At 35.6% G+C, this 72,089-nt stretch overlaps 4 protein-coding genes across 12 annotated transcripts in view; 2 read left to right on the top strand and 2 right to left on the bottom strand.

Moving 5' to 3' along the window:
- LOC136210975 (uncharacterized) overlaps positions 1-9,713 on the top strand; it is an 11,540-nt gene extending 1,827 nt beyond the window's left edge. The window contains exons 2-7 of one of the 8 annotated variants that reach the window (XR_010678265.1): positions 2,534-3,465; positions 5,402-5,488; positions 5,750-6,712; positions 8,623-8,690; positions 8,887-9,003; positions 9,450-9,713. Coding sequence is in view for 3 of the 8 variants with exons in the window: in XM_066002458.1 (XP_065858530.1) it covers positions 6,586-6,712; positions 8,623-8,690; positions 8,797-8,886; positions 9,450-9,563 (399 nt within the window). In the remaining 5 variants the exon portion in view is untranslated. Of the gene's footprint in view, positions 1-2,533; positions 3,466-5,398; positions 6,713-8,622; positions 8,691-8,796; positions 9,004-9,449 lie in introns of all 8 variants that reach the window. The other 7 variants (XR_010678266.1, XR_010678263.1, XR_010678264.1 and 4 more) reach the window with 7 other exon arrangements.
- A 4,392-nt stretch (positions 9,714-14,105) lies between these two features.
- On the top strand, positions 14,106-24,447 carry LOC136210974 (glutamine-dependent NAD(+) synthetase). The gene is made up of 13 exons (XM_066002455.1): positions 14,106-14,498; positions 14,580-14,885; positions 15,363-15,586; positions 16,162-16,265; positions 16,431-16,565; positions 17,894-18,062; positions 19,338-19,473; positions 20,840-20,978; positions 22,262-22,438; positions 22,512-22,679; positions 23,602-23,697; positions 23,771-23,899; positions 23,983-24,447. Exons 1-13 carry the CDS (start codon positions 14,305-14,307, stop codon positions 24,169-24,171), a joined length of 2,166 nt encoding a protein of 721 aa, XP_065858527.1. The 5' UTR covers positions 14,106-14,304; the 3' UTR covers positions 24,172-24,447.
- A 920-nt stretch (positions 24,448-25,367) lies between these two features.
- Positions 25,368-29,350, bottom strand: LOC136210973 (luminal-binding protein 5). Its single transcript, XM_066002454.1, has 8 exons — positions 29,155-29,350; positions 28,163-28,430; positions 27,862-28,076; positions 27,501-27,743; positions 26,936-27,415; positions 26,677-26,831; positions 26,238-26,320; positions 25,368-26,137 (listed from the first exon to the last, which is right to left on the bottom strand). The coding sequence occupies exons 1-8, from the start codon at positions 29,207-29,209 to the stop codon at positions 25,633-25,635; spliced, it is 2,004 nt and encodes a 667-aa protein (XP_065858526.1). The 5' UTR covers positions 29,210-29,350; the 3' UTR covers positions 25,368-25,632.
- Positions 29,351-34,039: 4,689 nt separating this feature from the next.
- Positions 34,040-47,521, bottom strand: LOC136215102 (glutamine-dependent NAD(+) synthetase-like). Of its 2 annotated transcripts, XM_066002915.1 has the most exons (13): positions 47,384-47,521; positions 45,878-46,083; positions 42,810-43,115; positions 40,820-41,046; positions 40,533-40,636; positions 40,242-40,376; positions 38,633-38,801; positions 38,198-38,333; positions 37,202-37,340; positions 36,337-36,513; positions 35,237-35,458; positions 34,571-34,699; positions 34,040-34,227 (listed from the first exon to the last, which is right to left on the bottom strand). In XM_066002915.1, the coding sequence occupies exons 2-13, from the start codon at positions 46,069-46,071 to the stop codon at positions 34,054-34,056; spliced, it is 2,112 nt and encodes a 703-aa protein (XP_065858987.1). In that variant the 5' UTR covers positions 46,072-46,083; positions 47,384-47,521; the 3' UTR covers positions 34,040-34,053. The 2 variants fall into 2 exon arrangements, with proteins under 2 accessions (XP_065858987.1, XP_065858988.1); XM_066002916.1 differs by lacking the exon at positions 45,878-46,083.
- Between the last annotated feature and the right edge of the window lie 24,568 nt (positions 47,522-72,089).

Here is a 72,089-nt window from a genome sequence, read left to right as displayed (position 1 = left end):
AGTGGTTAGAAATAGGGAGATAGACCTTCTGACCTTTCCTTTCGGATACTGAAGGATTGAAGTAGAAAGTAAGAGTTAGGAATTCTAGTCCTAATATATTGACTAGAATTCCTAACTCTTACTATAATATATTGACTCTGAGGCTAACAGCTAGGAGTTGGTGCAGCAGGATGTTGAATGGTATAGCATAGAATCGATGACATAAAGGCTCTTGCCTTTTAGTAGGTAGCTCTGCTTTTTGCTTTCTTCCTACCTGTCCTTGAACTCGATGGTCTTGACTTTCTTCAATAAGTAAACTCGAACTCTGAATCTAGGTCCAATATCCCTTGGGGTCCTGGTTCTGCACATTAAGGCCCCTTTAATAGAGTGTACAATAAATCTCACTACACAGACACCAAAATTGGAGGTCCTAAAATCTATCAATGACATTGGTCCTAAAATCTTTTGTATTTCATTTTTTTGTTTTTCTGCTTCTCTTTCTAAGATTGGAGGTCCTAAAATCTATCATTAATATTAGAATTTCCCTGAAATCACACTACTTCCCACATATCTTTTGCAGACTACCTATTTTCATTTTTTAATCTTCCATAGGGCCCTTAAATATTTAAGACAGGGCATAGGCACACTTAACCTTATTCCTGTTATTTGTTTAAACATATCAGACTTACACACAATGAAATCCAAAAAAGCAAAACCCATAACTTCAATTTAGTGATTGATATTCCTGCACTTAAAGCAAATTCCACTTTTACAAAATCACATGCTGCTATAGATCATACCATCTATTTAACTACATTCTTAAATCCTCCCTCAAACACTACCATTTACAGACGGGAGAACCGGAATGGATATTGGAAATTTGAAATGGTTGAATTATTGGAAATTTGAGAGTCATGACATGTAAATTCTACTATGGTCTGGAACCAAAATAAGTTTTCGTGTATTCAGGAAGTGACATGTCACTACTATTAGTTATATGTCTACTGATATTGAATTAAGAGTCAACGTGTGTGGAGATTCTACTATGCCTTCGACCTAATGAATCTTTCTAATGAAAATATGACAATTGGATAACTTTATTTTTTGACAAAATTTCCAATATTGAAACTGCTTGTATTTGGCCCGTTTGTCAAATACTATCAAATTTTAGAGCCGAGTTGATATTTAAAATTTGATTTACAATAAACTGATCATGCTTGTCAACTTCAATGTAGAAGTGTGTCGAAGATATCGCAAAACTTAAGAGGAACCCTAGTTCGGACTCAAGTTAGGGTAAGAGTGTGCATCGATTCAAAATTGAACTGAAAAAAATGAATACCGAAACTACCTAAAATCACATATGCATGTATATATTTATATATAAATGTAGAGTATGAGTAATTCGATACAATTCCATCTTTTTACATTTTTTTTCCAAATGGTACCAAACACCGAAATACATCTAAAACTATAAACTGATGACAAACCAAAATATGAAAAAACCAAACTAAAAAACTGAATATTGAATTAATTCAATGCATCAATTTGATGCGAAAGAATCTGTGAGATTGTACTCGTGTGCCTGAAGAGATCTTTCCAATGTCTAAGATAAGTCAGAAAGATGATCAGCGTGCGGCCGTTGGCCGATGACCACACTATAATGGTTAAGTTGGCAGAGTTTTATGCAAGAGTAATGAGTAATTAAGACTAATTGCAATAGATGTGTGTATGTAACTTGAGTATGGAGTCACATTATGTTTATAGGATGCCCAGGGGCAAGTCCGCTAGTCCATGTTCTCCTTAGATTTCTCGAAAGAGAGCTAGATGATGGACGTATTTTAGGTAGTTTGTATTATACTTGATTTGGGATTCTCAAATCCTAGTCAAGATCGAAGGGTTCCAATCCAAAAAAGGAATCAAGAAACATCCCATTGGTCCACTTGTTTGAGGAGATATTTTATTTCTATTTATCTTGATATGACAGCTTCCCTTGATCTCGACGTCTCTACTATCTTGAGATGAGAACACACATACACTGATATATTCCGTATGATATCACGTGCTAATTTTCGTCTAAACTGATGTGTAAGGAGATGATTGCTACTCATGTGGAAAAAATGATGTTCTCCAACGTTGTAGAAACAAAAAACAAGGGGTTTTCCGGTATGAAATATTATATAAAAATTTCGACAATTAAGCAGACATGAAAGATATTATGACAATTATGTTGCGATAAGTAATCATCAAAGGTAAAAATTTAAGAGGTCTCCTTATGCAATTCTAATTTTCATTTAAATTGCACCAAATGAGATTAATTATTGTAATCAATATCATAAAATAATAGGTCAAAATAAACGCAAACAACTTTTTATAGATCAGGGGTAACTGTGTGGGCTGGGCCAGATTTGTGCCATGCAATTTCAGATTTAGGGCCTGACCCATTCTCTTTCTAGTTTCTAAATCAGATTATTTTCTTGTTTTTAATTATTGTTTCGATGGTACAGTTTTAAATTATTTTCTTATTTTCTTATTTTTTTTAAAAAAATTTATGCAGTTTTCGTCATGGTACGATCTGTACTTTGGATGTATGCAGTTCCGGTTTCACCTGGGCAGGATCAGAGATATGCTGCCTGCATGTTTTGTGGTGCTAGATTTCTTAGAACTAACATCACTCGCTTCAAATATCACCTCGCTTTGCTTCGAAGGAGAGGTATGGTTCTGTGTACTCATGTACCTCACCATGTTTGCGTATTGGCTTGCCAGCTAGCTGGATTGCCATTACCGGCACCGACAGTTCAGATGCATTTGGATGCAATTGAAGCTGAATTGCATGATGACATGGAGGAATATGATGGAGCAGTTCCTTTATGGGGACCGGCAGCTGATATCTTGGGAGTTGGTGGTGGGGGACACGCACTGGCAGTTGATGTTCAGATGCATTTAGATGCAATTGAAGCTGAATTGCAGGATGACTAGGAACATGATGGAGGAGATCGTTTATGGGGACCGGGAGCTGATATCTTGGGAGTTGGTGGTGGGGGACCGGCACCGGCACCGGCAGCTGATGTTCAGATGCATTTAGATGCAATTGAAGCTGAATTGCAGGATGACACGGAGGAACATGATGGAGGAGTTCCTTTATGGGGATCGGGAGCTGATATCTTGGGAGATGGTGGTGGGGGACCAGCACCGGCAGTTGATGTTCAGATGCATTTAGATGCAATTGAAGCTGAATTGCAGGATGACATGGAGGAACATGATGGAACAGTTCCTTTATTGGAACCGGGAGCTGATATCTTGGGAGATGGTGGTGGGGGACCAGCACCGGCAGCTGATGTTCAGATGCATTTAGATGCAATTGAAGCTAAATTGCAGGATGACATGGAGGAACATGATGGAGCAGTTCCTTTATGGGGGCCGGGAGCTGATATCTTGGGAGATGGTGGTGGGGGGGCTGGTTGACAGTGCTTTTTCCGGGTATAAAAGGTAGGTCCCTATGTCATGTACTCTGGTTTTACCCCTAGTCACAGTTGTTAGAACCGTTCATTGACATTTTTTTGCTTTAGTTGTTTTAGAAAATTTGCTGACATGAATCTATTAAAGATTAGATATTCGTTGATTTTTCCATAGCTTGAATGACAATATTGATATATAAATTCCAGAATTTGGGTATGGATTTTTTCACTCCTCAGCTAAGTGTTGAGGAACGTAAGCATAATAAACAGCCAACCGTATTATTTAAAAAAAAAACTAACGGTTACTAAATTAGAGTTTTGGATGTCTTTTTGTTTTATATCTCATGACTTTGCTTTTTAATGACTTGAACTCAATCCTCTACCCATGGACCTATCTACACGTCCATTTTGTAATTTTACATCAGTAAGTCGTGAATCAAATAGAGAATCTTACGTGCGGCTAGGTAGTACTCTATAAGGTTGGGTTTTTATTCTTCTAGTCTGATTCATTTTATTTAGAATGTTGTGCGTATAAGTATTTGCTATTTTTAATTTTGCAGTGGAATGTATAAAGCCTAAATTGTTGGCACTTTCTGCAGTCCTTTGAATTACATTGGTTGAATTTAATAAAACATTTGGAATGTGATTCATGAAATTATAAATCTGAAATAGGTTAACCTTTTTGGCTCTATATCTTAATAACCTATAGAGCCATAGTTGTTGAATTAATAGATGAACAACTGAATCAAACAACTATGGTTTGTTAGTTCATAGTTCATGTATTATTTCATAGTTCAAGATTACAAATGAAATGAAATAACAAATATAAACCTTAGATAAACTACAAATACACTAGTTAAACAAGTGTGTAATTAAACTATAAATAAATTTTTAAATTTTATTTTTTTTAATTTTTTTGGAGGTTCGGGGATTTTCCATCACTCGTGCGGACATATGTGCGTGCTAAAAAATCCTCAAACTTTTTTGGGATTCCTCGAAAATATAGGGGGCGGAATGGGGGATGCATCCCGCCCCTGCCCCCGCCTGGTTGCCGCCCTTAGCAACACATCAGTTACTCATAGACAACAACATATTCATCTAAAAACAGCATACCACATTTCTCACTAATACATATACCAATAAAATCATAACAAAAGCATAAGACTTAGTTTTTTTAGAAAATGAAAAGAAAGAACATTGTTGTTAATCATAGTAGAAACCTATGAAGCACCCGATACTTCCTAAGGAACTATGAAACTGTGGCGTACCCGTTAAATGACATACATGGTGTACATGTACAACTTTTACCATGTTTCACACTTTGGTGCACAACCTTCATTTTTTCACACAGAACTCCACGACCTTATAGTGATCTTCCACTAAAGTGTAAAATATGTAAAAATGACCGGTCTCGTTTTTACCTGTTGTTGTACACTTTTAGTGGGAGGTCATGATAAGGTTGTAGACTTTTATGTGAAAAAAATGAAGGTTGTACAAGCATGTATGTAATTTTCCCCATTAACAAGTATAGCCAGTGACACTAGGATGGAATCAATTTAGAATTAAAATATGTGAACAGCTAATAAGGCAAGAGAAAAAGAAGACCTTAGTTTCATTTTTCTTCATTATTGATTTGTATTCTTCAATTCAATATGTTCTACGAAATGCTAAGATGATGAATGCTTTCAACACATTCCTTTATTAGATTCTAATTGCTTAACCAAATAATTATAATTATAATTCAAGAGAGATTCAGATTATCCATGTTTCATCCCTAATTATAATTATAATTGCTTAACCAAATAATTTTAATTATAGTTATATTTTTATTGGCAATTAAATTGGCAAGGGAAGGCTTGCCCCCAATACACCCTTGTGGTGGGACCCCTCCCCGGACCCTCGCTCAGCGGGGACGCGTAATGCGACCGGGCCGCCCTTTATAGTTATATTTTTATTCTTCTTAGCAGATTATTATATGGGACTGCTTTAACAAGAACAAGCAGGGAAAATTAGTTGATCCAAACCACTCATTGGAACACTGCAATTATCAAGAGGTATGTATACTTGAGACGTGTACATTTTGGATGATTGCATTGATTAAAAAAATGAAAAGGTCAGTTATATATATATATATATTGTTTCTTGGGGTATTTCACGGAATGTTTTTCGGGGGCGGGGCGGGGCGGTGGGATCCCCACAGTTTGGGGATAGTAATACCCCGGCCCAAATTTAGTCTTCGGGGGTAGAACTAGAACTTCCCCGCCTTCAGCCCTGCACTAAAAAAATTTGGTTCTTTCTCGGCCCCATCGGTACAGATCCAATTTGGAGACACATGATCTTTGGTCCCTGAAGTCCAATTCATTTCAAAGGTCTCCATAAATGGCAGTGCATAGCAGATTACAGGTATCATACTTTGCTTTTGTTTGAAGTACAAATGAAACAACTATATCCCTTGTTTGGAATAAATTATAAGCATATGAAGTCTATGTAAGCTTTTCGTTCTTTCCCTCGAAGAATCTGTTAAGGACAGAAATATTCACATGGACCTTAATGACCAAGTAAATTTGGTCATTCACCGTTAGATCTAGGCTTATTAAATCTAATTCGTAGGATGCTTTGAATCTCCACCTTAGGATTCTAATAAGTCTAGATCCAATAGTGAATGACTAAAAACTAAATGGTCATTAAGGTCCATGTGATCAAAACCGCTGTTAAGGAATAGAAAAAAAGGATCCATTGCATTACAAGTCAATTAACAGTGGCTATAAATGCTATTGCATCACCTATGTTTCACCTATTGGTTTTGGTATATATCATTTGTTTTTTTTTTTTAATATGTGTTTAGAATATGGCATCTGCTTTTGGCATATAATGAAGTATGAAAATTATTGCCTTGATATATTGGCTTATTTTTGTTTTAGTTATATCTGTTTATTCTATCTTTTGGCAAATCTATATAGATCAATTTTCTTTTGTTTAATTCATGTTGGTTTGATATATTGAAATGTTGCATTTTTTTGTTTAAATTGATAAAATATTACGCTGACAAGTTGTGTATTCCATCTGAGTTCTTTGGCTAACATAAAGCAAGCAAAAGGCAGAATAAAGTTTTCTACGGTTTGGAAAATCTTTGAATTGATACATATTGGAGATGACGATGAAAAGCGACCAAACTACATACATAAGAAATGCGGGTCTATGTTACGGAAATCAAGCATGGAATTGGCAATTTGATTCGGCATACAAAAACTTGTCGGGTAGACACACTCAACATATAGGTCAGTTAATTATATGTTTACTAATGTCGGGTTGTGTCGAGTTAACATGTTTGGGTATTTAAACAAAAAAACTCGTGTTGGGAGCATGTCGTGTTTAGGTTTGAGTTTTTGACTGAAAATATTTTCGTGTCGTGTTCTTGTTTAGGTTTTTGACACTAATCCGAAATTCGATACGACACGAACACGAAATTGTCAAGTCTATTATCCTCTTTAAATATGGACAATTCTTGACAGTATTAAAAGGAAAATCTGAACATTTATAACATAAACATCTTCTTTTCCTGAATGCAAACAAAGAATGAATGTTGGTGGAGTTTATACCTTTATTGGCTGCTGCTTATCATTATTTTTGGTACGTGATTTGATCTCTAATGTGTTTTTTTTTGGGGATAAAATTATAATAGAGTTATTTCCAACTACTTTGATAATTTTAGAATTCTCTTTTTTCCATTTTTGTTGTTTGGATTTGTTTAGTTTTTTCCTCTGATTTTTACTAATTTTCCTATTTTGTTTGATAAATTAACTGCATGTTCCGATTTGTGAAAAAGGTTTCATCCTATTCGAGTTTCTTTGGTTTCTTCTATTTTACTGTTTGGGTTGATTTTCTTCCTTTGGCATAAGAAAGAAATTGGTTTAGAACCCAAAGCTTGAATGACAATGGTGATATATAAATTCCAGAATTTGGGTATGGATTTTTTCACTCCTCAGCTAAGTGTTGAGGAACGTAAGCATAATAAACAGGCAACCGTATTATTTAAAAAAAAAAACAACTGTTACTAAATTAGAGTTTTGGATGTCTTTTTGTTTTATATCTCATGACTTTGCTTTTTAATGACTTGAACTCAATCCTCTACCCATGCAACTATCTACACGTCCATTTTGTAATTTTACATCAGTAAGTCGTGAATCAAATAGAGAATCTTACGTGCGGCTAGGTAGTACTCTATAAGGTTGGGTTTTTATTCTTCTAGTCTGATTCATTTTATTTAGAATGTTGTGCGTATAAGTATTTGCTATTTTTAATTTTGCAGTGGAATGTATAAAGCCTAAATTGTTGGCACTTTCTGCAGTCCTTTGAATTACATTGGTTGAATTTAATAAAACATTTGGAATGTGATTCATGAAATTATAAATCTGAAATAGGTTAACCTTTTTGGCTCTATATCTTAATAACCTATAGAGCCATAGTTGTTGAATTAATAGATGAACAACTGAATCAAACAACTATGGTTTGTTAGTTCATAGTTCATGTATTATTTCATAGTTCAAGATTACAAATGAAATGAAATAACAAATATAAACCTTAGATAAACTACAAATACACTAGTTAAACAAGTGTGTACATAAACTATAAATAAATTTTTAAATTTCATTTTTAAAATTTTTTTTTTTGGGGTTTGGGGATTTCCCATCACCCGTGCGGACGTATGTGCATGCTAAAAAATCTCCGAACCGTTTTTGGGATTCCCCAAAAATATTGGGGGCGTAATGGGCGATGCATACCCGCCTCGTTGTTGCCCCTAGCTACAAATCAGTTACTCATGGACAACAACATATCTATTACTATATTTAAAGTAGCTTACATTTAAGTTGTCGCGTTCTCCAATTTTGGTATTTTCTTTTCCAATTTTTCTTATTTCCCGCTACGAGAAAATGTTTTTTCAACCTTCCATAACTGCTCTTCTCCCACTCCCTCAATCTTCGCCCACCCTCATTTACCTCAACTGCTTGTTGAACTGATATTCACCAATCATTCCATCAAATGCTTCAAATAATTTTTTTTTTTTTTGTGGAAGCTGATTTTCAGTCTCATCTTTTCTCACCCTAGTCTATTGACTCATAGTCTATCTTCTACTTTTTTATCGTTTCCTCCTCCATATTTTACTGATTCACTTTCCTTTCCTTTTCAGTTTCACACTCGGGTTTTCTTCTACATTTGTCTTTAGGGTTTTTCTCATGTTGTCCCATTTTGATGCAGGTAAGTATAATTGCAATAATGTTTCTCTTGAAAATTGTGCTTAAATTTTATTTTTATGTTTTTTAGGTTTCTAAATTCTAATTTTCCCTTTTATTGTCTTCTTTAGCCAATATTTACGGGCAATTGCAGTTCTTATCTATTTCTTATTGTACGCCTTTGTTCTCATTCATTGTGTATCCTTCAACATTTGGCACAGGTATATTATTTTCACATTTCTGCTCTGATGAGGATTGAAATATGGGTTTTCTGATAGTGCTTCTCCGTTCTATTCCTTCAACAACACTATTCTCTTACACATTTAAACAATTTAAAGGTTAAAGTCTCTTTGTTTGTTCTCAATCAATATTTTTCTTTGCTCCAATCCTTTGTTTTACTTTGTGTGATCCTCTATTTTTGTAAATTTCGAATTACTTCTTCTCTTTACTACTTTGTGTTTCACCGTCAATCAGTTGCTTTCAAGATAAATAGTGAAATCTGTTTTCTCTGCGTTTTTCGTTCATATTTATTTTTGGTTCTAATAATTTTAATTGTCTTTTTTCTTGGCTCTTCACCATTTATGCTCTCCACAACTAATCTGAACATGAAAATAATTTCACATTACGATTTGAGCGGGTTATTGGGAATCAATTTGGGATTGTTCTTCTTTAAATAGTTAAATTGTTAAATAATTAGGTTTAAGTAAAGATAACTTCTTTCAGTTGATTTACTTATAATTGGTTTTTAACTATCTTGTGACCTTTGATTTTCTTTTTTTCTCAGATTCAGGTGGTCCATTCTTTCCCAAATGTCTATTATGTCATGTTCTTGCTAGGGTCATGGGATCAAGATAAAAGTTGGAGGCCTGAATGGCCTGGTCTGTATCAGATTAACTGAATTTGTACTCTATCTTTATTTGATTGTTTCTTACTCTTATTTCTCTATATGCAATATGATTCAGGTTTGTTTAGAATACCAAAGGAGCTATTCTGATTGTATTTGTGGACAATAGACGCCATTTTTTTTTTTTTTGTCTAATTTTGTTAACACTCAAGAGCTTAGGCATGAGTTTTCTTCATTTATTGGAACATGGATGTAACACCTCGTCCAAATCCAACACCTTGGGTCTAACAGCTTTAAAACGCGTTTGCATGTATTAGATTTGCATCTTACTAATAAGCCTCAATCACTCCCTCTTCATTTCCGATGGGGATTCAGTTCATTCTTGCCCCCATCGTCATCCCTTAGGGCCGCTCCTTGCTCAAGCCTTCTACCCTGGGTCCACCCACTCCGGACCGGGTCGTTATAATGGAAGGATTAGGAAGCAACTATTTTTTTAGCGTTGAACTTTGCATTTTGTTTATAACTTTTGCTCTCAATTACATGGGTCTCTTTGCCTGGCTTTGATGATGAATTAATATACAGTGAACTTCCAGAGCTGCAGAAAATTCTCCACCTTTGCCGTCAATTTTTTGGTTCTTCAGGTATTTACTAAACTAATATATATGGGTGTGGATTCTCTTCATTGCTTCTATTTTCTTTTCGTGATTGACATGTGTTTTCTTTGGGTATATATTTAAATTGATATTTTTTTTTTTTTTTTTTTTTTTTTTTTTTATGGTAGATTGATCTTAGGGATGATTCTTTCTCTTTTTTATAGATTTGAATTTGAAGTTGTGTTTTATACTGTGTTTTGTAGTATTAGAATTAGTAATTGAGTAATTACCGAGTCGACGACTATAGATTTTTTTAATTATTTGAAGGATTACAAAGCTTTCATTTCTTATAGTTTTACAGGATCACATTTATGTTGATAGGTATGGATTTTTATTCAACCGGTGATGAGAAACTTATTATTGGATAGTTGTAAATTCAAAAGCTGAATAAAATTCGTTATGAAATGGTTAATTTGGAGTTTGTTACCGTTACAACTGATTTTTTTTTTTCATTTTTTCATAATGCATCTCTTTAAAATATATAATTATGAATATGGTAAATAATTTATTGATCTCCACAGTTTACCCAATGTATTATTTAGTCTCTTATTTTAAAAAACACATTACAAGATCCTTATCTTTTATCATTGTATCGTATTATGATTGTTTTGAAAGCTAAGATATGTTCCAGTTAAAAATCTAAAAAATAGACAAAATGACTAAAAGGTTAATATTGACAAAAGATAGAGACTTTCTAATATGTTATTCAAAATAGAGGATTAAATAGTGTGTTACATAAAAAGATGGAGACTAATAAATTATTTATCCATAAATATGGTTAAAAAATGTATTAACGGCTCATATTGTTCGGGAAAAAAACTATAAGAGTACAAAACTAGACGGGATTGAACTTTTTTATTATTTTATTAGTGACAAAGAAGTGAAACATATAACTATTTCAAAATATAGGGTTTAATATAATTGAGTAATTATATCATTAAATTTTAATGCTACTACTTCAATTTAATTGTGATCTTCTCTTTTCTTATTTTATTGTATTTTTACTACTTATTTTGAAGTTTTTTTTAAGAAGTATTTTTACAGTTAAATCATATTTAATATATACAAATCATATATATAATTAAAAAATTTACATGCATAGAGTGAGTGTCAATAAATTAAAGGAAGCAAATATAAATATACATTTAAATAACATAGGTAAAAACGATTGATAGTTCTAGCTTTTTTAGTAGGCAAGTCTTTTCCACAAATTTTAAATTTCTTATTTACTATAAAAAAAGTTTTAGTTATAACAATATGGTTGTTTGATTTTCTTATTTCATGCATTGTATGGGCATTCATACTAGTTTATAATGAATAATGAAACAGTAAATTTATGTTTACTAAATTATAATTTTTAATATATTTGTTAGCCTGTATAATAAATTTTATTTTTTTTAGAAATATATTATAATTTTTATTATAAAGTATGAAAAATAAAAAAAAATAAAAAGAAATGTCCTTTTGGTATTCACTAGCGCTCAGCTCAACGAGTTGGCATACCCAGTTGACGAGCTGGCTTCTAACTCTAAGGAAGAAAAGGAAAAGCATAAAGACATTTTTAAAAAAAAAATTCAACCGTACCAATATCACTTCAATTGACCATTTGAGGCACCAAACGGACGGACTGTTTCATGAGATTGAAAGTTTCAGAAACAAGATATCTCGAGGAATCTTGGATATATTCGTGGGCCTAATTTAGATCCATATAAAGGGAGAAATAAATTTCGGAAGTTAGAGTACGTGTCTGTCGTACCAACGCCACTTCAATTGGAAATTCAGCGGTTTCAAACTGACAAAAAAATTCACGAGGTCAAAAGGCTCGGAAATACGACATCCTGAGGAATTCGGGATATATTCATGGGCCAATCAGATTCATATGGAAGGAGAAATAAAGTTTGGAAGTTAGATCTCATACCTAGAACATGTGTAATGGTTAGTTAAGTTAGTTGTTATCTATACTCTACCTTTAACTAACTTAACTACACACCTTCCTAGCAACTAAATAAACTCAAAATAAAGGAAGTTAGTAGTTAGCGAATGAAAATTATGGGGTAGTTGCAACTATACACATCTTCTTCAACTATATAAATAGAGGCCTCCTCTTCTAAAAAAAAAATCCAAGACATTCAACATCAAATATAATCATTTCTTCTCAATTTCTCAAGTCTTTTTCTTTGGCTTTTGATTTAAATTTTGAGTTTTCTTAGCTCTAAGTAAGTAATTCTTAACTTTCTTTCTTTATTTAAGTCCGATTTTAGAGTTTTCATCCCCAAATTTCACAATTTCTGAATATTGTTCTTCTTTTACACATTCTGTCCAGCCATCTTTGTGGACTAATTTCGATCCTTTCAAGTCTAGTTTAATCCTAAATTTTGCTTTATTCTTATTTCTAACATCCTGAATTTCATTTTATGCTTTCGTTTTGCTCAATTCCGTGTCCGGAAAATCATTTTATACACGCTTTTATGTCTTGATTTTCTATTTCACCTCTCAAAAATTTGCTTATATTTAGTTTTTGTGACACCAAGTTAATTCAATCTAGAGTCGTCTCCCTTGCTTTATTTAACATCATTTAGTTTCTCATAGTCGATATCCAATTCAAAATCATTTGTCAATCCCGCTTCTAAACCTAAATTCCTGAAGCATCCAATTTGTTCATCGTCAAATCAATATTATACTTTCGCATTCATGGCGTTCATATCAACGATCATTCGTTCAAGACGTTCTCACACTCGTGGAATCAAGGCCAACTTGAATTCAATACTTGTCGAAGCCAGCCATTTAGTGACCCCAAGTTTGTTGTTTCAAATTGCTTTTGATTCTATTTTTAGCATTTCAATTCTGATATTTCATTTCTACATTGCAATTGCAATTGTTGTATCGTTCATATTTTATTTTATAATCAACATCTACAATTAATTTAAGTATTTTTTGTAACTAAGTTCAAATTAAAATTTAGATTCAAACTTTTGGTAAACTTTGATAAATTAGTTTAAATTTCATAAATTTTAAATATTAAAATTGATGGTATTAGACTAACTTTTTAAAATTTTGAGGACTCGATTTAAATTGATCATTGTTGTCACGAGGTCATATCTGAGCCAGGTTAAAACCCTATGTGGCGTCAGGACTTCTCCAAGTCTCGGCTAGCCAATTCCTACCAAAAGGGTCTATCTCCTTTAAGCGTCCCGTCAATACGTATATCAGCATTTCGTTCCGGTGGGACTCATTGTGATCAGGGCCGGTCCTGATATTTTTGGGGTCTTGGACGAAATAAGAGATAATTGACCCTTAATATAAAAAAAGTGTACTTAAAAGTCTAAAAATAGAAACCTAATGGATATAATTTTATCAATTTTTAGACCTATAGATATTATAACTAAATTTATAATTAAAAAATAGTATATATTCAATAAAATTAAAAAGTTGGGTCCTTTTAGCCTTGGGCCCTAGGTGGCCGCACCCCAGGACCGGCTCTGCTTGTGATTAAACCTCGCTCTAAAAGAAACACGTACTATGGGCTAATTCTGGAGCTCATAGAGTTCCACCCTGTGAAAACATTCGGCTCCCTCACGAAGATTGAATGCCTACTCTCCTAATCCTTAATGGACTAGGATGAATCGCTTAAAAAGACCCAACACCAGGATAGTACATGTCCCCTACAGTGTTGCTTATATCAATTCTATATCTACCATCAACGTACATTATGTCTCATTCACCGCTCCATGTCAAAACGTTCATAACTGGAGTTGAGTTTGCCTATTATCAAACTCCTTCCTTATGTCCTCCCAAGGCCCCCCCATCTTGACTCTTAATTCGAACAGCATGCAACATTTGTGAAACGTGTAAAAAAGGCTCCAATTTGACATCCGAGCCCGTCCAAGGGTCCAGGAATCCTGAATCATCCGAACCCATTTAAACGTCAGCCCCAAAATATATAAAAATTGAAAAATCAAAACTAAGGTCCCTCCAAAATTCCCAAACATCGAATCCAATTCCACCAATTCCAATTTCGAAGAACACAAAGCCACACAGTTTCATCCATTCTTCGCCGAGGAAGCCACTGCGGCTCTCAAATTGGTGTTCCGCAGCTAAATTGCCCCAGTTTTAATTTGATTTCAACTTTCAAGGACTAGGAGATGAGGCTGTTGAAGGTAGCTACTTGTAACTTGAATCAATGGGCGATGGACTTCGATTCTAACTTAAAGAACATAAAGGACTCCATTGCTAAGGCCAAAGAAGCTGGTGCCGCTATCAGACTCGGCCCTGAGCTTGAAATCACTGGCTATGGCTGTGAAGATCATTTCTTAGAGCTCGATACTGTCACTCACGCGTAAGTTAGTTGAGTATTGAATTTGAATTTGTAATTGTGAAATTCCGCTTAATTTGGGGATGATTTTGATTTGCACTTCAGGTGGGAGTGCTTGAAGGAAATTCTGATTGGGGATTATACAGATGGGATATTGTGCAGCTTCGGGATGCCGGTTATTAAAGGATCAGAGCGTTATAATTGTCAAGTTTTGTGCATTAACAGGAAAATTATAATGATTCGCCCCAAAATGTGGCTTGCTAATGATGGGAATTACAGGGAGCTAAGATGGTTCACTACCTGGAAGCAGAAAGATCAGCTTGTTGAATTTCAGCTCCCAATTGACATTTCAAAGGCTGTAAATCAGGATTCGGTACCTTTTGGCTATGGTTTCATTCAGTTTTTAGATACGTAAGTTATAAGGATGTTAATTGCTGTTGAATTTCCATTTTACAGTAAGCTATGTTGCAGGAAAACTTTGATTTTAAAGGCTTTCATGTTTCCTAAACTTTTTGGAAATCAAAACTGGTGAAACTTGTATGGAACATTTGGGCTCACGTTTATATGATTTGAAAAATTGGAAATCGTATCGTTGGATGTATATGTTTTCTGAAGTGGATGAATGCTAATCAAATGCTCAGTAAATCCCTAGTATTTTCTGTATCACCTTCTACCAGCTTTTAAAATGAAAAGATCTATTTTCCCCCTTTATTATGCCACTTGTATGCAAAAAAATTTAATGTGTATAAATATAGATTAACAATACATTGTTATAGTCTTAAAGATGTATAGATATATTCATATAATTTCATTATTTATTTACACGTTTTTCTCCGCTGATCAGTTTCATACATAGAAGCTAATGCTGTCTTTTCTATTTGTTACTAGAGCTGTTGCTGCTGAAGTTTGTGAAGAACTTTTCACCCCTAGCCCTCCTCATGCTGAGCTTGCACTTAATGGGGTTGAAGTGTTCATGAATGCAAGTGGAAGTCACCACCAATTGAGGAAGCTTGATGTTCGTCTTCGTGCTTTTATAGGTGCTACCCATACTAGAGGAGGAGTCTACATTTACAGTAATCACCAAGGGTGTGATGGTGGTCGCCTTTATTATGGTACATTGTTAATGCTATTCTTCTTTGCATTGCATTTACAGAAACAACCAACTGACACAATAGGATTGACACAATTATCATTTTTCTTTGAATTTTATCATGTATAATCTAATGGCACATATATATAACATGCCAGAATAACCAAATTCCCATCCCTAATCAAGAAAACCGAATCGAAGGCTGAATACATATGCAGTCCCTCCAACTTGTATCCAAACGCCTAATGACCCTTTGAACTCTCAAAATGATATTTTCGCCGCTCAACTTGCTTAAACTGCTATAACTGACCCCTTATTTCTGTGTGGCAGTATCGTACACTCTACGTGCTCCTAACAGTTGAGGTGGCAGAAGCTTATTTTAAGCAAGTTGATGTGGCAGAAAGGTCGTTTTGAGCAAATTGAGGTGGCAAAAAAGTCGTTTTGAGGTGGCAGAAATGTCATTTTAAATGTTTGGGGGGTCATGAGGGGTTGATTATGTATTAAGCCCTGAATAGAACATGCGAGTCTTATTTGGTTTGCTGCTATTATTTGCTGCTGTTTAAATTTGGAGAGCTTTAATGGTTTTGTTTGATGTAGATGGCTGTTCTGGTGTGGTTGTGAATGGAGAAGTTGTTGCACAAGGATCACAATTTTCTTTGAAGGATGTTGAGGTTGTGGTTGCCCAAGTTGATCTAGATGCGGTACGCTTTATTTTAACATTCCTTGAGAGCATTTTTCTGTGGATTTTTTACATCGTTTTTTCTTGATATAAGTTTTTATCTTTTGGAAATTAGGCTTTGTTATAGTCACATATTTCATATTAAGTATTGAGCTCTAACGATTCTCCCATTGTTGGATTCTTACAGGTGGCTAGCTTACGAGGATCAATAAGTAGTTTTCAAGAACAAGCAAGTTGCAAAACAAGAGTATCATCAATAAAAGCTCCATATAGTCTTTGTCAATCTTTTAACTTGCAAATGCCTCTTTCTAGCCCCCTTGAGGTATGTTTTTGATGCATAACTATTATTAACTCCTACAGCCCTTACAGACATTTACTTATTAAGTTTCTGAAGTATTGTTGTTCTTATTATCCATAGTCATCAAAGGCACACCTCAGGCACTAGGCTCTAGGCATGCGAGAAGCCAAAAGGCGGACTCTGTTCAAGAGGCACACACCTTTGTGAGCCTAGTGCCTTGCTGGAGGCACGTCTAGGTGCAATTTTATAAGCCAAATAGGTTCTTTTAGGATTCCAAGTTAAAAAGTGGCTGTTTCAATCTCAATCTTTCCCTATCTATATCATCTACAATTGAAAAAATATCATGAACATGGAATACCTCTATTTGTCATAAATGTACATATATCAGTTTCCTTAGCTATAGCCTTAATCATAGGAATTAGAATAAGAATTAATTTGATTGATTATTTCCTAGTTAGTAGCCCTTTGATGTATATATAAAAATATAAATATGTCTAATCATTTTCATTGAAATATAGAATACATTTCTCCAATTCTCTCTGTATAAGCTATTCAAGTGCTAGGTCTAGGTCAAAGGAGAAGGTTAAAGCACCATCTTCTAGTGTTCGAGAAAGAAATCCGACAGTCCTTACTCCTTATAGATGAGGAGGAAGGTGAATCAGACTTTGTAGCTTGAAGAAGAATTTGATGTTGGAGATGATGATAATGGTGGTGATGACTTTGATGAGTGATGAATATGGACTATGGAGACTTTAGTCTTGATGAAAAGTAGTTTATTCTATTAGTTAATTAATTTAGGATTTGGTTGAACTTTAGTCTTTAGATTTAGAATTTATTTTTATTTTTATGATTATGATTATAGAGGGCGAGCCTTGGCGCAACGGTAAACGTTGTTGTCGTGTGACCGAGAGGTCATGGGTTCGAGTCGTAGGAGCGGCCTCTTGCCAAAAAAATTGGCAGGGGTAGGCTTGCCCCTTATACACCCTTGTGGTGGGACCCCTTCCCAGACCCTCACTTACTGGGGACGCGTAATGCACCGGGCCGCCCTTTATGATTATAGAAGAGCTAATATTTGATTTGGAATTTATTTCATGCTACTATTTATATGATCAAGATTAGGGATAATTGGTATGATTTAGTGACTGTTTATTGCATTTTAGAAATGTTAATTGTTATTTATGACTTCGTATATCATTTTTCTTTAGTGCGCCCAGTCTGCAGGAAATCTGGTGCCTCAGTGCGCCTTGCGCCTTTAATAACTACGAGTTTATCAACTAATCTGTGACATCTTGTAACATATTTGTGTAAATTAACCGAGTTTACTAAGTTAACTGATGTGTTATGGTTTGTAGATTACTTATCACTCTCCAGAAGAGGAAATAGCCTTTGGACCTGGTTGCTGGCTTTGGGATTATTTAAGAAGAAGTGGAGCTTCTGGTTTTCTGCTTCCTCTCTCTGGCGGGGCAGATAGCTCTTCAGTTGCTGCTATTGTTGGCTGCATGTGCCAACTTGTTGTAAAAGGTTCGGTTTCTCAAATTCCGTCCGAACTTTCAAACGACCGATTAACTCTTTAAACTTGCTTAAAGGGGCCTATTGTTCCCCCGAACTTGCTTAAAGTAACCTATTAGTTCCCCTGAACTTGCTTAAAGTAACCTATTAGTTCCCCTGAACTTGCTTAAAGTGACCTATTTGCTCTCTAAACTAGCTTAAAGTGACACGGGCTTCAACTTGTTTGAGTCTCCCACTCATTGCCAAAGTTGGACAAGTCATTAGAATTTTCTGGACAAGTTTGGGGAGCTAGGATGTACTACGCCTAGCTGTTATGAGTTTACAACAACAAAGCCTTAGTCCCGAAATGATTCGGGGTCGGCTAACATGAACCATCATATAAAACCGTGAAATCAAGTCGTGTCAGCGACACAAATTCTCTCCCTCCACTATGTCCTATCCACTACCATATTTTCCTCAATCCCCAATAAACTCATATCACTCTCGATCACCCTCTTACAAGTTTGCTTAGGTCTTCCCTACCCCTCACCACTACATCCCTTTGCCACTCTTCAGTCCTCCTAACCGGCGCATCAAGCGCTCTTCGTCTTACATGGCCAAACCACCTTAGTCGGTTTTCCCTCATTTTATTCTCAATAGATGTACTCTATTTTTGTCCTAATTACTTCATTACTCACCCGATCCTTTCTCGTATGACCACACATCCATCTCAACATACGCATCTCCGCCACCGACATCTTATGAATGTGACAGTGTTTCGCTGCCCAACACTCCGTACCATATAACAATGCTGGTCTGATTGCCGTGCGGTAGAATTTTTTCTTCAATCTATTAGGCATGCCGGGGTCACAAAGGAAACCTGTATCACGTACTTCTCCATCCGTTTGGATAATAGACCCTAAATACCGGAAGCAATCCAAGGCCTGAACAAATCTCCCATGTAGGGTGATTGTCCCTGCCTCCCTACTCCTATCGCCGCTAAACTTACACTCCAAATATTCCGTCTTACTTCGGCTCAACTTAAGCCTAGCTGTTATGAGTTTACTAGGTAAAATACATCTCTGACCTCTGAACTATAGTATTACTACATTATGGCCCCTAAACTTTATTTCTTGGCATAAAAATCTGTAAAAAAAGTTAACAAAATGATGACCGAATAAAAAAAGTTAACGAAATGCTAGTAACACTATATTTCAGGGGACATGAATGTAATTTACCTTAAGTCTTGTTTCACTGTTTGTTTCATTCTATTCTCAATGGCTTTGTCCTCAAGTCTATTATTTGCAGAGATTGGAAATGGGGATGAACAAGTAAAAGCTGATGCAATTCGAATTGGACATTACACTGATGGCCAATTTCCTACTGACAGCAAAGAATTTGCAAAGCGTATATTCTATACTGTATTTATGGGAACTGAAAACAGGTTGGCATGCATGGGATGATTTTCTTTTGGGATTGTCCAAATTTGCCCCTAACGTCTTCGTGGAAGTGCAGAGATATTCCCTAACATAAAAAAAGAGAGTAAATTTTGTCCTTAAAGTTTCCAATTTGAAGTAATTTTTGGCCTAGATAATGCTACATGGAGCAATTTTGGTTCCAAGCTATGTTGCACGAAACTAGGGATGGCAACGGGTAGGGTATCTGCGGGTAATGCCAATCCCAAACCCTTACCCGTTTATTTTTTAATTACCCGTACCCTTCCCATTACCCTAATGGGTATATGTTTTGCATCCCATACCCGTCCCATTTAATTCACGGGTACCCGCGGGTACCCTTACCCGTTAAAAATCAAGAAATAAAACAAAAAATATTACAAATTTAACAAAGTATAAATTTAATAAATCATCCATCTAAAAATTGAACAAATTGAATTTTAATCAATAAAAATAAAGTAGCTTAGTTATATTACTTAATGGTCGAAAAACAAAAGGTTGGTGTTCAAATCTCACATCTTACATCTAAAACACAATAATATTTTTTAATATATAAAAAAGTTATGACGGGTAACGGGTACAGGGTACCCTGGGGTCTTCCCATACCTTTCCCATTACCCTAACGGGTAATGTTTTTGATCCCATACCCGTCCCATACTCTTTTATACAGGGTACGGGTAGTCCCATTAGGGTCGGGTAGTGCCGGGTACCCGCGGGTAGAGTACCCGTTGCCATCCCTACACGAAACGGATACCGGGAAATGTTATTTCTAAAAAAATTAGCTAGGAAACGGTAATGGAAATGGAAACGGAAACGAAAATGGACACGAAACATGGAGACGCTAATGAAGAAGAGTTTCCGTGCAACATAGGTTCCAAGTAATTGAACCCATAAAACAAGACTCTTAACTTGACCTAGAGGCGAAGATGGGGTAATGGTGCACCCCCTGCCGTTGAAAACCACCGGTTGTATGGGTGGTTCCACCTCTCTCATCCCTCCATCTTCTTCATTGCACTCCCAAAGGATGAAGGGTTCTGCATTTTTTTTTTTGCCCCAGCCCATATGGCCTGAGTTTTTTTTTTTTTTCCCCTCCAAGCAGTCAAAGGCTGACTTCACCTGTCTCAGCTCAAAGTTGCTCCATGTTGGAAACATTGAGGATAAAATTTTATTATTTCTTACATTAGGGGTATATCTGCATTTGCTCAAAAACGTTAGGGGGAAATTTATACTGTATCTCTTTTCTTTTTCTTTTCTTTTGCAGTCAGATTCATTGCATATATCCAATTGACCATCAGTTACAAGTACTAGAGACAGCTACAAACATTAGTTGGCAGTAACAGGCTTCTCCTTTTGCAGTTCTGAAGCCACAAAAGAGCGGGCAAAGGTTTTAGCAGATGAAATTGGTTCATGGCATCTTGATGTGTCAATAGATGGTGTTATTTCTTCACTTCTATCCTTGTTCCAAACACTAACTGGCAAGCGACCACGTTACAAGGTAAAATAGTAAATTTCAATAGTCTTTTGGTCAAGTCTCATTCCTTGTCTTGCGGCTTTAAAGCGCGTCGGAACACACTTTACTAATATAGCTCAGTTACTCTATTTCCGTCATGGCTCTGATACAAATTGTAACATTGTGATCCAATAACATGTAGATATTGTCCGTTTTGGCTCTAGTCTCATTCTTTGAGCTTTATGACTTTAAAACGCGTGTACATGTTTGAAAATACACCTTTCCAATGTGCCATTCAGTTATTTCTTCGCTCCTTGCCCGGGGCCTTCCACCCCGGCACCATTCCCTTAGGTTTAGATAGATACATAAATAAATAGAATTTGTCTTCTAGTTTGATGAAAAAGATAAGAGTTCCTTTTCATCTCAACTATTAGTTTCTTATGCAATTTTATTATAGCTTAGGCCGAAAAACTCTACATTTGTTTTTGGGGTAAATTACACTCATGACCCCTGAACTTTGCACTTACTTTCATTATGGCCCCTGAACTTCAAAACTGAACATTATGGCCCCTGAACTTTACATTTTATTAACATAATGACCCCTTTTAACGTTGATCAAGATGATCACTCTGATAGCACGTAACCCTCCATTATAGAACTTGTAGAAATGATATTCTGAGTAACTTTAATTCTTGAATTTTTTGGTTTTGAGGTCATTTAGTTGTTGTTTGGTTAGGAGAGAGAAAGTGATTGTTTAGAGAGAGAAATAGCCAATTGTAATTTGACAAACCGAAAACGATGGTTCAATGAGAAATATGGTTCTAAATAACTTTAATTATTGGATTTCTTCATTTTGACTTGGTCAACGGTAAATAGCGTCGTTACGATAGTAAAGTGCAAAGTTGAGCGGTCATAATGTTCGATTTTGAAGTTCAGGAGCCATAATGAAAGAAAGTTCAAAGTTCAGAGTCCGTGGGTGTAATTTACCCTTTGTTTTTGTACTTTGAATCAGTATCAAACAAAGGTGAAAGGCCCTCAACAACTGGGCTATTAGCCTGATGCCTTTCTTGCTGTACATTGTTCTTGTGTTTTAAGCTATGTTACACGGAAACGGAAACGGACACCGGGATACGTTATTTTTAAAAAAATATATATAGCTAGGAAATGGAAAAGAAACTGAAACGGAAACGGAAACTAAACCCGGAAACGCTAATGAAGAAAAGTTTCCGTGCAACATAGGTCTTAAGTGATAATTATCGCCATGCTTGGTTGATTCTCAACTGTATTCTCTTGTTTTTGTTAAAGTTTTTAAACTATTTTCTTCACAGGTAGATGGAGGTTCTAATGCTGAGAATCTAGGGTTGCAGAATATTCAAGCTCGAATTAGAATGGTGCTAGCATTTATGTTAGCCTCGCTCTTGCCTTGGGTTCATAGTAAACCAGGCTTTTATCTTGTTTTAGGTAGCTCCAACGTCGATGAAGGACTTCGTGGTTACTTGACAAAGGTATTATCCAGTTTTTACGTATTAGATATCTTCGATTTTGTCGTTGATTATTCTCTTTTCTTAATGTCTGCAGTATGATTGTAGCTCGGCCGATATAAATCCAATAGGAAGTATTAGTAAGCAGGATCTTCGAGCATTCTTGAAATGGGCGGCCGTCCATCTTGGTTACCCGTCCTTGGCAGAAATCGAAGCTGCACCGCCAACTGCTGAATTGGAGCCTATACGTTCTAACTACAGTCAGGTATTCTTTCAACAACTGCTTTTGATATCTTCTTACCCGTCTCTGATATAGTTCGTACCAACATAAACAACGGTGAAATATTTTCTGCAGCTTCATGCTTATGTTTGGTGCACTCATCTTTGTTTTGTTTTCTTTAGCTATCTTTGATCTCTTTTTCTTTCTTTTCATGGACTGTTCGTTTCACCTTCTGATCATTAATACTCGACTTCTCCCCTTCTCGAAAAAATAATATAGTCAAAACTTCTAAAGCCTCATGCATTAAGATTTAAGACCATCCAATTCCATATTCGATTTTGTCTTCCTCGTTTTTCCTCTTCTTACTGGAAATTCTTTGTTCGTTTTTATAGTATGTTATTCAATATTTTTGTTTTCTTCCCATACAAGCTGTATATCTTCCGTCTTCCCTTTTACGTCAATCTCACTGAAAAATGGCATATAAAGTTTATGGTTTTGCCAGCTAGATGGCTCGACTTATTGTATGATTTAAGCATGTGTGCTCCAGGCAGGGCCGGAGGGACAGCCCCCCTCAGAAATAAAGAATTAGAATTAACAACCAAATTTTTCGTAATGTATGATTCCGTCAATAATCCCAATATGTTCAGAATTTATAACGATTTAGAACCAGTGACCCGATGGACATATACGTCGCTGATACTTAGTAACAAAAAATTTATGTTATTTTTAAAATATTTTTGTCCATTGACCCTCCGAGTATTTGTTCTGGTTCCGCCACTGGCTGCAGGAGTTATGCAACTTAGTAGCTCAAGTAGGCGTGAATTGAAATTTATATACTGCTGCAGATAATGTTCGCTTTTAGATGTTTTTACATCAATGAATTTGATTGTGCATATAGTATCATAACAAAAGTTGCCTGTATGTTTTTGCGAATCGTAACTCGAATGCTATGTCTGCATCGAAACAGCTTGACGAAGTGGATATGGGAATGACATACGAGGAACTCTCAGTTTACGGAAGGCTGCGAAAAATATTCCGTTGTGGCCCAGTATCAATGTTTACGGTACGTTCTTCAGCTCACCTCATCTCATAAAGTCTCATCGTTCAAAAGCTCACCAACATTGAACTCTGTACAGAATCTCTGCTACAAATGGGGATCAAGATTGACTCCGTCAGAAGTGGCCGATAAAGTGAAGCACTTCTTCAAGTACTATTCAATCAATCGACACAAAATGACAGTCTTAACGCCTTCTTATCACGCTGAGGTAATTCAATTATGAACAGAGAAACACAATGTGGTGTTTGTTTATCCAAAAAACTTATACCTATCTCTTCCTTGTCCTTGCAGAGTTATTCGCCGGAGGATAATCGGTTTGATCTTCGTCAATTTTTGTACAATGCAAGATGGCCGTACCAGTTTCGGAAGATCGATGAACTTGTTGAGAAGTTAAATGGGAGTAAAGTTGCTTTAAGTGACGAAAATACAGGGATGGGGGTTGTCGCGGCAAGCTCCGGGGATCCTAAAGCTGGCATATAGCTTTAGTGACAAAGATTAATATTATCTTTGACGAAATGAATTAATAAAAGCTAATTATAATAATTCCCTAGCCATGTTCTGTAAGGAATTTTTTTCGCGTTTTTACTTTCCTTTCGGGGTAGATTCTTGGTAGAGATGAGAAATTTCTGCCCCGTTAGCAATCCTATTTATTTGTTTTTATAAAAAAAAAAATTGTAATTATCTTGATGCCTTTTGTTGAATTTTTCTGAAGGAAAATAATGAAAAACTAAATTAAAAAGGAGAAAAACTAAAAATCTATGCAATTTATGATTTATAGTTCGATTTAGTAAGTAATTTTCAAGTAATTCAGTTTCTGATTTTGTTCTATTTTAAACCAAACTCAATCCATGAAAAATTAATATTGAATAATTCAATTAAGAATTAATCATATTTAGTGATAATTGTCAAAATACATAATTGTCAACGAATATTATACTATTATTAGGGTAAATTTATTAGTTCCTCATTTTTATGTAACAAACTGTTTAGTGCTCATATTTTGGAAAATGCATTATAAGGTTTATATTTTTTTGTCACTATTAACTCTATGGTCATTTTGTTTATTTTTTTTTGCACCACAATTCTCAAATAAAATGGTATAGAAATTTGCACTCGTGATAATTCAAAGTTAGAAATCCTTCTACATTTGTCATCTAGTTAGTAACACGATTTCATTCACCATAAGAATGTTTGAACCTAACATCCCAATTTTGATGTGAAAAGCTCCTAACACAAAGAGATAAGGAAAGAACAATAGTGAATAAAGGATTGCTCCTCTGAGGCAACTTTAGACTAACTAAACCTTTTTGGGCTAAAAAAAATTTCACTCTCATTTTACAAGCCAATTTTTTTTCAACCGGTAATTTTGAGAGAGCCAATTTGCACTCAAAACCTTTAATTTACCGAAGATAGAGGTCAGAACCACTAGGTGATTCTGAAGGTCGGAGGGCCGAAGATAGAGAAAAGTTGATATTTTGTTTTTATAAGAATAGTGATTGACTTTCAATATATCACAACACTTCTGCTTTATAGACACTTTCTCGCAAGACTTTCCCAACATCAAATTCGGTTGACCAAGACAAGCCAAATTAACCCTATTTTTTTCAGTTAAAAGCAAAAAATGTAACAAATATCTAACAATTACAGATAACAACTGAATCAAAGAACCCAAAATGTAAACAAGTGAGTTTTTAACATTTAATATATAAAAAAGTTACAAATTAGTCAAAACACAAACGATATTTCAATGTATTTTCTTACATGTTTTGAACTTCCCAAAAAACATGAAGAGGGGGAAAGAACGACTTCCTCCCGCTTTTCTACCCATCAGAAAAATTACAGTACTCTTTTCCTCACACCTTTATCTTACCTGACCTCACCTATCCTACATCCTCATTTTCTTCCACTCTCACTAATGGAACCAAAACTTTTCAATCCCTCTCACAGCTCATCATGTCCATCTTCTTCCTCATCGTCCGCCGCTCCACCACTTCCCGGAGCTCCACCGGATTTCTGATAAACAGCTGTAATAATCGGGTTACAAACTGCTTCAACTTCCTTCAACTTCTCATCATAATCTTCCTTTTCTCCAGTCTGGTTATCATCTAACCATTCAAGTGCGTCTTTCACTCCTGCTTCTATTTTCTCCTTCTCGTCGGATTCCAACTTGTCGGCCAGTTTGTCTTTGTCGTTGATCTGGTTTTTCATGTTGTAAATGTATGTTTCTAGGCTGTTACGAGCATCGATTCGCTCCTTTACTTTCTTGTCTTCCTCGGCGAACTCTTCTGCTTCGCGAACCATTCTTTCGATTTCTTCTTGGCTTAGACGACCCTTGTCGTTTGTGATTGTGATTTTCTCTGATTTGCCTGTGCCTTTGTCTTCGGCTTTCACGTTGAGGATACCGTTGGCATCGACTTCGAATGTGACTTCAATTTGTGGGGTTCCTCTGTTTCAGATAAAGAATGAATGAAAGATGTTAACTTTTTCTGCAGATTGATGGAGAAATAGTTAAAAGGAAAGAGAATGACAATGGGGGATAGGCAGACCTTGGGGCTGGAGCAATGCCGGTTAGATCGAATTTTCCGAGCAGTCTGCAGTCCTTTGTAAGACTCCTTTCACCTTCAAATACCTGTAATTGAGTTCCAGAGGCAATTAAGTTTGACATCCATATGGGTGGCAAAAGCAATTCGTGTAAATGTATTGTATTTGTGGTGTTAATTATCGGGATAGTGCCAAATAACAAAAATTCTGTGTCATAATCACATCAATTCAACCATACAACATGTTTATAGCTAACGCATAATTAATAATGAGATGTATAAATATGGAAAGTTCAATTCTATTAGAGTCACGTGTAAAAACATGTGAGATATACTATCAGATCAACCCTAATTTACCGGTCAATTTTGTGTCAGCCTAAAAATGATATAGTGTGTACACAACTTCCACACTGATGGCAAGGATTATATTGGGTACTAATTTTACCTGAATGGAGACTGTAGTTTGCTGATCTTGATAAGTGGTGAAGACTTGAGATTTCTTAGTTGGGATGACAGTATTTCTAGGAATCAATTTGGTCATCACTCCACCGACGGTTTCAATACCAAGGGTGAGGGGAGCCACATCCAAAAGAAGGATATCTGCAACCAAATATGTCATTCAGAGATCAGTTATGAAATTCCTGTTAAAATGTTTTTTTTTTTCACATTGCTAGGAATGTATTAGGCCTAAAGATAAAGATTACCTTTGGTTTCATCACCACCCTCTCCACTCAATATGCCTCCTTGTACAGCGGCACCATAAGCAACGGCCTCATCTGGGTTCACACCCTTGTTGGGCTCCTTTCCATCAAAATAATCCCTGAGGAGCTGTTGAACCTTTGGGATTCTAGTGCTACCACCAACAAGAACAATCTCATCAATCTGGTTCTTTTCCAAACCAGCATCATCCATTGCCTTCTTCACAGGTCCCATGGTCTTTCTGAACAAATCATTGTTCAATTCTTCAAAACGAGCTCTGGTGAGTGGTTCAGAGAAGTCAACACCGTCAAAAAGGGATTCAATTTCCACACGGACTTGATGCTGACTGCTAAGAGCTCTCTTGGCTCGTTCAGCTTCCCTCCTGAGCTTTCCGAGAGCTCTGTTATCCTTGCTGATGTCCTTTCCGTGCTTCTTCTTGATCAATTTAATGAAGTACTCCATGATCCTCTGATCAAAGTCCTCACCTGAAAAAATTTACACCATAAGCATACACTCATAATGTTGACAAACTATAGCTATCTGATTCGAAAGGGCAATGCCAGTTCTTACCTCCCAAATGTGTGTCTCCATTTGTTGAGAGAACCTCAAAAACACCATTGTCAATTGTCAAGATACTGACATCAAATGTTCCACCACCAAGATCAAAGACAAGAATGTTCTTCTCGCCGCCTTTCTTGTCAAGACCATAGGCAATAGCAGCAGCAGTTGGCTCGTTGATGATTCTTGCAACATTAAGTCCAGCAATAACACCAGCATCCTTGGTAGCTTGCCTTTGGGCATCATTAAAGTAGGCTGCATAATTAAAATGAAGTGCATATTAGTACAAGGAACGGATTGATAACAAGTAAAGATATGCCCTTTTAACAAATAAAGGGTAAAATAGGCTCTTATAAAATGATGTTCCACTAACCAGGAACAGTGACAACAGCATCCTTGATTTTCTTCCCAAGGAATGCTTCAGCTGTTTCCTTCATCTTAGTCAGAATCATAGCACTGATTTCTTCAGGACTGAAGACCTTGGTCTCCCCATCCTTGATCTTAACCTGAATATAAGGCTTTCCATCCCTATTCACAATCTTGTATGGGACAAGCTTCATGTCCTTCTGGACCTCCTTGTCTTCAAATCTGTAAAACAGAAGCCTCAGTAAGCAAAAACACACAGCTAATTCCTATAGAGAATGAAGATTACAATATCGATTAGGATGCATTACTTTCTTCCGATAAGTCTCTTAACATCAAAGACGGTCCTTTCGGGATTGACAGCTGCCTGATTCTTTGCAGCCTCACCGATCAGTCTCTCACTATCAGTGAAACCAACCCATGATGGGGTGATACGGTTTCCTTGATCATTGGCTATAATTTCGACGTGACCGTTCTTGTATACACCGACACAAGAATAAGTAGTACCGAGATCTATTCCAATCACAGTTCCCAACTTGGTGGCTTCCTCTTTTGCAATGGAAATAGCAAAGAGGCATCCTATACATAAGAATCATTATGTTAGCACCAGTTCTTAATTTAAAAACTAAGTCAACAAAATAAATATACAAATTATCTAAATTATAAGCTAAATAGAAAACCAGATTGGAAACAGGGATCAATAGGCGAAAGCTCACTGCTCTGATGGTGCAAAAACACAGCGTTGACTACTTATACTTCGATCATATCATACTCTTAAACGGGAAGTACTAGCACCGACTAAAAGCACGGTAAACACAAACATCATACTTGAAGCAAATGCAACAGAGTAATCATTCCTAACTCATCGATCATCATTGACTTCAAATAAATATTTACACAAACAATCTAAATTATAAGCTAAATAGAAAACGAGATTGCAAACAACGATCAGTAGGTTAAAACTACTGCTTCTACTTTGTTAGGAAGCAGTAGCTCCGATTAAAAACACAGTAACACAAGCATTTCGTTACTCTTAATCATACTTGAAGCAAATGCAACAAAGAACAAAGCCGGCGCAGTACTTGTCTCTAACTAATCGATAATCATTTACTTCAAAGAAACACAACTTGAAAAAAATCCACAAAACTTCAAAATCCAAACAGATCTAAACATATCAATAAAACGATCCTACATACGAAATGCACAGATCCATAATCACTACTTCTCCATCAAAATCACAAACGAACATAAACAACACCGAGTAACAAAAGAATCAAAAGCCAGATCTATGAATAAAACTCACCAAAGAAGATGATTGCTGATACAACAAGACCGCGAGCTCTCGACGAGCCAGCCATGATGAAATAACTATACAACTCTGCTTCTTCTTCTTCTCGGTATTTCTGTACTTTAGCTTTATGAAGACAATGGCTGAACTTCAATGGCGAGGTTTTTCAATGGAATCGAGTTTGAGAGACTTGAAGCTCTTTATAGAGATACCGAAGAACACGAAGCTTCTTTACCTTGCCCGCTTCAGTTAAATCAGGAAGAAGCGAAATGAGGGGGCATGTCATCTGTGATGACGTGGACCAATCAGATTAAAGGAGTGAGATGTTTCGGCCAATAATATTGGTTCTCGTGTTGGGTGCATCGTGGCAATTTATTATTGGTTGCAGCTACGTGTAGTACTTCCATTCAAACTTTGGCACCGCGTTTTATTAATGGGCTACTTTTATATTGCGGAGATAAGCCCAATTTTATCAAAAGATTTTGGGCTTTTATAAGGCCCAAAAACCCAGCTATTCTTTTTTTTCATATATAGAGAGAGAAATAATAAATATAATTTTAGATATTAAATATTGTATATGCTTTTTGGTTGCAACTTACAAGGATGGCTAAACGTTCAAACAGAAATAAAAAAAAAAAACGATGAAAGAAAAAGGAAAGCAACAAACAAAGAAATCTCATACGGAAATTCTCCTAACATCGAAAATAGTGCAATTTTACTTTTAGTATTGGCAGTTAAGAACAATTTTACTTTTAATATTGGCAAACTAAGTAAATTTCATATCAGTTTGTTTTAAAAAAAAGATTTCATAGTTTATATAATCTAATAATAGAATTGGAGTTAATTTTCTTTTTGTTCAAAAAAAATTATAGAATTTAAGACTAATGTTTATAAATTCGGTGAAATATTTTGAATTTTTTTAACCAACTCGTACAAAAGACAATATATTTTTAAATTTTTTTCACGTCTAATCATATGTTTATGATCTCTTATTAATGAGTGATAAAATGACTCACGTGTGAAATGTAGATGAAAAGATTTATGACTGAAAAAACAATTTGATGAATTATTTCTTAAATTTATCTAACTTAACAACGGTAGGTGCAAAATTATTTTTAGCTACCAATTTTAGGAATAAAATTTATGAGAAAATACGTAAATAATAAACTTTATGTCTAAGTTACATAATAAGTAAAAAAATTTACATTTTAAAAGATGATCTATAAAATATTAAAGACTAAATTACTAAATATGGGATTGACATTAATTTACTTTTAAAAACGCTCTATCCGAAAACGTTTTTTTTATAAGTTTCCAAAGTTTTGGTAACATTTGGAATGTGTGAAACGCTTTTTTTTCAAGAAACATGAAGGCTTAAAGCCCGAAAAAACCCAAGAAAATAAGAAAGAAAAAAAACTAACTACACACAACTATTTCGAGGATAGAACCACAGTCATTATATAAAAGAATATCCTAAAAGATTGCATAAGATATAGTAATTTGTAAAATTTGTCAACCAATCAGTATCTTTGTTACCTTTCCAAATTCTCAATAAGTATGAATAAAAAAAATATTCAATCTCTATTACGAAAGTCTTATGTTTAAGAACAAGCCAAGAGAAACCATAACGAATCTCAATTGAACTTGTAACGAAACGAAGAACCATTTGGAAGTCAAGCTCAACCAACACCTGCGGATACCCCGAAATAGAACCCCCTAAAGCTCAGCTAAAGAAGAGGTAAAAAAACAAATATTGACATGAAAGCCATCACACCAAAATACCATTTGAATCACAAAGAAGACCATTAGCAGAAGCCATATTACAAGCTCCATCCGTATTCAATTTTCATCCAACCGGGTCTGACAATTTCCAAGCAATTTAAATAGAACAAGGCATCGAAACAACATTATTCTTCAACGGTTTTTGGACTAGCACGATCTCCTTCGCACTGGAGATAAGAAAATCAAGGCAACCTTAGACATTCCATTACCATTAAAAATTAAAGTTTTTGTGCAAAAGATAGGATGGTATCATGTCCGTAGTTGAGCATGTGCAATGTGCCCAACTGCACACGTCCCCAATTTGGAGGGCTCCCAATTTTTTTCTTTATTTTATGAAATTTTATTGTCTTTCTTTGGTTTAATTCGGTATATACAATTTTGTATATTTTTATTAGCAAAAAAATATCATTAGCCGATCTTTCAACTTTTGGTTTATTAAGCTTTTGATCTTTTATGTAAATACATTAAACTTCTGATCTTTTTTTTTTGTCACATTAAGTCCCTGATAACTAAAAAAAATCAATTTTTGAACATAAAACTCGGTTAACAAAGTATTATTCATTGCACCTACATTTGAAATTTGTATTTTTTCACTGTTTGAAAAGCAGTTTTGGATGTGTAAAATGACAATAGAAAAACTGTATAAACCTTAATTCAAACTGTAAAAATTATTTTTTTTATAATTCAAATACAGATGAAATTAATAACGTCTTTTTTAATAGAATTAGATGTTCACAACTTACTAATTTGTAAGCAAAGGCTTAATGAGATAAAAAAAATGATCAGGAGTTTAATGTATCCAAATAATAGATCAATGGCTTAATAAACTGAAAAATCAGAGGCATAACTATGCTTTTTGCCTTTTATTAACTTCCGTTTTGATTATTGAGTTCACCTAATGAATTGGATGTGACGGGGCGTTAAACCTTTATTTACGGTTAGACCTGTTCATGGGATGGGTTGGGCTGGGTTTGGACCGTACCTAATCGAGTTTCTCATATATTTACATTGTCCAGGCCCAGCCCAGGCCATAGTATATTCACATCGGGCTCGAGTCGGGCTGGGTTAGGTTAAAAATATGAATTAAAAACAAAAATTAATTATAATTCTAACACATAAAATTACAACTAAATTTATTGTACTGGTCAAATATTAAATTATATTTGTAAGTGTCAATTTTAACAAAATCAAAGCTTAGTATTATAAATTAAAAAACAGTTACTTTCAATTAAAAAAAAGAAACAGTTGATAATATATATATTTTTTAAACGATAATATACATTCTTCTAAACTATTATACATATATAATGTATATTAAATTTCTAGTCAATTGATCAAAAGAAATCAACAATTGTAATTGTAATTGATATCCTAAAATTAAAAAATCAGAGATATATATATATATATATATATAAAGGTAGAGCGGGCCGGGCTGGGCCAATTCGGATTTTCAAAATAAATCTCAAGTCCAACCCATTTTATATGTGGGCTTGTGCGGGTTCGGGCTGGACCGGGTTAAATGGTGAATATACATGTCCAAGCCCAGCCCATGATGGACGGGCTTGGGCGGACCAATGGGTTTTTGAACAGGTCTATTTACAGTTAAACATTGTTTTGAGTTTTTCAATTATGAATCTTGATGTGAAAAACTCATGAAAAAAAAAATTGAAGTGTTAATTCGGTCTTAAAGATAGATCTGGACATGAACCGGGCTGGATCGGACAGGGCCTGTCGGGCTTTTAATAAAACCTAACGAGCCCAAGTCCAGCTCAGCCCACAATAAATTGAGTCGAGCTCGGGCCTAAAATATAAATCTCAGGCCCGTCCATCCAAGCCCATTTGTATATTTTAAAAAAAATACAATCAAAATGTCACACCAACTTTTCTTAATAAAAAAATAGTACACATAACATAATACTTAATAAGTTTGGAAAAATTATAATAAACTACTAACTGTGTATCGAAATATCAAATCCAAAATAAATTACAACATAAAAAATATAATTAATTTATAATATATAAAAATATATATAGTATATCAGGTTGGACCGATGGAAAATTCATATAGCCCAAGTCCAGTCCAGCCCGCAATAAATTGAGTCGAGCTCGGGCCTAAAATACGAATCTCAGGCACGTCCATCCAAGCCCATTTGTATATTTTTAAAAAAATACAATCAAAATGTCACACCAACTTTTCTTAATAAAAAAATAGTACACACAACACACTACTTAATAAGTTTGGAAAAATTCTAATAAACTACAAATTGTCTATCGAAATATCAAATCCAAAATAAATTACAACATAAAAATATAATTAATTTATATTTATAAATTATAATATATAAAAATATATATAGTATATCGGGCTGGATCGATGGAAAATTCATATAGCCCAAGTCCGCCCAGTTTCTGACGGGCTTATACGGGCTTGGACCGCACTGGGCCTGATACCAATTTCATGTGTTCAAACCCGACTAAATAGGTCTGGGCCGGCCGGACTCGCCGGTCCATGCCCAGGTCTACTTAAAGATGAGCTCTTGATAAGTTTCGTTACAAAAGAATTACAAGTTCATCTTAAAAATCAAAAGATTATCACTGAAAATGTGGCAACTACTCAGAATGATTCACACAGTCACTACTGTAATTCAATCAAATCAACTTGAAAATTCAGAATTGTGTTTTTATGTTTCACACAGGCCTCCGAAATCTTTAAGAAGGCTTGGATGGTATCAGTCCACTTTTCACAAGTTTTAGGGACAAATGCTCTCATTTTCATATTTGTCATCCAACATTTCATAGACAAGTTTACAAACATTTGAAGCCTGTGATCATAATGTTGAATCAGAAAATCAGTTGCAGTTCTCAAAATTTTATGGTCCGTCCGATAAAAAAAATTGAGTCATATTCATTAAAAAAAAAAATTAATATTTTTATATAATAATAATGTTTTTATAAAATGAAATACCAAAATATTTTAACTTAATTTTTTATATGATAAATATAATTTAATTAGATATTGTATAATAATAAAATTGGTATTTTAAGATTCTTAGACCGTCAGATTCTAATTTTTGATATATGAAAAAATAAAAAAAAATTTAATTAAATATCATATAAAAAAAATTGGAGCCCTTAAATTTGGGGCATGGGTGGCGGAGAAGTTTCTTGTACTCCCTCTTCCTTCTCTCCTGCATTTGATCCTTGAAGTTCCTGAACAAGCTGATCGATCTTACGAAATTGATAAGGCCATCTTGTGTTATAAAGAAACTGACGAAGATCGCATCTGTTGTCATCTGCTGAGTATCTCTGCAATAATAAAAATGGCATTAGGTTAGGTTCTGTTTGGACCGTTATTTTTCGTTACAAAAAAAGATTACGGTCACTAAATTTCGAGGTTTATTTTACAAATCTCATTACTTTTTCAATAAAATTATGAAACTTCATATTTAATTTTAATAAAGTAATTTTGTCAAAACAGTTTATTATAGACCAATTTAGCGCCATGTAGAATGAAGATGTGGTTTTTAAATTATTATTTATTTTGTCGTTTAGGATGTGATCACTCTGAACACAAAAGTTAAATATGCCCAACATGACGTTTAGTCAACACATAATCAACTATTTTCTATACTACGCTAACATCAAATACCTCGACATGACAGAAAGGTGTCAAGACAGTCATTTTGTGTCGATTAACGGAATAATTCTTGAAGAAATTTTTCACCCTTTCAGCTACTTCTGATGGAGTTAAGCTTGAAGCCCATTTGTGGCAGAGATTCTGCAATAAACATCGTACAACATTTGCAACAATAAGACCTAAAAATACGGATAAATATATATACGATGATTGAAGTTTCGAGTCTATTTCATAACATTTATTTTCTATCAACAAAATTATTGAATTTTTCACCACAATTGATTTCAATAGACATTTCATCAATTTGTCTTCAGAAATTCTCGGGAACGTTATCGTGACACAAAAGATTGACTATAATATCAACTAAGCACCATGTCCGACTTTTATAGCTGATGTGATAGAAACATGTATGCCACTAGGCATATTTTAAGCTTTTTTCTTTTGAAAAATCACATTCTTATCAGACGTTATGCTTAATTAACATATAGTTAACTGTTTATTTGTACCACGTCAACATTTTGAAAATTTGTTATATACAAACTGAATATTTTATTAAAATTAAATGTAAAATTCAATGGTTTTTCCGAAATGAAATGAAGTTTAATAACTTTTGTGATAAAATCATATTCGAAAAACTTCAGTGACAATCGGTACAATCTATCCTAATAAAAGACATACCTGAAACATAGACACAGGCCCACAACGCAGATTTCGTCGCCATTTACCGTAGATCGATTCTTCCTCGTTTATCGTTTCAGCTGCATTTTCATCGCCTTTTTTTGTGCAAAAAGTGGCTAAGGACGAGTAGCCGAGATTTGTAGCAGCCCATTGAAGAAATGCTTGAATATCTTGCTTATTCAGAGTTCCAATTGGATTTAAATCTGCTGAGCTACAACCATACTGCAACAAGAAATTAGAAATGGATTTTGGTAAGAAATCAATTGAGTCAGGGGCGGAACTACAGGGGTTACGGAGGTTCATCGACCCACCGACTGCAAGCGGAAAATATTGAAAATTATAGACCGACAAAATTTTCCGTCGCTAAATACAATATTTCCGCATTAACTTCGCTAGTTTCAGAATCTATGACAACAAATTTGACACTACTATTTTCAGATCGGGTTCCAACCGGGTTAGACCATACTAAGGGAACTAATTTCTAAGTCCAACCCGGCATGATCTGCTTAACTGATATATTTATTTAAAAATAAAATAAAATAAAACTATAATTATAAATAATAAAAATGAATAAAATCTAGTAAATCTCAACAAACATAAATGTTAAATAAAATTAAGGGTTAATTATAAATAACTACTCTGTAGTTTGGACAATTTGGAGATCAATGTCTGTCGTATTTCTTTTTGCAAACACAATCCAGTGGTTGCAAAATTTTACATGTTTTTTTACTTTGTCAAATTTAGCCGATAACGACCTCAAAATGAAAATTTTCAAGAATTAAAGTTGTTTAGTATCATATTTACTATGGAACTATATTTCTAATTTTTCAAAATCATCATTTTTGGAGTTTTCTCTTTCTAAACATTATCTTTCTCTCATATAAAAAAAATACCTAAATAACCTCAAACCTAAAAAGTTGAAGAATTAAAATTGCTTAAAATATCATTTAACTTTTCAAAAAATTCATTTCGAGGTCGTTATCGAACCAAATTCTGACAAAGTGAACCCAAACTTGCTAAATATCGAATATATATGTTCAAGCCTAATCCATAAAGGGCGGAAAGAAAAAAAAAACTTGCTTTAAACAATATATAGATACCTTAGTGAGTTGGCCAATGAGTTGCTCATCTGCATTAGAACTACTCAAAACAAGATAAACCCCAGATTTGTTATGAACCCAAGGCAAGGTTGAAGCTAATGTATGAGCTAACACCATTCTGATTCGAGCTTGAACGTCCTTCAATCCTCGGTTCTCAACACAAGAACCCCCATCTCCCTGCAAAAGATCGATACTCAATCATCTGTTCTGGGGTCAATCGAATAATCTGGATAAGTAAAGAGGTCATGATGTTAAGTCATGAATGTACTAACAATAGTTACATATTTGGTCACGAGGAAGTGTTTGAGATGATAACAAAAAAAAAAAAAACTATGTTTAGACTTTATCTATTAACTTAACCTTTTAAACCAAATTGTCGAGATTCAAATCCCGAAAACATTCATTTGTTAGCTGGAGTGCTAAAGTAAATAATGCATATGGATGTACATCTATAGGGGTCACAAACGGTACATTGGTCTCAAATTCTCGAGAGAAAATATTGAAAATTATATTTATCAACAGAAAAATCTGACACTAAACATAAAAATTATGCGATGATTCGTTATTTCGAGAATCTGTACTAATTTTGAAATCACGAAGATGTGGTTCCAAGCGGACTGATCCTCTGCTTAAGAAGAGGGTCTATAACCAGGGAGGGATCCAGGAGGGAGTAGGGGCTTCAGCACCCACTAGTCACAAGAAATCGTTAAAATTCTACGAAACTATGTATGGGATTTTGATTTTTTTTTTTTTTATGTAGAACACCTAAAAAAAAAACATCAATTTAGCATCAGAAATTATGAGAGACCACCATAAGTACTCCTTTCAGTGAATTCTGGATTCTGGATTCGTCAAGACTTCCTACCTTATTTTGTGGCCGCTTGCCGACAAGTTTTTGGACAACGGACAATAGTGTTGAAACAATAGTGTCTATAGAAACATCAAGATGCCATGAACCAATCTCTTGTGCTAGAATTTTTGCTTGCTTTCTTGATGATTCACAACTGCAAAAGATTAAACATTTTGATTTTGATTTGTTATTCACAACTGCATATACATATTTAGTTTCTCCAATTTACACCCGAACGCCTTATTAATTAGCTTCTTATTTCCTTGTGGCGGTACTAGATGCACCACTAATATTTAAGCAAGTTGAGGTGGCAATAATATTATTTTAAAAGTTTGTGAGTTATTAGACATTTGAGTGTAAGTTGGAGTGACTCATTTGACTAAAAAATCAAATTATGAATTAAATTGATACTTAGAATTCATTTTTTAGATCAAGTAAGCCAAGTTTATACTTGGCTTAATATATTAAGGGGCCTCCCTATTTGGTCCATAAAAAACTGATTGATTTTTTGAATTTTGGAGATATTTTATTAGTTTAGTAAAAGTGATCTATTGACTCACTGAACTTATTTAAAGTGATCTACTAATCCTATAAATTTGTTTAAATAGACACATTTGGCTCCCTAAACTTACTTAAAATGATATAGGCTTCAATTTGTCTGAATCTTTTCTTGCTTTGTCACATACCGGGGCAGACCGACAATGGGTTCTTGGCCCTCCGGCCAGCCCAATAATACATTTTAGTATAGTAGACCAATGATTTGAATCCGTCAAAATCCTCAGTTGGTCCTCCAACCCGACTAGCAACCCTTTTTAAAATTTTACGCCCCTGTAACTTTATCTTACATTCACCTCTTGTTACATACATCGGGGGTTAATCATATCAGTTTAAGCAGGTTCAAGATTTCATCGAAAAGTTCAAGATTCATAGATGAATAGATTTTTTAGACCAAGTTCAAAAATCAGTAGTAAATTCAACATTATTGAATAGTTGTGGTGTAGATTTATGAACCTGTTTTGAGAACCCATAAAAACAGTGTAAAATACGCGGTTTGCGAATTCTTTGCTGTCTTTTGGAAATTGGCCATTGCTGTAACATCCAATTCGTATTGCATCAGCTTTGACTTGCTCATTTCCATCCTCAATCTCTGCAAACTTATTCTAATAAGTCTTCGTATTTCTTTTTATATAATTAATCTAATTATTCGATTTGAGACTATGCTTTTAAAATTATAACTTTTTATAATTCGAAATAAGATTTGTACAGTATTTTTTATAACTGTATCAAATATATAAAAAAATTATTTTCGAATGGTTAAACATGTAAATTTTAAATGCAAATGAAGTAATGCCTATATGTAATTACAACCAATCAATTGCTAAATATATGAAATTAAATTATTAGAAATTTAAAAAAAAAAAATATCCGTTTAATTAAAGAATTTACCTTTGACAACAAGTTGGCACATGGAGCCAACAATAGCAGCCACACAGGAACTATCTTGTGCCCCAGAAAGAGGAAGCAAAAACCCACAAGCTTCACTTCTTCTTAAGTAGTCCCAAAGCCAGCAAGCAGGCCCCAAGCTTATTTCCTCTTCAGGAGAGTAAGGACTGATCTGCAAATATATAATTATAACCATGCCAATTTTAGAAAACATGGATAATTTCCCTCAACATTTATATTATTTGAAATTCTTATATGGATCAAATACTAGAGAATGAGTTACTTTATGAACAAATTTATACTTATGGCCCTAAATTTTGGTTTATAAAGAAGTTCTTTATAGCCCCCGAACAAAACCGGACTTAATGCAAAGTGTCCCTTGTGAAAGTAAACGGCCACAAAATGACCATTGATTATCTCAATAGAAAAATCCAAAAATTAAAGTTGTACGTTTAACACCCTATTTCACGTGGAACCACGTGTTTACTTTTTTTAAATCACTATCTCTAAACAACCACTTTCGTCTCCACTAATCAAAACAACACATAAATGAACTAAAAACTAAAAAGTTCAAAAATTAAAATTCAATGGAATATAATTTCTATCAACTTTAGAATAGAAGGTCAAAGATTAGAGATTTTATATATTAGTAAAGGACAAATTTCAGGGTCTAGTTACATGTAGGAGGCGTGTGGTTGTTTCTTTTTATGCTAATGTTTGCTTTTTACTTTCAAAATGGAGAGTATTAGGGAGCTTCTGATTATCTTTTGCACCTAAAAAATAACATCTTACAAAAACAGAGAATCTCTGGTTCTTGGAAAATCAGTCTTTTCTAACAGCAAACACCAAACCGTGATTAACAAACAGTAAATAAAACAAACGTACCCGTAATTTCAAGTTTAGAGGATATAAAGAAAGTAAAACCGCACTCCATAAATTGATTAAGCGTATGACTAGTTCTTCTTTTCGTAGCCCTTTTTGTTGATTTATTCAAACAGTAAATATAGATTGTTTGATTAATATAACGGAGAAATAATTGCGGATTAACATTTACTAGCTACCAACAAACAATAGAGATGTGAAACAGTGGCGGAACCAGGAGCTCGAATGACCCGGGGCTCAAACACATCAATAAAAAATAAATTCAAAACGTTAAAAAAAATCGGAATTAACTGTGTGGTTGACGGTAAAAATATTATCATTTATTTTTTTTAAGAAACTAGCATTGACCGAGTTGAATATTAAATATGTTTATTTTTTTAATGGTAAAGATATATTAAAAATGAATTTAAAAGTGTTATGAAAATAAAAATAAAGAGTTCATTTAAAAATAAAAACTTTTTAAAATAAAATAAGGTTGAAGGGAATCAAACACAAGACCTTTCAAATAAAAGCAAGGATCTTTAACCATCTCATCTACCTTTAAACATTGATATAATACTATATAGAGTCAATATAATTCTCTCCAAAATATTACGAGACACCATTACTAAAAAAAAAAATTTCTCAATTCTCGGACGGCCGGCCAGGGCTGGAGCCCCGGCCAACCCCCCCGGTTCCGCCCCTGATGTGAAACAAACAAGTGCTAAATAAGTTACGATTTGATTCAAACCTTTATTGGGGTAGAAAGAGGTACTTTGAGATTAAAAGGTTGACATAGTTTGTATGGAGCAACTATTGAAGGTATCATGGTTTTCCCATTTCCTTGCTCTAGAAAAGCACTTGAAGATGCTCTTTTAGCAGCAACCTGCCACCACACCATTAGAATACATAGCAATGGGAACGTGTTCTAGAATAGTTCCGGTGTATATGGACCGGACCAATGAAAAATGCACACGTATTTATATATTGTACGTGTATTTTTTCATTGGTTAGATCCATGTGAATAGAAATCGGAAAGTACCTTATCCAAGTCAACTTGCGCAACCATAACCTCAACATCTTTTAGAGAAAATTGTGACCCTAAAGCTACTACTTCTCCATTTACTACAATGCAAGAGCATCCATCTACAACAAAACATATATATTAAATTCTACGAATAAAATCAATAAAATTCGAGACATTTTAGACTTCTGAATATGCTTAAATTGAATTATTAGCTCTCTAAACTTTTTTAAAATGATATGCGATTCAATTTTAAAGGCCTGATATATTCGGCCTATAAAATTATTGAAATTGAAGGGTTATACCATAATAAAGGCGACCGCCGTCACAACCTCTTTGATTGCCGTAGATATAAACACCTCCAACGCTTTGAGTAGCACCGATCAAAGTTCGAAGGCGAAAATTGATTGCTTTTCCGAGTTGAAAGGAACTTCCACTTGCATTTAAGAAAATTTCAACCCCATTATGTGCAAGATCATCATGAGGAGGAAATGTGCTGAAAAGCTCTCTACAAACTTCAGCAGCAACAACTCTAAATACATATAAAATTATGCTAATTAGTCACAAAACTCAGCTACATTTATTAAAATATAAGGCCAAAAAGCAAGCTCAACTTAGATTAAAAAAAAGTTCAAACAGTGGTAGACATAGGGGCTTTACGGAATCCGTTGGATTCTCACGCGATCGGAATCCACCCTGAAAGGAATGGCTCGGCCACGAAATTCAAATTAACTTCCATGTAATTCATTTTACGATTTGTGAGTTGGACTAGACATAATGAAAATAATAATTGTATTACCGTGACACCTCTAAATGTGTTATTTATTCTTCGACCATTTTTTTCCTGATATTTAATTATCCACTAGAATCTAGATTCGAGCAGAAATTCCCCTCAAAGAGAGAAACTTTTTTATCACAAATTTTCACCACACACAAATTTCAAATCGGGGTATTCAATGAAGTTATAGTTTGTTTTGTAAAAGTTATTCGATTTCATTTCTTTTGATAAAATCACTGAATTTTAGTTTTTTTTAATAAAATCATTTCTATCAATTTATATATAAACTCACTGGAATATTGATGCAACACAAAAAAATAATTTATCATATGTCAATTAAGCGTCACGTTTAAACATATCTGATTTTTATGGTTGATGTGGCAGTGACACTTGTGCCACATGGCACATCATAAGCCATAAAAAGAATTAAAATCACGTACTTATCCAAGATGACACATCATTAGTATATAGCCTTGTCTAATGTACTACGTCAATATTTAAGTGAGTTTTTATACACAAATTGGTTTAAAATAACTTCATTAAAATCAAATCTAAAGTCAATAATTTATTGAAAAAAATTGAAGTTATGTGACCTTTGTCAATATATATGGATTAATTGCATGTATAGTCCTCCAAGTATTAGAAATAGAATGCTCATACCATAAAACTTCATTTTTGAACATTAAATACATCCAATTTTGCATTTTGATTTCTCATGTAGTCATTTAATCAAATTCTAGCAATAATAATCACCAGAATTGACATATGAACGACATATCATCAAACTCATCCTTGTTAAACCGACCCAATCCAGGTTAAAAAAGGGAACAGAGCCGGTTCATTTTTTTTTGTGTGTGTTGTTTTTTGACATAAACATATTGGATTGAGTTTGGTGACATGTAATTTAAAATAAATTAGTCACATGGAAAATACTATGAATTCAATTAACTCTTATCATTGGTGTTCAGATGGACCCGGATGACCATTCACCGTTAAATATAGGCTTGTTAAAATCATATGGTGGAGATTAAAACAAGGGATAAAGGCCAAATTTTAGTACTAATGTTTCAAGGGAAGCGCAGATTTAGTTTTAATAGAAAGAGAGTGATTGACTGGTATTAATTTTAGTCCTAAGTTATCAAAAATTAGAAAAAACTGGTTTGACTGGTATTTAATTGTCACTTTATACCTTCCAAATATCAACTATGTCTACAATATTTAGTGTACTACTAACAAAATTATAAAAATTATGTTAAAATACTAAAAACTAAATCCGCTACAAACACCTATATATAATATAAGCACACAGGGACAGATCCAGGAGCACCAACTGGTCACTGTAAAACGTCAAAATTTTTATAGAAAGTGTGTACGGGTTTTAAATATATATATTTTTTTTAATGTGAAAGCACCTGAAAAATATCAATTTAACAAAGACACTGCCACAAACACCCTTATTAGTGAATCCTGGATCCGTCGTTGTAAACACATAAGGAAACAAATATAGAGGTACTAACGTGTCAAGAAACTGAATGAATCCATAACCAAAAGGTGCAGAATTCTGTGAAATAGCTTCTGAAACATCATTTGGGAGCTGAAAATCTACCATCTTTTCATTCAGCTGCCATGCTTTAAACCATCTGGATTCCATGAAGTTATCAATATTGACAAGCCTCATTTTTGGGCGTATCATTATAATTTTTCTGTTCATACATAAAACTTGGCAATTGTAACGTTCTGATCCTTTCAAAATTGGCATTCCAATGCTGCATAATATTCCATCTGTCCATTCTCCCACTAGAATTTCTTTCAAGCATTCCCATCTGTCAATTTCGAATTAAATTTGCTCAATTCATAGATGCAGAGAAGGAAATTACTCAAAATAATGGAAAAGAAAATCATTCCGAGTCGAACTACCGGGCTCACGGAACCCGGGATAAAAATACCGACGGAATCTGTCTGTAAACTATACATATTCATGGGCTGGGCTGGGCTGGGTCCAACAGACTTTTGTCTAAAAGTGCTCAGCCAAAAGCCCAACCCAGCCCACTGTTAATTTAAGCGGGTTTGGACTCAAAAATCAAATCTCAAGCTCAGTCCATATAAATCTACCTAAATATACATGTATAATTTTTAATAATAAAAAATGAAATTTATACTTAAAAATAAATATTTATATATAAATATATAAATTTATTAATTAATGTTAATAGGCGGGCCGGACTGGACCGACCCGTTCTATTTTTATAAATCCCAAACCCACCAAAAAAAGAGACGGGGTTTGTCGGGCCTGTATTTAAAGATAAATTTTAATGTCCAATTCCAATCTAGGGAATACGAATCTGGGTGACCAGACAGGTATCCGGACCCGTGAACATATCTACTGTAAACACAATTATTTAATTTCGTTAGTTCTAGAATCTGCAACAATAGGAGTTTGTTTCTTATGGATATATTGAGATTTGGGTTCGTAGCTAATGAGGCGTAAATTGCAACAATAGAAGTTTTAATAAATTTACTTAGCTTCACATTTGATTTTAATAAAGTATTTTCGGTCAATTTGTATATTAGAATTTATATAAGACATTCACCTATAAGTTAAATAAATGGTTAATAGACTAATATGAATGACGTATCACGTTTCATTATCGATGTCTAAATTGGTACCGTTTTTAAAATACACATATTAGAGTTATTTTTCTACGTAGAGACTAAATTGATACTTCCCCAAAATCATAAGTCTAATTTGTTACTTTATCCTTTTTAAAATAGTCTATAAACTCTAATAATTATCCATATATTCTACGCAGCTAATGAGATTTAATTATGAGTTAATGTGATTTATTTCATTAATTTTTGATATTATTATTTTTAAATAAAAAAATATAATTTTAAAATGTAGATAAAATAAGGGTATTGCTATTTACCACCCTTAAATTCCTTACTACCGCTATCTTTTGACAATTTTACCCTTTGCATAATTTTTGATTCAAAATTTGAGAAAAAAAATTTGAGAGAAAAATTTAAAATTTGGCCTAAACGGATGCGGCATCCGTTCGGCCCATGGTGGGGGCGGACGCGGCACTCCGACCGACCCATGGTAAGAACGGATGGCGCATCCGCCCCCACCATGGGCCGGGCGGATGCGCCATCCGTTCTCACCATTGGTGGGGTGGAGTGTCACGTCCGCCCCGTTCGGATGCCGCATCCGTTTAGGCCAAATTTTGAATGTGCAAAATCGTAAAATTTTTAGTGACGAAAAATACTAAATCGTTCAATTTTTTATGACGAAAAATGCAAAATTCCCCAATTTTTTATGACAAAAAATACAAAATCGTCATGAAAAATATGTATTATTTTCATGAGTTCTTTGATAAAAAAAACATAAATTTTAATGTTTCCGACTCGTAATCGTCCATTTTCGTGGTTCAGGTTGTTACACATCAATTATTTTCATAATTTCAATTATTGTTTTTCGGGTTTATGATTTTGGAGAGAGAATTTTTAGTTTTTGATCAAAATTATGAGAAGGGCAAAAAAGTCCAAATGAAGACGGTGATAGTAATTTGAGTGCGGTATTTAGCTGCTCACTAAAATAATTTAATAAAATTTAATATTTGTAACTAGATTTATTCATAGACGCCAACGAGGATTGATCTGAGTGGTAAGGAGTTGAATCTCTGCTTATCACTAGGTAATCTGTAAATATCTAGAATTTTATCTGATAAAGTGAATTGTAATTCGGTTAACAGTTCAATCTGATTTAGAATCTTTTTTCTCGGATATTCGATCCGGTTCAAGAACATCCGACATATTTGCTCAATAACATTGAGAATTTGAAAATCTTCATAAATGTACCTAATTAAATCAACTGTATAATTTGTTTCGGTCCTAAAAAAAGTCAACGATTCAATCCAATTCTAGATCTTTTTATTTGTATTTTTTGTTGGATTCAAAAATCTATGAGATTCAGCTCAGCTCGTGTGTTCCCATCTTAAGTGGGTTGAGCTTGGATATAGCTATTTTTCAAAATAGCTCGGTCCATCTCAAACAAGCAAAGCCTGAATACATATGGACTATAGACTAATAGGCCCAAAATCCAAGCTTTGCTCAGCCAAAATAATTATGCATATTTTTTTTCATACATAAAAATTCATAAAAATAATATAGAATAGGTATATATACTAATAATTATAATAATAATAACGAATTTCATTTTAGAATTTTATATACTATTAATTCTAAAAAAAAAGGAACAATTCTTATTAAAAAAAAGCGGATTAGCATGGATTGCACACGGATTTAGAGGTTGTTTAATAATTAACTTAAACACTTAAAATTAATATATTAAGTGTTTATTAACTTTTTTTTTTTATCAATTTTTGGTTTGTTTGAAAACCCCTTAAACTTTTAGTTAAATGAAAAAAAAATTACTTATTTTTGCGTAAGTAAAAATATTTTAAATTAAATATTATTAACTAATACTTTTAAATTTATTATTTTTTTAATATTTGTCACATAATTACATAATTTAATACTTTCATTAATAAAAAAAATTAGAGGGAGAAAGGAATTGATGACTAACGAATGAGTGAAGGTATCGAGTTCAAGAAAATGATCTTCGCAGCCATAACCAGTGATTTCAAGCTCAGGACCAAGTCTAATGGTTGCACCACCTTCTTTAGCCTTTGTGATTGACTCCTTTGTGTTGTTTAAATTGGTGTTAAAATCCATAGCCCATTGGTTCAAGTTGCATGTTGCTACTTTCACCAGTCTCATGATCTTTATATCCTTCAAAATTAACAATAATTCAAACTAAATATTATAATTTCTGTTGTGAAATTAATAAATATTTTATCACTAGTGTGGATTTCGGTTTTGGTGGCTGACGATGCAACGAATCCTCTTGCACCCCAACCCTTTTTTAGGTAGAGAATTGCTTGAAACCACTCTCCTATAATGAATTCTAGCAATCGAAGGTGTAACAGATTTCGCAAACCCCCAAACCCTTTTCCAGAAAGAAATCCGCTTGAACACCTCTTGCTTTAAGTGGATTATGATGTCTAGGATGCAACGAACCCCGTGCACCACTCTAGGTCAGTTTGATATTGGTTTTTCAAATCCTAAAAGTAGTTTTTCCAACTAAAATCAACGTTTATTAAATACAGAAGTACTTTCCTTAAAAGCAGCGTTTAATAAATGAAAATTTACTATCTTTAAAAGCTTGATAAGCTGTAAAAACTGCTTTTAAAAGAAGCTATAATTTGTAGATTTTGAGAAATTAAACTTTCATAACTTATAACGAAAGTTGAACTTTTAGCTACAACAATACCAAACTTACCCTCCATCTCTCTTTCTTACACCTGTATGACCCTCTCCACTGGCAGAGAACATGTTGAAACCACATCTTTCATGCATAGTAAATTTCAGTGATAAAAAAAGGTGCAACGAACTCTTGCATACCACTCGACTTTACCCTATGAAAATGATGGGAGGCTTACGTCATCTCCAACCATCTATTCTATTTTACCTACTTCAGTTCCATTTTTTCCTACTTTATCGTTAATTACACCGTTGTTACAATAATACTTTTCCAATTATCTACTCCATTTATAACTCAAAAATGATATTCTTTTTAATAATAATATTTTATTATTATTATTATATTATTATTTTTACATACCATTTATATTTATATTTTTATTATTTTTCTGAGAATTTTTTCATACAATTGCAATTTAACATTTAAATATGAAACACAAAACTGTAGTATGTATTATTATAATTTTTTAATAACAATAAAAAAATTAAAATTAAAAATTATTCAAATAATAAAAGTCACATAAACTAAAAGTATATAAACATTTAACTACTAAGAGTATACACATTTAAATTAAAAAGAACTCACAATCTATTATATAGCCTATAACATAAACTATATAGTGTAAAAAGAAAAAGAAAAAAATTGTAACCTTACGGTTGCGGCAAAGTTACCGCAAGGTTTTCCAGCATCATTGATTCAATGATATTCTATATTCAGAGTACTATTGGAGATGGTCTTAAGGTTTCAACCAGAAAAAAGAAAACATACCTTCTTTTTAGGCGGAAAGTAATTTGGAACCGCGATTCTGGTGGCTGAGTGTGTAACAGACCGTTCGTATCCGCTCTTCTCACTAACTTGATTGAAAATGAGGGTAGGCTTAGGCTTCAACAAGGAGAAGATAAGAAAGAAATTGATATGCCTTAGCTAGTTTGATTAAATTTAAGGAAATGTGGTGCTTACTTTGGGTAGTGTCACTTTATAAAGGTTTTCAATTATTTCTTTCTTAATTGCTTCACAATGACAACCCAGCATTTGCAGATTTAGAAACAATAAAGAATAAGAATCACATGCCACTCAACTTTCTAGATAATGTTACTTAATGTTGCCAGTGAGAATCCTATTTTTGAATTTGAAAAAAAAAAAAAAAAAAACTTGCATCTAAAACATGAAGTTTCTTGAAACTTGAAATAAAAAATTTATAGTGTTTCAAAAAAAATAAATAAGCCCAGAACTTGTTTTAAGGTCTGATCAATTATTTTTCTATATTGAGCCATTGATTATTGAATTTTTTATGCATCCGGTTCTTATTTAACTCTTTTTATCGAGTTTGGATGACACGCAATGTTAAGGGATTTGGCCTGTTGACATGGACGTTTTCATTTCCATGTGGACAAATAAAAAAATAAGTTTATTGACTATAGGGCACAAAGAGAGTAAAGAGTAAAAATAAATTACAGAAATCGATTTCTAGTAGGTACTTCCAAGATGGAAATCGAGTTTGGAAGAACCTGCTGGAATGGATTTTGTGTTAGGGGACTATTATTTTGCAATTCTATATAACCTACCAGAAATTGATTATGTAATTTCTTTTTACTTTTTAATCTCTATCTCTTCTAGTCAAAAATTTCGTATTTTTTTTTATCCACAAGCTGAATTGCTCTAATGATTAGTGCACCCAAACTCGATGAAAAATTTAAATAAGAGCTGGATTCATAACGGAATCAATGACTAAGGGTTTAATGTAGAAAAATAATTGATAAGAGGATAAGACAAAGTTAATGGACTTAATTATACTTTTTTGCAGCTGAAATAAACAAATTATATTTAAAGTTGATTTTCTGAGGAATTAATCAACAAAAATCAAAATTAGTATCCCAAATTTGACTATTCTTGGATTAAATATTTTTTCTTTTTTTGGTTACAGATTAAATAATTTATTGATACCACAACTTTCCTTGAGATCTACGCAATATTAAAAAAATTATAGCAAGCCCCAAATAAACATGTAAGATTAAGGTCCGTTTGTTTTACCTATTGTTTGCTGTTATGATTTACTGTTTGTTGTTCCTGTTTGCTATTGCTGTTACGGTTTGCTGTTGGAAAAAACTACTTTTCCAAAAAACAGAGATTCTCCGCTTTTATAAAATGCTGCTTTTCAGGTGTAGAAGGCAAACAGGAGATCACTAACCAAACAACTAATACTGTTTTTCAGATGTAAAAGGCAAACATGATGTCACTAGCCAAACACCTAAAAGTTAAAACTCTCACTTTTGAAGTGAAAAGACAAAACGGAGCATGAAAATGAGCAACCAAACACTCCCTAAGGCTTTAGGCTTTGTTTGATAAGCCACTATAATTTAAATTAAAATGTTAAATATTTATTTAATTTAAATGCGTTTAATAACAATCTTTTTTTAAAAAGTGATAACAAATATTTTTTCACCATTTAAATTAATAAATTAAGTTTAAAAGCATTTATTTTGATAAGTCAAAATATTTAGCTTAACATTTTAAGTTAAACATTATCAACTAATATTTTTATAACAATTATATCATTTAATATTTTTAACACTTATAATATTAAGCACTTAAACTTCACTTAATTTTCAGTTTTATCAAACAACACCTAACTTAAAGTACTTCTTTGGCACATAGATGAGCTTCATATGTTAGAGGGGAAAAGCATCTTTTATGGTGCATAATAGAAATGCGGGGTTGTGGCTTAGTTGGTTACACAAAATGGGTTTGTGAAATATATTTCAGATTCGATTTTCACTAAATACATTTATGGGAGGAGTGAAGAGCTTTAGTAACTAAATCCCGATAAATTATCTATGGTTTTAAAAACCGGACAGGCCGGTTCAACCGGTTCGAGCGTGAATTGACCATGTATTCGGTCTGGTTGTGTACATATAGGGTCGAAGACGTTAATCCATTAAGAACCGGTAACAACCAGTGAACCGATCTAACCCCGATTATTTAAAACTTAAAAAGAAAAAAAATCAAAATTCAAAATAAAGTCGGCCTTGAATATCGTTGGGCATTTAGCTTCCATAAAGTTTTGTGTTTTCAAGAATAACAAAAAAATAATCATTCTAAAAATAAATCTATCTATATACTTAAAGCTACTTACATCTTGCTGATGTGGCTTTCTCTCTTTTTTTTTTTTTTTTCACACAATTTCTTTTAACTAATATATCTATTTTCCTTTATTGATTCCCTAATCTCCTACGTTGTTATTGCACTAAGCTTCTAGTTATTGTCAAAACCACTGACTGCTTTCTCTCTCTCTTTTCTACAGAAAACGACTCCCGCTCTATTTCTTCTTAGGGTTAATACACATATTTGCCCTTGTATTTGTCCGTTTTAGCACATATGCCCTTATATCAAATAAACACATAAATATACCCTTATATTTTCTAAATTTCAGCAAAAATGCCATAATCTAAACGTTGTGCTTATTTGGCATAACGTCGTTAGTCTAGTCACTACACCATTAATGCAACACCAATTAACAAATTACACCTCATTAAAATTAATTTTAAACTCTAATAAAAATTATAATATGTGTCATAGGAATATAAAATGAAAAAACCCTAAAACATATACGTAATCCAGCCGACTTCTTCCCCCTTCTCTCATTGAAACCCACTGCACCTGACCTTTGTTTGAGTGACGATCGTCGATGGCGAACAACAAAGAGGGACGGTGACATTGATTAGAGAGCAAAAAACGAATTTGGTTGGGGTTAGGCGTAATCGACGTCCCTCTCCTCTACCTCCGCCTCTCTCGGTTTCTATAAACCAAAATCCCTAAAGATGGATGTCATGGTACATCAACCACTCTTCCTATGTTCCGATTATTTCTTTAGGGTTAGAAGTTTATCGTTACTGTTCAATCAATTTCACTGGATTGTAACTTTTGGCTTCTCTAATTCTTTGCAGGATGGGTATGTTTGATGCACGAAAATTATGTTGGCCTTGAAATCGAGTTAATACAAGTTGGTTTTATGAAATTCTAGTTCTTTTTCACTACTCGAACTCTCTTATGCTGATAAATGAAGCTATATTTATTTCCAGTTCGGTTAGATATCTATATTAAGATTAAGCATTTTCTAGCGCAGCAAGCTAATTTGTGCTTTTACATTTTTATCTACTTTGGAAAAACATGTATCTTCATTTGCTGAACCAATCTAGTTGAGTGGAATCAGGAAACTAAGGATGTATAGAGAATATACAATTAAGGATAATTCTTTGAAGATGTTTTTTGTTTAAGAAAGTACAAGTTTTGTGGTTTGGAAGTGGGATAAATTTTTGCAGTTGTTGATGAGTGACATGAGATCAGGGCAAATTGCCTTTCTTTATTTTCACTCAGCTACTCTTGTGCTAGATATGTGGAGAGACAGGGAATCATATATTCTTTTAGTATTGTTTTTTTGTTGTTCAAAGGCAGAGGGCTATTTGTTTGTTCTCTTGTAAATTTTCATTTGCTATATCCATATTAAGTTGCTACAAAACCTTGCTTGTTCTGTCGCTCTTCTGTTTCTCCTCCCTGAATCAATGATTTTTATTTTCATCTTTCTTTTTTTTTTGTTATAGGCATTTTGTCCCCAATCTTACCATTGGCACTCCTGTAATTGAGAGTCTGAGAAAACACACAAAGTAATATCTCAAATCTTTCATTTTTTAGTTATGTTGATCTTTTTAACTTTCATATTGAAGACATTTATCCTTTGGTATAAACTTTTTGCATTCCATTCGGATAAGAGGTTTGGCCAGTAGTTATTAAAGAGCCTTCACCTTAATGAAAAAGATTTGAGGGATGCCATCCAAGCTGTTCATGGAATTCAAAGTATGATTTTTTCTTTTTCTATTTTTCCTGCTTCAAACAGTATGTTATCCTAATGAATTTAATGTTGTAGAGGAAGTCCACAGTGCATGATTCGGAAGTTTGCAATTTGATATTTGCTATTTGCTAAAACAAACCAACATTACAAGTGGAGCAATGGATGCTGGGAGCTACTACATTGAATGAGTACATGAAATACATTCAGAAGGATGCAGTTCTATTGATATTAATGAAGTTAGCGGATCAATTGTATATTTAGGAAACAATTTTATCACTTTTGTAATTTTAGAAATAACACTTGTAATATATCCTTTTGGATCTATTTATAAAAATTTATCAAAATTTAATTTTTTTGATATTATATGCTCTTTTTCAAATGATTTGAAAGTTTTGTTGATTTAAATTTAAATAATTGGTCAATTATTATTATTAGATATAAAATTTATCTATAAAATATAATATAAAAATAAATAAATTATTAAGAGGGGCACTTAAAATCGGCCTTACAACTAAAGCGGCAAATTTTAAATTACTATAGATGATGAATTTCGTCGCTAATCTGTAGATATGGTCTCATTTGACGATAGATTTAGAGTGATTGATGTGTACAATTTTGTCGCTTAAATATTTGTCGCAAAACATTTTGCCGCGAATGTTTTTGTCGCTAAAGATCTACTTTGACATTTTTTAGTTGACCTGGCATGTGATGTGGAGGCTGACATGTTGGACCGTTAGTGTCACATCATTAATCTGTTAGATTAGGGCATTTTTGTTGAAATTTGAAAAGTATAAGGATATATTTATGTGTTTATTTGATACAGGGGCATATATGCTCAAACGGACAAATACAAGGGCAAATATGTATATTAACCCTTCTTCTTATTATTAAAACCACTTTTTTCTCTCAACTCTTATTCTTTTATTAAAGCTCTATGGTTAGGAATGCTACACAATCTATCCCGTTGGAGACAAATGTCAATGCTTCTTTGTGTAATTACTCTCTGATTGGTTTGCTTTCACTCTTGCTCTACTCATCTTCATCTTTCTCAAATGATTTCATGAATTGCTTCAATCTCATTCTCCCGAACCCTTTCAAATTCTCTTTGAATTAAATCTCATTTCTCCTTGAAATCTTTCAAATTCTCTTTAAATTAAATCTCATTTCTCCTTGGAATTATGAAATTCTCTTTGAACCTAAATTCTCTCTCTCACCTCGTCTCATTCTCACCTTATTTCACAGGGTAAGCAGTTTCTTATCTTCTCTCTTTAAGTAACTTATCTCTTTGTATCGTTTTTTTAGTTTTTTTTTTTACGTTAAATTCGATTGCTGGTCTATTTGTCTCATGTACCTCTTTCTCTCTAATTCTTTATCTTTTCTATTTTTTAGCATTTCTTTTTTCCAATTTTACAGAATCGATTTTAGGTTCCGTAATGGATTCTTTGTAGTTGCAGTAAAGGTATGCGATGATTCATTGATTGCCCATGAATAAAAAGGAAACATAAGTTGATTTTATAGATTGTAATGGTTTTATTTATTGGAGTATTTTGGACTTTTATACAATTAGGAGCACTTTGGATATGAATTGATATACTCAAGAGCATTGGTTGGCTGTGACAAATTTTTCTATCAAATTCCAATTTTAGTAAAGTTAATGACTACATGTTTGTTAATTTACAGGTGAGAAACATGATATATTGAGACAAAGATGCATATGAGTTGGACACATATCCCATTTACCACACTTGTGATCAACTACATAGCCAAATCATAAACAATGAATGGTAATTAATGGGTCGAATTCCTCTCCCTATTTTATGATTTCTTATTGTTCATATTCATTTTGATTTTTAGTAATGCACTATTTAATTCCTTTGATTTTGTTATTATTTATAATGCTATTTCTTATTGTGAAATTTTGAATCCCACAAAACTTCCATTATGCAGATACACATGCATACATATTGAACCAGCAATACAAGTCTTTGAGAAAAATGGAACAAACATGTTGGACTTTTTTAATTGCTTCCGTTATATGCAAGTTTTTGTTATTGTTGGGATATATATTGTGCTCTATTGCTGATTTTGGTTTTCAAACATCAATTATTGGGACATCATTCAATATAGATTATCCTTCCTATTTTGGAAACATTGTGAGATGTGGATTGGTGTTTATACTTTTTGCATGGATATAAAGACTAAACAATTGATGTTCTATGTAGCCCTTAATTTCTTGGAATTACTTTGATAACATCGGAAGTAGTTGAACCCTTGATTATCTAAAATGATAAACATCATTATTTGTGTTTAAAATATATTGCAATCTTGATTTTTCTTTTTCTTTTTTTACTGTTTTTTAGGTTTTCTTAACTCAATGCTTCTCAACTACGTGATTCTTCATGAAAATATTTGTTATTTTGTTCAAATTTTTATTTGTTTTTATTGTCTATTAGATCTACCAGTTGTGCACGGAGAACTTCGTTGGTTCTATTGGTTTTTCAAAGTCGATTGGTTTAAGTGGGTTGTTGCAAATGATTTGAAGTTGATGTGCTCATGGATAATAATGGGGAGGGTAATGGAGTTCATCTATGTTTTGTGATTTGCTTCTTTGTTCAGATATCTTTCACTGTTGTGTTAAGTGATTTTGACCATCCCTTTATCAAGTTATTGTCCTCATTTTTGTTGATTTGATAAGCTATATAAAGTTGGATCTTCAATTATGCATTTATCTTATTTATTAAATCCTATCATTCAAACTACAAGAAATTAGTTTGTACAACATGCTATTGCAGTGATATTTTAAAGTATTCTATAAATATATCTTTTACATTCTATGAGTCTCAAACTAATACAAATATTAATAATCATTAACAGCTCAATTAAGCAAAACTTTTAGAGTTCATATATGAATATATAAATTATTATTATCATTTTTTCCCAATGTGATTCTTTTAGCTCATATAATATCCAATTGCAGAAACATGTGATGAACTTGAAATAACAGTTATTGGTTGTAATATCAGTGATAGTCATTGTTAAATTTGTTTTGACTTCGTTTATTTCAAATTACCTTCTTAATTTCAGATAAAATAATATCATTTTTACGTGTTAATTTATACTTCTATTCTTATATATACAATCATAGTCAAATATATAATGCACGTGATTTTATACTAAGAAATAAATTCACCGGTGAGAATAACTTCAAAAATAAATTACGAGTCTAAGAAATTGGATTCTATAATTGATAAAACTATGTGTGGAATTAAGATTGTGTTTGAAAAAGACTCTTCCAATTTATTTATAATTTATATGTTAGTAACTATCAATAACTGTCATAGATAATTTTTGAATGGCTTGAAATATAATATGATTGCAATAAATTACATATTATTTATATGCATGGTATAATTGTTCTTATAAAAGTTAGTCTACTTGCGCTTTTTACTAGAAAATTATAATGCAATGCACCAGTTCAACGACATGTTTATTTATTTGCTAATTATTTTATAAGATGTTCTTCAAATATAAATATATTAGCTAAAAAATTAAGAAAAAGAATCTCATGCATTGCACGGGTCTAAGAAATTTATTTAGCAAAATAGAAAATATTTTTCACACCTCAAAATTAAAATTAAAATTTATCCGTGCATTGCACGGATGTTTACGCTAGTTAATAAAAAAAATCAAAATCCCAACAATTTCTGGAAAAAAAAAGACTTTTTATCTTTCTTAAGAATAAAAGAGACTTTTATAATTAAAATCCTTATAAATTAAGTAGGAATATATTTTTGGATTAGGGAATACTCCCTCCATTAATTTATGTGTTTATTACTAATTGATTAATAATACTATATATTATCCGGATCAACCAATCCGAGTCAATCGGTTGAATCCATTGACCCTTGACTCTATTGTCTATCTAGTTTGATATTCGGTCCGATTTTTAAAACATTAAAATTATCTCAATAAAAATGCATGCAGTGAGATATCTAGAATTAATTGACAAAAGGTGCTTGTGGTGGTCTATCGTAATTTATAAGTGCTAAATTATTATTTTTTGTGTTTTTATATAAAAGAAAAATAAAGCTCATGTACACCATTTTTATAGAATTTTCAATGTTTACTGATGACTAGTGGATACTCAAGTCCTCCTAGCTCTCCCTTCAATCTGTCTCTAAATACATATGTACTAGAAGAAGAAAAAAAAAAAAAAAATATATATATATATATATATATATATATATATTAACGCGGTACAAATTCAATCTGATATTCAAATAAAAATGATATATATTTTATCTCAAAACTTACAATACAACAACAAAAAAATGACTATTGAGGACGGTTAAAATTGTCCCCAAAAATAAGAAAGTTGTCTCCTGTACTTTTGGGGACAATTTTTTCATCCCTTTGTTTTGTCCCCTATTGTTAGACAAGGTGCCGAACGGCCTCGCCCGGGTGGACCGGGGGTGGACACCTCATGGCGATGTAAGCGGTGATTAGCGCCGAAAGCAACTAATCGTGGAATCAAGCTGCTCGGCAGGACCGGAGCCTGGAGTATGGAAGAGTCGCCACCCACGAATGGGAAAATGAACACCGATCCCTTGCGGGAGACCGGTGACGGTTCGGGAAACTTAGGTACGAGCCGAGAAGGCTAGCTCCTTTCTGGAGAAAGGCTACTAGGCACCCCGCCATCGCCCGGTTATGAACCACCGGCCTCCTACTCAGCGTGTTAGGCGATAACGTACTAATCACATATTTCTTTAAGTTTAAAATTCATTTGAAACCTTTTCTTTCTCGCTTTGAAAACCGTTTTGAGCATGTCATTAAAAGCCACTTTAGTAAACAATCACCCATTTTGCATAAATTTAAAATACATAGGAGAGAGAGAGGGAGAATGAAGAATTGATTTATTCACAGTGTGATTTAGGCTTTATGTCGTATATTGCATCTACGCTAATCTCACTCTCAAAAAACGAGTTTATTTACATGGTTCGTACCTTAATCGCCGTTGGAACGATTTAGGTACGTTTCAAAGCCCTGTTAATGATGTTCACTCGAATCGCCGTTGGAACGACTCGAACGTTTGAAAACGTTGAGCAAACAGTTTTAATCTAAAAACCTGATTAAGCATACAAGTCAATTTATTTTGTACAAAACCATTTAGTTAGGAAACAATTCAAAACTTCATTATTTACAACGAAACAATTTACAATGTTCGCTTAATCCGTCGTTGGAACGGATTAAGGTTTCAACACGTGATGTTTTGGAAACTGTTTAAAAATGACAAAAAAAACGTTATTTACACTTTAGGAATATCTAGAAAAACTTTTAATTTAAACAAACAACTTGAAATCTCTTTTTTGTCTTTTATTTTCCCCTTTTCACTCAATTAACCTTTATTTGAACATAATTACAACAATTAATGAATTAAACCCAAATTCACCCAACCAAAACACTTTCAAAACATATATATATATATATATATATATATATATATATATATATATATATATATATATATATATATATAAGAAATTTAAAAGGAAAAGAAGAAATATGTAAGAAATATGTACATATGCATATATTTTTAGTAGAAATGATGATTATACCCATAGATTAAAAAGGAGGTAAAGAGAAGATATATATATATATATATATATATATATATATATATATATATATATATATATATATTATGATTATCAATAGGTAAAAATAATAATGAAAATAATGTTAGATATAATATACTTTTATTTTAATTAAACAAACATGTAAAAAAAAATGAATAAGATTCATAAATAAGAAAATAGTATTTAACCCCCAAAATGGTTTATGATAAGTATATATAGAAAATAACCCCTAATAAGTCCAAAATAACAAGTTTAAATGAATTAAATGGAAAATCTATAAATATACATATAGTCTTATCAAATCAAATTGATGAAAAAATAATATCTAAACATGTTAAATAAACATATACCAAAAAATTAAAAATAATTTGAATACATATATTACATAATTATACATATATATATATAAAGGACCAAAAGCCTAAAAGTTAAGAAAGAATGACCAAAACAGCATTTTTTACATTCCAGCAGCTTTACCGACGGAAAATCCGTCGCTAAACTGCTTTTACTGACAGAAAATGGAAAATTACAGAAACAGTACCTAACACTCCAGATTTATTCAAACGCTTTAAACTTAATCTATTCTATCGTTTTGGATCTCCGAACTACCAAAATTGGATCATAGTCTATAACGGAGACTCCTAAAACGATGTTTTATTCTAAAACGTTATTTAGAAATATTTTCTAAACTTATAATTATAACGTCTCTTAATCCCGAACTACCTTTGAATCGGATCACGGTTCATATTGGGATGTTAAAATGAGGTTTTTTATTTCAAAACAAAACCAAACGTTTATTTAATACGAGATAAAAATTAAATAAATACGGAAGATTAAATAAAACGTGATAAATAAATAATTAACTAAATAAAGAAAATTATAACATAAAAATAAATAAATAAAGAAAATAAATTAAATAAAATAAAACGAGTCTAGTCCTCGGATAATACCTCAAGATCGGTATTGACAGTTGAAGTCGGTTGATTCCACGAATCGTGATTTTCCGGTGTTTTTGTGTTTTCGGTAAAATATTTAACTTTAGAAAATTTGGATTTTTTTAGGAAAAAATGTTTTTCCCAAAAAAATCACTTTCTCTCTCTAAAAATTTCCTTAGAGTGAGAAAGCTCTCCAAAAGTCCTCCCTCCTAAATGCATGGGGATCCGTGCCTTTTATAGGCACGGATCCCAAAAAAATTTGGGCGTAGCCCGAAGGGCGTCGGGCTACGCCCAAAAATTTTGGGCCTACGCCCAACATCAGTTGGGCAAACACCCAACTTCTGTTGGGCGTTCGCCCAACGTTGGTTGGGCGTTCGCCCAACGTTGGTTGGACGTTCTCCGAACGTCATTGGGTGTCCGGCCGACGGACGTTGGGCGCACGCCCAATGTTGGTTGGGCGTTCTCCCAACGTCGTTGGGTGTCCGCCCGACGGACGTTGGGCGCGCGCGCCCCGCTGCCGCTGAGCGTGCGCCTCGCGCTGCCGGGCGCGCGTCCAATTACCGTCGGACGCGCGCCGGCTGCCGCTAGGCACTCGCCCAACGCCGCTGAGCACCCGCGAGCCGTCCACTCGACGACCGCAACCCCTACAGATCCTCTCGTGATTTTTATTATTATTTTTGCTTTAAATTATCGGAACCAACCGCTTCAACCGTCTTGTTATGGGTTTTCGTCACAGGTCCTCCGACTCGGTATCTACAGTTGCCCCTACTTTCCTATTTTGACAGTGATGTGTGTGTTTTGAAAACGTTTTTTTGCTAACGCAACACATGCAATGTAAATATATTAAAGTAAAAGACACGTATAGAGTAGGAGGAAGAATACCTGATCTCCATGCCGCATGCTCCGGCCTCTTCTTCGATCTTTGCCTCGTCTGTCTCGTCAATAGCAACCCTGGTCCACGACCGCGGGTAAAATGGCTCAAAAGCAACCCTGTTCTCTAAATCGACCGCAGGAAAAAAGGCTCAAAAGCAACCCTGGTCCACGACCGCGGGTAAAATGGCTCAAAAGCAACCATGGTCTCTAAATCGACCGTAGGCAAAATGGCTCAATAGCAACCCTGGTCCACGACCGCGGGTAAAATGGCTCAAAAGCAACCCTGGTCTCTAAATCGACCGCATGCAAAATGGCTCAATAGCAACCGTGGTTCACGACCGTGGGTAAAATGGCTCAAAAGCAACCCTGGTCTCTAAATCGACCGCAGGTAAAATGGCTCAATAGCAACCCTGGTCCACGACCGCGGGTAAAATGGCTCAATAGCAACCCTGGTCCACGACCGTGGGTAAAATGGCTCAAAAGCAACCCTGGTCTCTAAATCGACCGCAGGCAAAATGGCTCAAAAGCAACCCTGGTCCACGACCGCGGGTAAAATGGCTCAAAAGCAACCCTGGTCTCTAAATCGACCGCAGGCAAAATGGCTCAAAAGCAACCCTGGTCCACGACCGCGGGTAAAATGGCTCTTTCTAGCAATTTTGTATTTTAACATCGTTGTCTGTATTTTTACTGGAGCTATCGTCTCGGGTATTTGAGTTGTTGATAGGAACGTCTTTATCTCTTCGTCGGGAACACTAAAAATTATTTTTCCGTCGACTGTTGTCTGTATTTTGACTAGCGCCATTGTTCTGTAAAATTTCGGCTATCATCTGGAGTCATATCCTTATGGTATTGGTCACTGCCTGGCATAAACGCAGGCTGAAACGGACTGCAAATCGGAGGTCTGTGCACCTCGTAATTAATTATTTACTTTTTACCTTTATGTCTCGTCGTACCTTTTTCACTATTTACGGGAATGCCATTCCCTTCTCCTATATAAGGTGGTGGGGTTTTATTTCAACCCCACACCTTCTCTCTCTTCTCTCTCTCTCTAGCACTAAACTCAGAGCATTCTCAATGGGTTCGGATAGACACGATGGCACGAAGGGTATGGATGCGGGTTTTGAGAACTTGACTAGAGTGGCTCCTTTTCAGCATCCTGCTTCTCATCTGAGCCGGACCAACATCAATCCGGTAAGTACCCCCCTTAATCTTTATCCTTTGACAAGACTTCCAGGCCTTAGCAGCCCCATTTTGAACGTCATTTGCATGCTAACCTTTAAGCTACTTAGAAGACTTTTAGTTAGAAAACGCGAATTTTTATGCACGTGAGCAATGCTTTATGCTTTTTGTTTGTTGAAAGAATATAAACTATATACATGTGAATAGTAAAAATATGAACAATACATGCCCACAGTAAAAACGTGAATAGTAAAAACGTGAATAATGCACGTGAATAGTAAAAACGTGAATAATGCACGTGAATAGTAAAACGTGAATAATGCACGCAAATAGTAAAAACGTGAATAGTGCACGTGAATAGCACACGTGAATAGTAAAAACGCGAATAATGCATGAGAATAGTAAAAACGTGAATAGTGCACGTGAATAGTAAAAACATAAACGATGCACGTGAATAGTGAAAAAAAAAATGTAAACAACTAAATTAAACGCTTTTAACCCAAGTAGAATTAGATTAAGCTTGTGGTGAAGCTCTTAGCCTAGTGGTTGAGAGCTTACCTATGCCTTGGGAGGTCATGGGTTCGAATCACATCGGGGTCTGGTGGGGATTTTCCTTTCTTCTTTAATGTAAGCGCATTGCGCAAATTTTTTTTAAAAAAAAAAGAATTAGATTAAGCTCCTCGCAAGCACGCGGGGGAGTGGAACACCAAAGAATAACGAATTAACCAAATCCTATACAAATGATCCTACGAATGAAATCTCACAGAGTAATGATCCTAACTGACAGGAACTTCTAGGTTAGATTTAAACATAACGGAAAGAATAACTAGGTTAACAAACTTTTATTAGACTTATGCATAGAAGCGAGGTTCTCGAGGAGTAATGACTTTAGTTTGGCCCTTTGCCTTACCCGTTCCGTTCCTTCCAGGTTATTGGCATTTCAGGGACCACTGAGGACATTCATATCTAGCATGCCATGCTTAGCCCGGTGGCTAAAGCCCGGGTACGAGAGTTGGGCTTCGAGCCTTTCATCCTGGCGCTGCCTCGTGCCAACGGAGTGTGTGACCGGCTTGGTCTGCGCGCCTTATGCGAGAGATGGGTAGACTTGACCCACACCTTTCACTTCTCGTTTGGGGAGATGATGATCTCGCCCCGCGACTTCTCCCTGCTGACCGGATTGCGGGGTAGCGGTATCCCGGTTCCGCTTTTCTTTGACATGGTGCATCCTCGGGTTGACCGAGCCGAGATATCTGTTGAAACACCTTTCCATAAGATTTTTATTTGACAAAATCATCCATGATTAAGAGACAATTAAATTTAAGTGCTTTATTTTAATTGTACTAATCCGTTTGTTCAATATTGAGTGTAAATATAAATAAAGATAAATATAAAAAGTAAGACAGGAAGAGGTCAGCATAGAAGCCTAAAGTATCAAGCTGAGTGGAATCAAACTTAGCATCAAAAGACAAAGACATACACGCCCACAACAACTGTCCCACGAAGCTGAGCTGACTAGACTTATACTCAGATTGGAAAATGCAAATGACAAGGTTTTACGAAGTAGAAGCTGAGTGATTCTTCAGGACAGCATGAAAAAAGTCGTTAGCTAAAAGACAATGATTACCGCCCCTCTGTACCAATAATTGAATCCTTGGAAATACGCAGAAGACACATTCCGAGATGTATGGGTCAATGGATTATTGGTAAAGGACAACTGACACAAAAAGACAAGCCAGACGCAAGAGGACAAGCCTGACGTCTGAAGAAATGCAGAGGAAGGGAATGGCCGGAACAGTCTGGAGCTGACCAGAATCTGTCCCCTAAAAGAGCCGTTTTAACCTTAACGGCTACATCATTTCTAAATGATCCGATCCCAGATTTTCTCCTGTATAAGGACAATCAAAATCCTTGGATCATTGTCGGATTACAAAGAGAAAAATACAAGAGAGAAAAGATACAAAAGCACTTAGTTACAAAAATAGATCTTACACCCATCTTTCATTCTTTGTGTAAATGCTAGAGTGATTACTTGTAATCTTCTAAAGTGTTCTTTATTTGAAAAGGAACAAGTGTTTATCAATTGTAAAATTGAGAGTGCTGTGCTGAGTGTTTGGCTGTAAACATTCAGTGGTAGAGAAATCTAGGTGCTGGGTTGTAGCACTTAGTAGGAGTTGAGTAGACAAATAGAGGAAGGTACTCTTGCATATTCAACTGCCTTGTAATTGGTTTGTGCTCTACCTTTAAAGAGCTCAGTATTGGATTCTAAAAGCCCGGAGGACTCTAGGGACTGGATGTAGGCGGAGAGGCCGAACCAGGATAAGTGATACTGAGTAATCTCTAAACTCTCTCTCAATATATATGTGTGCATGTGTTGTATGTGAAATTTACTCAGCATATAAAATTGTTTAAAGTTGACTCTGAGTAATTTCAAGTGCTGAGTTAGAAGCTGACCTCCAAGAGTGTCAATATCTAACTTATAAATAAAACAGCTTTAGTCAATATCCGTCCAAAGCTGTCTTATAACATATCTGGCCAAGCTGACCAAAAGCTGAGCTGACCAACTTGCAAAATAACTAAGTCAGCATACAATTAAACGAAAAAAGTTATATTAGTTCCTAACCCCCCCCCCTTGGACTAATCACATGGGACCAGCAATATCTGCTCTGATCGGACCCGGAGTCTATACAGGTGTCAAGGCCACCCCGGCGAAGTTTGTTACCACTTTTGGATTATTGAGTCGCAGGGACTCCTGTGACCGAGATGACACGGATCAGGCCACTCGCAGCTTCCTTCTGTACGCTTTAGGCGAGACGATCTTCCGCACTAAGAGCGGAACCATACATGCGGGTCTCATCTAGGCTTTCCGTGATTTGGATGCGGTGTCGTCCTACGATTGGGCAGGAGCCGGCTTGGCTTTCCTATATAAATTCCTGGACTTGACTTGCCGGAAGCGCAAGGATTTCGGTGGTTACACTTTTGCCCTCCTGGTACGCCCTCTATCCTTGGCTTGTCTCTTTATTCTTTTTGCGATTTCCGTTTCTGATATCCGTTTCTACGAGCAGGTTTGGGCCTATGAGAGGCGGATTCTTTCGTGCACCCGCAGGAGTAGGCCGCGTACGGTTAGGCTTCCACTTATGGCGAGGTGGAGTGACTTTGATTTGCGCGACGAGAGGAGGCGGACGGTGGCCCGACTCCTATCATGGATCGACACGCGGAGCTTGGGAAAGGTGAACGTCTCCTAACTATGCTAGATTTTCGTTTGATCTTGTCTGACCTTTCTTTTGTTTTTCAGATTTCATTCAGGTGGGACGACCTCGACTTTGGTCCCGATTATGCTTATGTCACCCGTATTCAGGGTCAGCAGTGTGTGCTCACCGGCTCGTGCGTGCGAGCATGGTATTTGGGAGACCGGGGTTTTACTGGGGTTAGCGCCACACATTGGACGCCAGGTGAGATTCCCATGTCCATGTTTGCGGTGAGGGTCATGCCCTTGTCGGACATCCGTCGCGATTTGATCCGTCGATTTTCCCCTCGAGATGTGTGGGACCATGCCGGGGGTCGCGTCCAGTATTTGTCGACTCTGTTGACCCTGTTGGATCCTCCCGAGGTCGTGATGGATGTGGACCCTGCGGATGACGTGTTTTCGGCGGAGGCTGTTGCTGCGGTCTTTGGTCAGGAGGAGATTCCGGTGAGTGCTTTGACCTATTTATTCTTTATTTACGAGATGGTTATGGGTATTTATTGTGTCTTTACGTGCAGGAGGGTTCCTTGAGGAGCGTTCGGATGTCAGACTTTTTCGATGGTGCTCGGGCCCGGACATCTGCGAGCGAGCCTTCCTATTATGCAGGCGAGTCCTCGGGCGTTGCCCAACCAGAGCGGCTTCGCCTTGGCACACCCTTCCTGATCCCAGTGAGAGATTTTTCGGTGATTCATTACGGCGAGGCGGGCGTGGCCTACTCCGGCATCGAGACAGCCCCTTCGATTTTTACCTCGAGGATGCCGTTCGATCCCCCTGATGCCCTCCATACTTCGAGGGAGACGTGTACCGATTACGTGGGATTGTCCGGTTATTTCAGAGAGCAGCTCAACATGCGCTGTGCCGGCCACCTGGTGAGTATTCTTATTTTGTATTAGTGTAGTGAAATGTATGCGTGTGATGCATATATGTATGTATGACTTCAATTGTTGCCTGTTTTGATACATTTTTTCTTCTTCCTCTTTTTTTTATTTGCAGAGCGATCTTCATGCGAACGAGCAGCGGCTCAGTGAGTCGCAGCGAGATGCCGACGCTAGGGTCGGGCATGTATATCGAGAGAGAAATGCTCATTGGTCGGAGATGATGCGAGTGGAGACCGAGGGGTGTCTTGCCGCAGAGGAGATGACGCGAGTGGAGACCGCGGGGCGCCTTGCCGCCGAGGAGGGTCGTCGGGTTGCCGAGGAGGCCTTATCTGTGGAGCGGGATTCTCGTTTGAGGGACTTTGAGGACTTCTGGGATCTTCCTCCTCATTAGGCTCATTATTTGTAGTTTTCTCATTAGTATTATCCCGATGTATAGCTTGTATATAGGGAGAGGGGTGGATAGGACTTAGGCTTTTTATGTGAAAGAGGTAGGAAATGTATAACTCATGATTCATAATACAATGCATTCAGTAGATTATAATGATTCCAATCATTCTCTTCAAATATATTCATGCCTTTATTTATTTACAAACAACAGAAATACTTAGCCGTTTATACATTATTTTCATAATTGCTCAAAATATAACCACTGTTACCAGGATCCGCCTTTTTTCGGTTTTCAGATCCCAGCGATTTTTTAACTCTCCTTTTATTATCCCGGAATTTTCAAACGAGTGCCCTTTCGGGTTTTCACCCATTGGGATGTCCCTTATTGTTGCATAGGTCGCCCTTTGCGGGTTTTCAACCTATCGGGAATTTTCATTTCTTTCTTTTTTTTTTCTTTTTTTTTTACGAAAAGTATTTCTTAAGCCTATCCAGATTGGTAGGTTCGGAGAACTCCATGCCATCCATGGTAGTAAGCTTCACCGCCCTTTTGATTAGGATTTTCTTCACGAGGAATGGTCCTTCCCAGTTTGGCCTGAACTTGCCCCTAGGGTCGGTGTGCGTCATTCGGATCTGTTTCAGCACCAGGTCCCCTTCTTTGATAGGGCTGGCCTTGACCTTTTTTTTGAAGGCTCCGGCCATCCTTCTCTGATATAACTGCACGTGGTAAAGAGCCTCCATCCTTTTCTCGTCTACCAATGCCAACTGCTCACATCGCTTCTTCACCCATTCCGTCTCAGGAATCTCTGCTTCTACTGCGATTCTCAACGATCGCTTTTCAATCTCAATTGGGAGAACGGCTTCTGCACCATATACCAAGGAGAATGGCGTTGCCCCAGTTGACGTTCTAATCGTCGTGCGATAAGCCCATAAAGCAAGCGGAAGCTGCTCGTGCCAATTCCGATGCGACTCCACTGTCTTTACGAGGATCCTCTTAAAGTTCTTATTAGCCGCCTCTACTGCACCATTAGCTTGCGGGCGATACAGAGAAGACCTATGATGCTCAATATCGTACTCTTGGAAGAGACTTCTCACCTCTCCCTGAAACTGGACCCCATTATCCGTGATCATGTGATGAGGCACTCCGAACCTGGTGATCAAGTGCTTTTCAATGAACTTCCTTATCTGCTTAGACCCCAACTTGCTAAACGATTCTGCCTCTACCCACTTGGTGAAGTAATCAATGGCGACTGCAATGAATTTGTGTCTGTTCGACGCATTAGGCCTCACCTCCCCGATGATATCAATGCCCCAAGCCGCAAACGGCCAAATGGGTGCTAACACGTGCAGTTCCATAGCTGGTAAGTGATTATAATCTCCGTGGATTTGACAATCATGGCATTTCTTCGCATATTCGTTACAATCTCTTTCTATGGTGAGCCAATAGAAGCCTTGCCTTACGATTTTCTTTGCTAATACTGCTCCTCCCATATGGGCTCCACAAATTCTCGAGTGTACTGACTCCATTGCCTCACGGACTTCTCCCTCATCCAAGCACCTCAATTGTAAACCATTGGCGTGTCTTTTGTAAAGCAAGTCATTATAGATGACAAATTACTGAGCTAACCTTCTGATCACAGCCTGATCCCTAAGTTCTGATTCTGCCGGGTATGTTCCACTTTTCATGAAGTTTACGATATCGAAATACCAAGGCTTTTCATCTGCTCCCAACAGCATTACGTCTTTATAGCATGGTTTGTGGGACCTCCTCAGCACCAAAGGCTTCGAGGTAAGATTCCGAAGGTTATCCCATACTGACACCAAAGTGGCCAAAGCATCCGCTGCCTGGTTCTGCGCTCGAGGAATGTGATAAAAACGACACTCGCTGAATCTCTGCGCCAATCCCTCCAACTAGTCTAGGTATCTTCCCTTACTTCCCAGTTTCCCTGTGCTTGTTCGATAATCAGTTTTGAGTCGCCCCAAATTTCAACATATGATGCTCCCAGCGCTGCTAATGACTCCAACCCGTAGATGCATGCTTCATACTCGGCCATATTATTAGTGAGAGGGAAGGATAACTTCTTTGCCATTGGGACCCTTTCTCCTTCTGGTGAGATAAGTAGCACTCCTACCCCGGCTCCATTTGAGTTAACCGCTCCATCGAAGAACATTTTCCATGGTATAACTTCTATTGCGTTCAAGTGCTCATCGAGGAAATCATAGTTTATCTCTTCCTCTTCTGCACTTAGAGGCTGATTGGCCAGAAATTCCGCTACGGCTCTCCCCTTAATAACCTTTTTCGTTACATATTCGATGTCAAATTCGGATAAGAGCAACAACCATTGGGCTAGCTTCCCTGTTAGAGACGGAGTTTGGTACAAATACTTTACGGGATCCATCCGGGAAATAATGATCACTTTGTAAGATTGAAAATAGTGTCGTAGTTTCTTTGTTAGCCATACTACTGCCACGCATGTCTTTTCGATCATGTTATACTTAAGCTCGTATTCCAAAAACTTCTTACTCAGATAATACACCGCGTGCTCCACACCGGTGTCCCCTTCTTGGGCCAGCATTGCCCCAACAGATCGCTCCTCGATTGCTACATAGAGGAGAAGCGGCTTTCCAAGTTTAGGCGGTCTTAAAACCGGTGGATTAGACAAATAGTTCCGGACACTCTCCAACGCTTGCTGGCACTTATCATTCCAAACCATGGGTTGATCTTTCCGTAGCAGCTTAAAGATAGGCTCACAGATCGCAGTGAGTCGTGCTATGAACCGACTGATATACTGAACCTGCCCCAGAAATCCTCTCACTTCTTTCTCATTTTTGGGTGCTGGCATTTCCTGTATGGCCTTTACCTTGTCGGGATCCACCTCAATCCCCTTGTTACTCATCACATAGCCTAAGATCTTCCCCGATGAAACGCCAAAGAAGCACTTCTTCGGGTTCAACCTTAGCTTGAATTCTGCAATTCGGGCCAAAAACTTCTCAAGTGTAGCGAAATGCCCCTCTCTCGTCTCTGACTTGACCATCATGTCGTCCATGTAGACTTCCACCTCTTTGTGTATCATATCATGGAACAGTGCCGTAGCCATCCGTTGATAAGTTGCCCTGGCATTTTTCAAACCAAATGGCATTACTCTATAGCAGTATGTTCCCCACTCAGTTGTGAATGAGGTCTTTGCCTTGTGCTTTTCTGCCATTTGAACTTGCATGTAGCCCATGAAGCCGTCAACATTCGTGTGCAAGACGCTCGATGCTGCACTGTCAATTAATACATCGATGTGAGGCAATGCGAACTCATCTTTGGGGCAAGCCTTGTTGAGATCTCTATAATCGACGCACATTCTCACTTTACCATCCTTCTTCGCGATTGGTACTACATTTGCAACCCAAGGGGGATAGTCGATTACTTCGATGAACCCTGCTTTTAACTGTTTCTTCACTTCCTCTCTGATCTTATCTGCCCATTCCGGCCTCATGCGTCGGAGTTTCTATTTCACAGGCTTAGCATCGGGGTATGTTGGAATACGGTGAGTTACGATTGATTGATCGATTCCTGGCATGTCTTCGTATGTCCAAGCAAACATTATTTCGTATTTTTTAATTATTCTCTCAAATTCTTTCCTCTCTTCAATAGTTAATTCTTGAGCAATTTGTATAAGTTTAGGATTTTCATCCGTGCCAAGATTGAAAGTCGACATTTCTATTGTATTGATTTCAAATGTAGGCATGTTATATGAATGAGAATGCATGGAATGATCAGAATCAACATCAAGCAAGTAAGCAAAATCAGAATTCATTTCATTGATAGTGTTGGCGAGTACATCATCGGATTCAAATAAAGCAGTAATACAATTGTCATCAACAGGGTTCTCGGGTTTCTCATAAGCCTTGGAGGTGTTGGGCTCATCCACCGCTCCCACAGTTGCCTTAATAGTGATGACCTGTTCCTCAGCCTTCAGATCTAACATCATGATCTCCTCGATGAAGCAGCTTGCCTCTCCTCTGCCCCAGTTGGTAACATCATTGAAGATCTCAAAGCCCAGCAGAATCTTCCCTTCGGCCCCTCGGTCCAACCTCTCCATAATAGCAATTTCCGGCTCATCATCGGACTCATCCCAGATATTGATTGGAGCTCTCTGATTGATACCCTCTTCGTTCGAGGAACTTCCCAAAATATCTACGACCATCGGATCCATCATGTGGGGGACATTCGGATTCACATAGGAAAGGTCCGATGACCCATACCGAGCCCAGCCTATTAGTTCGTCATAATCCCTTAAGAACACTCTGCTCAACCTTCTAGCCACGGATGGAATAGCACCCTTTCGGATGCACATGAGTTGCTCCTGATCGCTCAAGGTGACCCGACATGAGGTATACTTGAACCTCCATCTTCTAGCATAATCCACGAATGCTTCCTCGGGAAATTGCTTGATCCTTTCTAAATCTTCCAACGACCCTGTCCACGGAATGTACATCTCATACCTCTGCACAAAGGCCTCCACGAGGGATCCCTAGTCCCTTTTTGTCTTTGCCGAGAGCATTCAGTGCCACATCAAAGCTTCTCCTATGAGTGTCTTTGGAAAATGCTAGACTAACTCACTTCGGTAGAGTCCCGCGTCAAACATGTAGGCACGGAAACGGTTTATGTGATCAATGGGGTCCTCATCTCCCTTATACTTAGACATGGTTGTTACTACCTCACGTGTCTCCTCTTCGGGTAACGCATGCATTTCCTCTGGACATTCCCATGCGGCGTATTTCTTAATGAATCTCTTAGTCATTTTTGCCCAATCTGCTTTAACGTGCATTGGAAGAGACATGTACCACACTAGTGACTCTCCTACCAATGAGTTGCAAAACAAGCTCGTAATCTCCTCCTCTTTGAAACCTAGAGGACCCATAGCCGACAGATAAAAATGCAGGTGCTCCATGGGGTCCTTCCCTTCATTATACTTGCTGACAGTCGGAAACGGACGTTTGATAGGCCCAATTTGCATCGTGCTATGTTCCCCTGCCTGTGTTTTGGCTTTTCGATATTTCATCAAAAACAAGCTTGACATTAGTGACCAATCATGCTTAGTCGAGCTAGGTAGCGATCGAAACCACTTCAAAGGTTCGCCCATCAGCGAAAGATAGAACCATGGAGTGACTTCTTCTAATTTGTATGGCCCCCCAAACATAGCACACACATATTCATACAAATGAGCTTTGGGGTCTTCTATCCCCCTGAACAATTTCAAGACCGGCATGATCCTCCGAGATGATACCCCCTCGGTTTCGTTAGTTTTAGTTATATCATCCATCACTTCTTCCGTTGGCTCTTCCACCAAAACAGACACGTACAAACCATTTCCCACGTTCCTCTTCTCATCGGAGTCCAACAACTCCTCCTTAAATTCACAGAATGACCCCACCACAAAATTTTCCTCCAGCCCCGATCCGACGCGCTCATCCCATGGCTAGTTTTCTTGATGGCATTGAGTTCAAGCACTCCTACTATGACGGGTGCTATGTGAGCACTTGGCCCTCTGGCACCCTCCACCAACTTCCTCCGCTTAGTTTGAGGTATTTTCGGCTCTTTATCAACTGTCAAGGCGTAGTAGTACATTTGATTGAAATTGGTGAAAGGCACATACCGCAGCTCCTCCTTAATATACGACATCGTGTTGCTAATTACCATTCAGATCTGATCCTGCTCAAGCGGCTCCTGCTTCATAACTGCCGCCTTAGCTCTCCACCTGCCCACAAAGTCAAACAAGGACTCCCCCGCTTGCTACTTGGTGCTCTCTAGCTCCTTCAAAGTAACCTCCAACATAGTGTTGAAGCTATATCGGGTAATGAATGCCTTTGCTAGTTCCTTCCAATTTCTCTTTGTTACCAACGGCAACACATGAAACCACATGAGGGAAGCTCCCTCCAGATAAGCATTAAACAGCCCCAAGACTTGCTCCTCAGTCAAGATCGTGTGCTTCATCACAGCAACATACCAATTCATATGAGCGGTAGGATCCCCTGTTCCATCGAACTTCTCCATGTCCGGGATCCGGAATTTCAAAAGCAAAGCCGTTGCCGATAAACAGTTCTTCAAATCATAAAAATCCTGACCCCCGGAGCTTCCTCCATGCAAATCTTGCACCTCCTGAGTGATGTGCTGCTTCCATTCCTCTCCTTTAACTTTCTCCTTCTCAAGATGTTTCTGGATGTAATCCTGATAGTCATCCTCGTTCCCAAAGCGGGGACCAGTGTTCACGTCATTCTAAGTACGCTTACTCCCACTCTTGTTATCCTTCAGTGCCAGCCCAGTTAGCTGGTCTAAAATTATAGTCAACTGATCGTTGATATTGTTTACGACTCTTTCTAACCCAGCAATCCTCTCATCCGGTGTAGACATACTGACAGAATACCGAGCTGACTTGAACGAAGATGATTCGGAAGCCACTACTCTCGATTCGGAACTGTCAATCTGTAGTTGATCAAACTGCTTGACTAGCCGGTTACTCTCGCGAAACCACAACCGCTTAATGATGAAGTCTGCATGAACGGCGTCCATTAGTATGTATGCATGATTTTATATGCATGATTCGTGTTGTGTGCGTTTATTTATTTACGGATATATAAGATAAGAAGAACAAACGTCAGTCTAATTACACGTATCACAACATCTCTCTTCCACCCTTATTCCTCCACACACTCGACGGTCCAAGTCTCTTTCCTAGGATTTTGGTTTGGGGCTCACATTGCGGTCCAGGGGACGCGTGATGCCGACGATTATTGCGGAAAAAGTAAATCATCCATCAGACAATACAGTTCGTTTTGACGTATCAACGTTCAGTGACTAAGATATCGACCAAATGAATTGTCCTTTCGAATAACTCGTCTTTTGTTATTTCGCGAGATGCATTAGTTCGGGTTTTGACACCCTTTGAGCGCATCTCGGATCTTAGACGTGGTACGAGTTATTCTTTTTAGTTCAATCGTTCGTTGTTGACAATGACTCATTCCCTTTTATTCGCGTGGGTTCGTGTCTCGATTTTTGGATTACGACGGGATCTTTTGGATCTATTGAGAGATGCAACCACGTGTTCGTTTAGTGATGGAATCACTTTTTGGATTTTATTTTAGGGAACGGACTCATCGCATAACGTGTTTGTTTTTAGCGTCAAGAATCCGTTTGCTTTTTGGCTACGTGAGAAGACGACGAGTCTTATTTGAGCGCACGGTAATCTTTCGGCTGGCAACAAATTTTATTTCTTCCAATTTACGAGATATATCATCCTAGCGTGGTTATAGAAAGTCAATGTTTCGTTGAATCGCATGCTTATTCGAAGCAGGGATATTACCGTTCTTTTTCATTTAGGCACGAGTTAAGCAAATCGCATGTCGGGCCATACTTCTTGTAGTTTTGGTAACGGTCGAAATGATCGAGCCATTAGTCAAAACCCACAGTCTCGTCCATATGGTGCAATCACGCGGTTTCTTGTCTTAATTCG

The sequence above is a fragment of the Euphorbia lathyris genome, chromosome 1, assembly GCF_963576675.1.
Source record: "Euphorbia lathyris chromosome 1, ddEupLath1.1, whole genome shotgun sequence".
Lineage (NCBI taxonomy): Eukaryota > Viridiplantae > Streptophyta > Magnoliopsida > Malpighiales > Euphorbiaceae > Euphorbia > Euphorbia lathyris.
Note: the sequence above shows the minus strand (reverse complement) of the source record. Positions and strands in the feature narration are given on the sequence as shown.

What these genes read in the sequence shown, in the direction of transcription:
- LOC136210973 (XM_066002454.1), bottom strand. Translation starts at nt 29,209, where the DNA reads ATGGCTGGCTCGTCGAGAGCTCGCGGTCTTGTTGTATCAGCAATCATC. An exon ending in TGCTGTTGTCACTGTTCCTG is followed by an intron (nt 27,744 to 27,861) that starts GTTAGTGGAACA and finishes TTAATTATGCAG; the next exon opens with CCTACTTTAATGATGCCCAA. An exon ending in AAACTACAGTCTCCATTCAG is followed by an intron (nt 26,321 to 26,676) that starts GTAAAATTAGTA and finishes ACTCAATTACAG; the next exon opens with GTATTTGAAGGTGAAAGGAG.
- LOC136210974 (XM_066002455.1), top strand. Translation starts at nt 14,305, where the DNA reads ATGAGGCTGTTGAAGGTAGCTACTTGTAACTTGAATCAATGGGCGATG. An exon ending in GCAAGCGACCACGTTACAAG is followed by an intron (nt 20,979 to 22,261) that starts GTAAAATAGTAA and finishes TTTTCTTCACAG; the next exon opens with GTAGATGGAGGTTCTAATGC. An exon ending in CGCCTTCTTATCACGCTGAG is followed by an intron (nt 23,900 to 23,982) that starts GTAATTCAATTA and finishes TTGTCCTTGCAG; the next exon opens with AGTTATTCGCCGGAGGATAA.
- LOC136215102 (XM_066002915.1), bottom strand. Translation starts at nt 46,071, where the DNA reads ATGAGACTGGTGAAAGTAGCAACATGCAACTTGAACCAATGGGCTATG. An exon ending in CTCTTTCTACCCCAATAAAG is followed by an intron (nt 38,802 to 40,241) that starts GTTTGAATCAAA and finishes ATATATTTGCAG; the next exon opens with ATCAGTCCTTACTCTCCTGA. An exon ending in TTTATGGGTTCTCAAAACAG is followed by an intron (nt 37,341 to 38,197) that starts GTTCATAAATCT and finishes AATCTTTTGCAG; the next exon opens with TTGTGAATCATCAAGAAAGC.